This window comes from Balaenoptera ricei, chromosome 10 (genome assembly GCF_028023285.1).
Source record: "Balaenoptera ricei isolate mBalRic1 chromosome 10, mBalRic1.hap2, whole genome shotgun sequence".
Lineage (NCBI taxonomy): Eukaryota > Metazoa > Chordata > Mammalia > Artiodactyla > Balaenopteridae > Balaenoptera > Balaenoptera ricei.
In genome coordinates, this window is record NC_082648.1 from 46,033,941 (window position 1) to 46,089,358 (window position 55,418).

At 43.9% G+C, this 55,418-nt stretch overlaps 1 protein-coding gene across 1 annotated transcript; it reads left to right on the forward strand.

Moving 5' to 3' along the window:
• Positions 1-7,890: 7,890 nt before the first annotated feature.
• NCKAP1L (NCK associated protein 1 like) lies at positions 7,891-49,068 on the forward strand. The gene is made up of 31 exons (XM_059934635.1): positions 7,891-7,992; positions 9,070-9,180; positions 9,909-10,001; positions 14,676-14,732; positions 15,238-15,380; positions 16,211-16,301; positions 16,392-16,529; positions 17,342-17,390; positions 17,486-17,642; positions 21,208-21,264; positions 21,556-21,652; positions 22,071-22,180; positions 22,352-22,484; positions 22,884-22,965; positions 23,146-23,204; positions 23,421-23,566; positions 25,846-25,978; positions 26,267-26,386; positions 28,547-28,692; positions 29,001-29,132; positions 32,441-32,659; positions 34,180-34,310; positions 36,686-36,783; positions 36,916-37,009; positions 37,161-37,243; positions 37,539-37,619; positions 41,020-41,113; positions 42,023-42,139; positions 42,789-42,898; positions 44,773-44,862; positions 48,781-49,068. Exons 1-31 carry the CDS (start codon positions 7,891-7,893, stop codon positions 48,910-48,912), a joined length of 3,405 nt encoding a protein of 1,134 aa, XP_059790618.1. The 3' UTR covers positions 48,913-49,068.
• The last annotated feature ends 6,350 nt before the right edge of the window (positions 49,069-55,418 follow it).

The following is a 55,418-nucleotide window of genomic DNA, read 5'->3' on the forward strand; positions in this document are numbered from 1 at the left end:
CTCTTGAGTTGCTGTAGAAGATGACCAAAGGAGGAAAGTTAGCTGGAAATCAGAACTAGAGAATTAGTCTAGATAACCAGTTCTAGGAGATTAAAGTTACTTTAACAAAAATAGTTGATGCTACTACATGTCAGGGTAGGAATTACTGGTTTTGTGCTAGCTTCTGTTTTATATAGTTCCTTTGCACCTTCCCTCCCCACTGTGTATCCAGGGGGTAACTCCACTGAGGGCTCCTCTAGCTCTTGGCTGTGCCCTTCAAGTTTGTGTGGTTGGGGACCTTGCCTATGTATAGTATACTAGCTCTTTCCCCTTTGTAGCTTTAGGAATTGGGGGTTTTTTTCCTTGAAAATCTTACACAGAATTGAGAACCTTGTGTAATCAAGTCCTTGATGGATTAAAGTCCTAAGTGGAGCCTTAGGAAAGGAATGGAAATACTCAGAGCCCATGAATACAGCTCTTTTAAAATTTGTAATTGAAGCTTAGGCATCTGCCATGTCTATGATCTAGTGGCCATTCTCCTAAGGTATTAAAGGTATCCCGCTCTCTATTCCAATAACTTCTATAGGATGATTTATCTTACCTTTCACAAACCAGCATTTTTGGAGCAAATGTCTTAAGGACAAATGAAGGAGAATGATGTGTGTTATCTAGAAAGAAAGAAATCAGGATGAAGTAACACAAGTACTAAGCATTTTTACATTATTGCAGAGAAGGCTAGCTGGCAGGAGATTTGAGTCTCCCTTCCATAGCTGTTGCTGGGAAGTGACTGCTCTGCCTGGGCCTACATTCCTGCCTCCCTGACATAGGTATGGTCTTGTGACTAGTTTTTGCCAATGGGATGTGAGTAGAAATATTCTCTTCTGGGCTGAGGTGGTTAAGAGGTGCTGTACTTTCTCCATTCTCTTTTTGTGGCAGCTTGGGAAGCCAGGTGTGGGAGGTGACAGTCAAAAGTCGAAGAGCCTCTGTTCTTGAATCACCACTCCTACCGAATACTTGCACTGGATTGTATACAACGGAACTTCTGTTGTGTTAAATCATGACATTAACACAGTTTGGACTTTATCTGTTAAAGGGGCTTGCATTGCTCTAGCACATACATACATCTTTATTTAATATTAATCTACCTGATGACGTAGATATTATTCCTTTTATGGATGAAGAAGATGTGTTTGAGAAGTAACTTTCCTTAAGGCCAGAGCAGATAGTTGAACCTAGATCTGACTGAAAAGCTAGTGAATTCTCCAATATGACATGCTGCATCTTAGAGAAAGGATATCACTTGAGATAGGATAGATCCTAACCTTTCAGATTACAGGTAAAAAATTACTTCTATGGAAAGTGACTGGGTATTGGTAAGATAAGAACCTTTTAACTGTTATAAGTGAATTTAGATTTAATTAGACTCCTTTTTGCTGGGTTGCCTCTCCAGAGAGAGATGAAATTCTCAGATTTACTCTTTTGATTGCTTTGGTGAAGGATTTTGTGGGAGGAGTATTAAGACTAATTACTGCAGGGCTTCCATACTTATTAGCTATAGAGGACTTAGGGTCCAAGCCTTCACTTAGGACTGTGTTCACTGTCTCACCCTTGCTTACCTACATTCCAGACATCAGGGTCAGGAATCTGATTGGCGGCGTCAGAAAATTTTTCACTTGGTTCCAAACTTGGAGAAGTAACCTTTGGAAGATTAAATGGCTCTGAAATAAAGCAGACCAGAAGTTATAGAAGCAGAGTGGAAACTTCTTTTTGTTTTTCATTCCTCATTTGGCTAAGGTGTCCATAGCTATGAAATATGGAGGGTGAGGGGGGGGCAATAGAACTCAACTCCACTTATCTGTCCCCCAAATGAAAAACTTACCGTTATCTATAGCAGTTCTGTTGACACAGTTAGCCTCATGTTCTTTGAGCCTTTTGACTGGGACCACATGACAAGCATTATATTTGCAGTTAGCCATCTTTAAACTTTATTTGGATTTTTCTAAAAGGAAGAAGTTCTTGTTAAATGGCTATTAGGTTTTGCCTGTATTCTACCCTCCATTCCTTTCTGGAAATGCTAAAGACACACCATGTTCCAACATTAAGAACTTGCAGGTGCTATGTATACTCAGAAGTCGTTTTTTTTTTGTTTAATTTCTTTCTTTCTTTATTGATTTTTGGCTGCGTTGGGTCTTTGTTGCTGTGCCCGGACTTTCTCTAGTTGCGGTGAGCGGGGCTACTCTTCATTGTGGTGCACAGACTTCTCATTGCAGTGGCTTCTCTTGCTGCGGAGCATGGGCTCTAGGCATGCGGGCTTCAGTAGTTGTGACACGCAGGCTCAGTAGTTGTGGCTTGCGGGCTCTAGAGTTCAGGCTCAGTAGTTATAGCACACGGGCTTAGTTGCTCCGCGGCACGTGGGATCTTCCCGGACCAGGGCTCAAACCTGTGTCCCCTGCATTGGCAGGTGGATTCTTAACCACTGCGCCACCAGGGAAGTCCTGTTCTTTTTTTTTTTAAAGGTCTTTAACCTTTTATATTCTGAGCTTAGTTTTCTCCCTCCAGTGACTTAAGAGTTATCAGGAAAGCTTACCTTTCTACATGATGCCAGGTGGTACTGTAACCTGCTGGCTGACATCCTGTGTTCTGGGTCATAAGGACATATTTCCAAGACTTCTAGCTCCATGAGGCCTAAATAGCAGGAGCCATTGGTTGGCAAAGAAAATACTGACGTTTAGGATCAAGTAATCTTGACATAGGTCTACTTTTTGTTCTCAGAGAAAGAATAGTGTGAAAGATGTTGGTGTCTCAAGTTTTACCTATGAAAGTTTTGGATAACTAAACAATAGCCTAGCCAGTTAGATAATAGGATAATAGGACAAATTCACTGCTTATCTGCCTCGGAAGGCCAAAACTTAGTATTTGTACATATTATATATCTTGTTTTAGATAGTTTTTTTTGCCCTTCATTAGCATGTTAAATAAACAGGATTCCTTGGAAAACTCACAGTACTGGGGTAAGGTGAAGTTTAACACCATAAGCTTGAGTGCTGGAGAAAGCAAGGGCTGGGGCAGCCGGTTCTTTTACTGTTCAGCACTGCCCCCTTCCATCTCTCTGCCAAACCTGTCTAAATTAAGCTCTTTTCCAGAGAAGGATGCTACTTGTCAGATAGGTCAGCATAGACACTTTTGGGGAGAGGGATTTGGAAGAATGAACATTACCATATTCAAGTTCAGGCTACTTTATAATTATCTGAGAATGCCCATCTGAAATCTCTAAAGTTGTAGGTATTAACATATGAAGACTCCTAGAAGTGAACTAAGAATACACAGTCTCAAATCTGCCTCATTTTACTACCAATCGGAGGCCTACACTCCCTTATGGCTAGCTGTCTTTAGCATTGCAGACATTCACTTCAGGGACTCCCAAGTTTCCAGGCAACAGCTACAGTTGAGATTTCTGCAAAGCAGAGACAGCACAGTCTGATAAGGGGGAAAAAGATCAAGGCAGACTGCCATAAGCAGTAGGGATAGAAAAGTGCCTAGAATAGCCCATTTCAATTCTACTTTACATCATGCCTAGGGCATAGACAAAGGGCACAGAGCTAGACTGTTAAATGTCAGATTTTCCTGAGGGCATTTAGGTGATTAAGTCTAGGGATTTAAACTCAGGTACCTTTCAGGAACACAAGCCAAGGTGTTTTTTTTAAAGCTTACAATGCATATTAATGGTTATATTAGAGCCGTGAACACTTACTCTGAAGTGAATTGGCTCCCTGAATATAAAGGCGCAGTATAATCCAATACTGCATAGCTATCTTTAGATTCATCTTCTTTTTTTCTTTTTATTATTATTGGGGTATAGTTGTTTTACAATGAAGATTCTTAAAGATAATGGAAAAAGAGCTTTAATACCTAAATGTAGTCTTTTTTTTTTTTTTTTTTTTTTTTTTTTTTTTTTTTTTAAAGATTTATTTATTGATTGATTGATTACTATGTTGGGTCTTCGTTTCTGTGCTAGGGCTTCCTGTAGTTGTGGCAAGCGGGGGCTACTCTTCATCGCGGTGCGCGGGCCTCTCACTGTTGTGGCCTCTCTTGTTGCAGAGCACAGGCTCCAGACGCGCAGGCTCAGTAGTTGTGGCTCACGGGCCTAGTTGCTCCGTGGCATGTGGGATCTTCCCAGGCCAGGGCGCGAACCCGTGTCCCCTGCATTAGCAGGCAGACTCTCAACCACTGCGCCACCAAGGAAGCCCCCCTAAATGTAGTCTTTAGATAACCTCAAACCCTTATTTTTAGCCAGCAGCCTAGAAAAATTTGAAGTTTGATTGGACTGAAAGGCTGGTCTTAATAAACAAAGAGTGCTTCAGGAATAGGCCTCGAGAATTGGTGACCTGGGATCGTTCACCTAATTATTGATAGCTGAATATCCCATGTAGAGAGGCCAACACTATAATGGAGGCCGTTTGGTTTAATACTATTTGTTAGACTTGGCAAGAGTATTCCAACCTTGATGCTAGCTTGACACTTAAACCTAGTCTAATGGCTTTTTAGACCGAACTTATTCTTGAAGCAGTGACTCTCAAGAATCTGAAGGGCTGGGTCACTTGAACAGGAGAACAGTCCTTCTGTAAGGCAAAACAAGGCAAATAGCTGAAGTTTGACGGGAGGGAAAGCACAGTACCTTTCAGTCAAGTGATGTGAAGCAACTTTCTGTTCAAGTGGTGTGAAGCAACTTTCTACTCAATTCCTTTTCTCCTATCATATGTTCTTTGGTTTCTCAGAGGTTTGGAAGTTTTTGATGTCATAGTTAGGTCTTGAGAAGTGGTTCTCAAGCCTGATTATGCATGAGAATCACTGAGTAGTTTTAAAGTGACAGAGCCTTTGGCCCCACTCCAGAACTGTTGGATTAGAATCTTCACGAATGGGGTCTGGCTAACTGTGGCTTTAAAAGAGTTCCACAGGGTATTCTGATTTGTAGCCAGGGTTACTAGACCCTGCTCTGGGGTAATTAAACTCCTCTTAGAAGGGTTCCTCCAGTTTCCAGCAGGACCTGCCACATAATGTTTCCAGTGAAGTTTCTCTAGAGATTACCTGTTGGCATGATTAGTCTCATCTTTAAACCTGGCCTTTTTCTTTATGGGGTGCCAAATAGAATTCCACAGAAAGCAGCATAAGCTCACTACATGCTAAAAAAATCAAAAATTTATATTTGGCCTTCCTAATCCAGTGTACCAGGTCTTGAGCCAAATATTTACATACACCATGTCATATAATTACTTGCACAGTTGTATGAGGGATTACTGCCATTGTATAGATTAGGAAACCAACTCAGTGGTGGTAGATAGCTTCAAGTTACAAAGCTAGTAAGTGTTGATTTCATCAGGAACGTCTTTAAGTATTGGGAATCTGTCAGGCTCATAGTAGGGGATACAAGTTTTCCAAAATTGTCATTTCTGCTTGACAGTTTGTATTTTATCAGTGGCAGTAAATACTGTCAGTTGTTTTCTCTGAAAAAAAAAAAGCTAGCAAGTGTTTGAGTATCATTATTACTATTGTTTGATGTAATACATGTCAAGCACTTAAAGTACCTGGTACATAGTAAATAACCAGGTCATCACTTTACATGCAGTAACTTACTTAACACACACAGTACTCCCAAGAGATAGGAACTATTAATATCATCTCAATTTTACAGACAGGGACACTGGATCAAAGCTGCTAAGTGATAGAGTTCAGATGTGAACTCAAGCTATCTGGCTCTAGAACCTGGGATCCTAGCCTCTAAGTCATAAGGCTCAGTCCACTGTACTCAACTGTTGAACCCAGGATTCTGTCTGATTCCAAAATGTAGGCTTTTCCCATATGCCAAGTATAGGCAAATAAGTGTTTCTAGGCTCTAGCAATCTTACAGTTCAGCTGAGGTGGCAGTATAATATGAAATGGGCAATTAAAGGTGAAAACTAATTTAGGTGTAAAATATGTGCTATAGACCAAGTGCTGTAGGAGTTCAGCAAGGGCTAGACTTGGGATTGTTTGTGCTAGATCCAGAAGATTGACTGGGATTTGGGTCAGCAAGAGGGAAAGCATACATAAATGAGAAAGGCAGAAATGAAAAATGAACATAGGACACGGAGAACATGGTCCCCACTAAGCTGGTGAGTACATAATAGGGGACAGCAGAGCATAAGATTGGCTTGGCATGGAGTGTCTTTAACAAAATTTTTTGGATGAGGATAAGAAATGCAAATGAGAAAGATCCAATAGGAACTATACGAACCCATAAGGAGGCTGCTGCTATACTGCTGGTCAGCTCCGTAGATATTGGTGTCTTACTGCCTGCCCTTTATTCTCCTCCATCAAGGTGAAAGACCAATAGAAACCTCACAGATCTCTTTAGTAGAACCTGAGTTTCATTGGTAACAGCAGGTAATTCAAATATTTGGGGCCACTATCACCTTATGCTAGGCCCATAGCCTTCTAGGTACTCAATTGCAGTAAATAAGCTGGAAGGCAGATTCTGTTTTCCAAAAATGCAAAGTCTACCTTAGAGATATTTGAAATTTTATTCCATCTTCTTGTTTATTTGAAAAGGTATTGGAAAGGAGGTAGATATGAAGACAATTCTGTTTGATTTAGAATTTTCTGAGGACTTTCTGCTTTTTGCCTTGAATGAAACTTGAAAGGGAGCTGATTTTCTTGAGTTAGGGAGTTAAGGCCTAACTTGGAATGACAAAAATATTATAGTGCTAAAATTTATCTAGTCTTCTAAGATTTAAAGTCTGTCATTAATTTCCCCTTGTTAATCTCAGTTAATTTGGTTCTTCTTTATGGGGCCTATTTCCCAGTTTAGTCTTAATAATTCAACAAATAAATCAGCATATTTACAGAGTGGCTATTGTGTCTAAGAGGTGGTGTTCTAGATCATTGTTTCTCAATATGTGTCCAATGGAAAATTTGCACCAAAACCTCCCAGAGTACTTGTTAATGCAGACTTCTAGACCCCACTGCAGACCTGCCAATCCTGAATCTCAGGAGACAGGGATTGATCTCAGTTTCTTAAGCACCTTTAAGAATCATTCTACTTAAGTGGTTGTTCTCAAACCTGGGAGAGCATTGAATTTAACCTGGAGGGCTTGTTGAAACAGAGTGCTGGATACTACCCCAGAGTTTTGGATTCAGTAGGTTTGGGGTGGGACCTGAGAATTTGCATGTCTGATAAGTTTCCAGGTGATGCTAATGTGACCACACTTTGAGAATCATTGTGCTAGAGAGATATAAAGAAGTGTTAGATACAATTCCTGTCATTAAGGAGCTTATGATGTAGTTGGGGAGATAAGACATATACTTAAAAATATAACAAGGAATACAGTGTTATATAATGTTTGACATTGAATGGGGGTAGTTTGGAGGAGTTGGAATTTAATCTAGGCCCTAAAATGTGAATAGGCTTAAGGTTCAGGAGAGAATAACATAGGCATTCTTGATGGGGATATGAAAGAGGGAAAGTATAAAGGTGGATGGGCCTGGGGTGGTTGATACTTTTTGTCTGGTGTGGAGCTTTATATAGGGCACTAGTGGAAGGGTAAGGCCAGAAAGGTTGGTGGCAGACTGTGAAGAGCCTTGAAAGCCTGCCCCTCTCCCCCACTTCCACACATTTTACAGTCTTACCAAAAATGCTGCACAGCTAGAAAGAGGAAGTCTCCCCTGCTGAGTGTGCAAGAGGAAGCACAGAAGATGCGGAGGGCCTGTGAGGTGTAATGACTGCTTTCAGCCATGAGCCAATTGTAGAGGCAACAGGAAGACCAGCGCACCAACCAGGCTGGGTGCCTCCGCCCAGAGGGTGTCACCACCCCAGCTGAAAGTGTCTGGGGAGATCAGGCATTGCTGTGTGGATGCTCCTCTCTCTCCGTGGCCATCATGTCTTTGACTTCTGCCTACCAGCATAAATTAGCAGAGAAGCTCACTATCCTGAATGACCGAGGTCAGGGGGTTCTCATCCGAATGTATAACATCAAGAAGGTAAGCACAGGCAACTGGACTAGTACTAATTATTCCGGCAGTAGTAAGGCAGGGAACCCTGAGGCAGGTCCAGCCGTTAGGCTTGCTCCTCTTTCTCACTAGTTTAAGTGGCCTTCAGTCACTCGGATTATATAGGACAGCCAGTGCTGGGAGGCAGAAGCGGAGGCATTTTTTCAGGGCTTCCCCCTTTCTTGGTATGATTCTCACCCCAACGAGGGTGTTTGCTTCCTGCTGGGGTTAGAGGTGGGATGGGAAATAACTGTGTTCCGGGATAAAAGTCTGGGTCTAGAATTCTGGTCCCCCACACTCTGTTTAGTGCTGGTCCCCCACACTCTGAAGACAGCCAAAGTTGGGTCTCTGGCAAAAACTTTTTCGTACAAGTACTTTCCCTACAAGGAAAAAATAGATATGATATTTGGATTAAAAAAAGAGTAGGTACCTTCTGAGGGATTTAGACTCTGAGACAGTTCTTGCTGTGGTTATATATATGTGTGTTTAGGATAGGAACTGTGGAATTGGGAGAAGCTGGTGGCAAGAGGTGGGCTAGGGGCTGGGCCTAGTGAAGTTAAGAGATAAAGACGGGTGGGAGTGGGGAATTTCTGGAAGAGAAAATAGGGGACTTGGGGGAGGGGACTTTGGTGCATTTCGTAATAAAACAAATCACTGGGGACATAGTTTCTCTGTCTCCATGCCCCCTATAAATGCCCTTTGGGATAAGATGCTTATATAATGGACATAATTGTGACACTGATTCTCCCACAGAGTCTAACTCCTGAGCAGCTGCTTTTCTCACTCCTTCCGGCTTCAGCTGAGGGGTGAGGAGAGAGCTTCCTCTTTGTGCCGGGCGAGCAGATGTTAAGCTTTACCCAGCAAGACGAAATGCCGAGGTTACTTAGCTCTTCTGATAGTTGGCTTAGTGTCCTGGAACTTGTTCCTGACCTACTCTTATGCTTTTATAATTAATTCCCAGATTCCATTTCCCTAAGAGAGATTGTGTGAAAATGCATGATGCAGGAAGAGGTATGTTTCCAAGGAGCGGGAGAAAGGGTTGAAATATAGTGTTATTTATTTGTGCAGACTTGTTCAGACCCCAAATCCAAGCCCCCTTTCTTACTGGAAAAGTCCATGGAATCATCTCTCAAGTACATCAACAAGAAATTTCCCAACATAGATGTCCGAAACAGCACGGTGAGAATGCTGTTCCTCTTCTTTCCTTTCTCTGAAATAACTCTGTGCTTGGATGGTTCAAACTCTCTTTTGACTGCCTCTCTTTGAACTTGGCAGGGGATGGAGTAGCCTTCTTTCAGTTTTCCTAAGCTCAACCACAGGGCTTCAGGTTGTTGTAGTCTTAAGAATTCTGAGATAAGATGGGATTCTCCTAGGGTAAACTGGAGCAAAGCATTGCCCCTTTCTCCATTGTAAGATTCACAAGAACACTTTGTTCTTACCAAGAAACACAGCTCTATCGATGAAGAAGTTGCATATATTTTATTGTTGTTCCTATTTCCCCCTCAGTGTTTTCTCGGTTATTGTCTTAGAGTTATGCATCTAGTGTCATACCCCTTACTTCTCCCTTATTAAATGTTAGCCCTAGATTTCTTACCATCTTACCTATAGCATCTTCTCATTCAGCTTCTTTTGACTTTGATATGAATAATAAACCTCTTTAGCTGAAAGAGACCTTGAAATTTCCTCTCATTTCACATTCTATATCCAGTCAGGATTGCATGCAACCATCCTGCCTAGATAGAGAATATTCTCTGTTTAAAAACCTTCAGAGTTCGAAGACTTTCCAACTTCCTCTGTCAGTGTATTTTAACCCTCTTTAAGAATGTTTTAGGTACAACCCCTGTTCTTCTTGGGTTACTTTGATCAATTGTCTTCTTAATTTGTGTTTTTTATTTTGTTTCTCTCAGCAACATTTAGGACCAGTACATCGGGAAAAATCTGAGATAATTAGATTCCTCACCAACTACTACCAGTCATTTGTGGACGTTATGGAATTTCGGGTGAGCTCTCTCTAGCCCAGGTCCCCAGTGTTTGGATATTCTTTTATGTTCCTTATTCCTGTTTCTTGAAAAAATAAGATGTATTGGTACATGGAGGGATATCTAAGTTGTATTGTTAAATGAAAGTGAGTTGCAGAATAGTGTATGATACAATTTTATTTTTGTTTTAAAAGATACATAAACTTATATACACACATAGTGTTAGTATATATATATAGGAAAGGTTTGGAATATTTCACATTAAACTGTTAAAAATACCTGCCTTTGGGGGTGGGTTATTATGATTGGCTTTAATTTATTATACTATACATTTTTGTATTATTTGAGTTAAAATTTTAAGTATTCTTACCCAATAGTTTTTTACAAATCTACTGAAAAATTTCAAGAATGGTACAATGAATATTGTTCTACTCTCCCCCTGGATCTCCTGATTTTTAGTATTTTGCCATGTTTGCTTACCTTTTTTTTTTCTTGAACCATTTGAGTTAGTTGCAGGCATCGTGACATTTCCCTCCCTGAATACTTTAGCATACATCTGCTAAGAGCAATAATATTTTCTTACCTAACCTTAATACAATTATCGAACTCAGGAAATGTAAAATTGCTACAATGTTATAGTTAATATATAGCCATACTCATATTCCTCTAGTTGTCTCTAGGATCATACATTAAATTGATGTCATATCTCTTAGTTGTCATGTCTCTTTAGTCTTTAATCTAGAATAGTTCTCAGCCTTATTTTGTCTTTCATGACACTGACCTTTTTGAAGCATCCAGACTAGTTATTTTTCAGAATTTCTCTCAATTTGGATTTGTCTAATTGTTAACAGTGTTTGGTAGCATAATACATGGATGATAAATTGAGTTTTAAACAATGAACATGTACTATTTTTGTAAACATAAACTGAAAAATTATTTAGTACAGTGTTTTTGAAGGGCAGATCAATATGGTGTTTCAAAAGTCTTAAAAATATATACTTTTTTTTTTTTGGAGTTTATTTATTTATTTATTTATTTATTTTTGGCTGTGTTGGGTCTTCGTTTCTGTGCGAGGGCTTTCTCTAGTTGCGGCAAGCGGGGGCCACTCTTCATCGCGGTGCATGGGCCTCTCACTATCGCGGCCTCTCTTGTTGCGGAGCACAGGCTCCAGACGCGCAGGCTCAGTAGTTGTGGCTCACGGGCCTAGTTGCTCCGCGGCATGTGGGATCTTCCCAGACCAGGGCTCGAACCCGTGTCCCCTGCATCGGCAGGCGGATTCTCAACCGTTGCGCACCAGGGAAGCCCCCAAAATATATACTTTTAAATGTAACAATTCTATTCTAGAAATTTGTCTTAAGGAAACAATCAGAAGTGCAAAGGTATATGTACAAGAATGTACTCTGTTGCATTATTTATGATAGTGACAACTTGATAATTGATATATTCAAAAAAATAGAGGCTTAGTTAAAAGTTCAAAGTATATGTTCATAAATGAATATTATACAGCTGTTAAAGATAACACATATTTATATTAATCGGCATGGAAAAATGCTCTTCACATGTTCTTTAGTATAGAAGCAAATTACAATGTAGCTTACGACAGGAGATGTCCCTAAAATGTATATTTTACATAGATAAAAATGCATATAAATAAGGCTGGAACTTCTTTACATAGTGAGATTATGAGTGGCTTTAAAAATAAATTGAAATTATGTTTGTATTTTCTAATTTTTCTGCAATGAACACCTATTATTTATGTATTCAAGAAATAACACAAATTTTAGTCATCTGAGCCATTTAAGTTTGTGATGGTATTATAGTATTTCTTCAGATGGTACAAGAGTATGGGACCCTGCTTTGGATGTCCTGTGTTTTCTCTAGGGAGCTAATCCAGGCTGTTCATTAGATCATGCAATGAAGAGAGAAGTTGGGACATGGAAGACCGTAAGGTCTGAAGGAGGGTCAGGTCAGAGGTTAATTCATCTGGAATTGAAAGTAGTGATTAGGAAGAAGGTAGGCACTGGTGGAGGTAGTAGAAGAATGCTGGAAGCATATAAAAAGTCTATTACTAGAAAATTTGTCCAAAGGAGATTTTAGGATACCTCTGGTTGCTGCAGTGGTAAAGTTCTGAGCCCAAGGAATCTAGTATGCCTCATTCAGGGCAGGAAGGGAAATAGAGACATGGAGGTATTGTGCATTGTAAAGTAGGTAGGCTCTGAATCAGACAGACCTGGTTTTAAATCTCAGCTTCATCACTTACAAACTGTATGGCTTTAGACAAGAAACTCTTTGACTCCCAGTTTCTTTATCTATAAAAGGGGAAATGAGATTTACTACATGGGGTATTTGTGAGAATTAAATGAGATAACACATTGAAAACATCTAGTACAGTGTTTAGCATATAATAAAGTAATAGGCCAAACAGATGTTAAATCCATTTCCTTCTGATTCTGTCTTTACAGTATAGTGACACTGGTTGTATGAGAGGCTGAAAGCAAACTTCAGTTATATCCCTTGGGAATTGGGTTGCAGGAAGGAGTTGTAGACAGGCCTTCCCAGCAAAGGAGGCAGCATAGACCTAGACAGAGGTCTTGAGATCATGTAGTATAGACAGAAGATCATGGCCTCCGGGTTCTAATTCTGATACTTTACCTTACTAGTTTTGTGATCTTTGGGGAGTTTCTTAACTGCTCTTAGCCCCAGTTTCCCCATATGTTACTTTAGATACAGCCTTTTGGGGAAGGTAACTTGGAAACATTTTTCCCCATACATTTAATAAGTTTGCAAATGTATACACCTGTGTAACAACCACCACAAAGTACAGAAAATTTCCATCAATCCAAAGCTTCCCTGCACCTTTTTTTCCTCAGTCAATTCCTACTTCCCTGACTCCTGGCCCCAGGCAACCACTGGTCTGCTTTCCAGATTAGGTTTTTCTTTTTCAGGGGTTCATATATATAATTAGAATCTATATAGCATGTTTTCTTTTGTGTCTGGCTTCCTTCACTCAGCATGTTTTTAAGGTTTGTTTATGTTTCATGATTCATTTCCCATTTTTGCTGAGCACTATTTCATTGTATGGATACAATCTGTTTATCCATTTACCTGTTGATGGACTTTTGGGTTGTGTCCAGTTTTTGGCCATTATGCACAAGTTGCCATAAACATTTGAGTACAAATCATTTTTCATTTCACTTGGGTAAATAATCTAGAAGTTGAATTGCTAAATCATATGGTATGTATGTGTTTAATTTTATAAGAAACTGCCAAACATTTTTTCCAAAGTCATGGTTCCATTTTCCCTTTCCATCAGCAATATATTAGTGTTCCAGTTGCTCCACATTCTCATCAACACTTGCTTTTAGTCATTCTTTTTTTTTTTTGTTTTTTGGCCACGCCAAACAGTTTTTGGGATCTTAGTTCCCTGAACAGGGATTGAACCTGGGCCACAGAAGTGAAAGTGCCAAGTCCTAACCTCTGGACCACCAGGGAACTCCCGAATTTTAGTCATTCTGATGGGTGTGTAGTGATATCTTCTTGTGATTTTAATTTGCATTTCCCTGATGACTAATATTATTGGGCGTCTTTTCATGTGCTTATTCGTCATTTTTATATTTTTAATTGTAAAGAGCCTGTTCAAATCTTTTGGCAACGTATTTTAAAAATAAAAATATATATACCCTTTGATCTAGCGGTTCCACTTTTGTAGAAATGAAAATACCAATGTGCAGTGGATAGGGCCAGGAATTGGAACAAAGCAAACACTCATCAGTGGGAAAAAGGCTGAATGAATTGGCCATACCATGGGCTATTATGCAGCCATTAATAAGAAGTACATTAGTGCTCTACCAGATGACTTGAGGACTTTTAGCAGGTAAGGTTGAATAAGAAAAGTAAAATGATAAGAACAGTGTAATACTATCTCAAATTTTTAACACAAATGATTTTCAAAAAGACTCCTCTCTCTCTTTTTCTCCCTATCTGAATAGGATTATATAAATAGGATGAAAATTAAGAAAGGACACACCAGGTTGTTAAACTGGTTTACCTGAGGGTTGGGCAGGATGGCGGTGGGTGCTGATGTTGCGGGGAGGAAAGTGTCCACAGTAAAACTGCATATTTATTTAGGTAAAATTATGTATGAAAAGAAAAAGAATCCCTCTCACACTGAAATGAGGGTGAAATGAAGTATTTGCAACTTACCTAGTAAGTACTTAGTATATAGTAGGTGATCAGTAAACAGAAACATGTAGAAAGTTGGGTAGTTTTCCCATTTGTTAATGATTAACTTCTGAGAATAAGAGACAGAATCAAAAAACAGACTTTGGGATTTTGGGATTCATCAATAAAAATGGGTCTGATTTTTGGTATTTTAGAAACAGACTATCAGATGGTCTGCATCTTGTAACCTTTTTTTGTGGAGGAAGGGGGCACTGGGATGATAAGCTCAGGGAAAGTGTGCGTAATGTAGTAGTGACTTGTGCCTGTGGAGACATGGGCATCCAGTAGGGTAGCCTGATAGGGGCCCACGGACAGCTTATGGAGGAGGAACTCCCTCTACTCAGCAAGCCTCTCTTATGTTATTCAGTGACTCTCTAGGACCTCCAAGGGAGAGAACCTTCCCCTCAAATTCTGGTAGTACATGTCATCTTCTCTTTATTCTTTATTCATTCTCATCTCCGATTCTACCCCCAGGATCATGTATATGAACTTCTCAACACGATTGATGCCTGCCAGTGCCATTTTGATATCGTAAGATTCTTGGCAATTCTCTTCTATCCTAGAGCCATGGAAACTGTCTCTGTTGGGACAGTGTGGGGTGAGATGGGACTGGAGGAATGGCTATTCCCCCAGGATTATAATATAATATATATAATATAATATATACTGTATAATGAATGAATGGCTATTAATTCCAGGACTATAATTCTTTTGTAAAAATGTTGAAGTTAAAGTGTATTTACATGTTAAGCAGATCAGCAATGTGATTTATTTAATCCAGAATTCACACAAAAATCTTCTTATTCTACCTCCTCCAACCTCTAAATGCTACCTTATTTCCTGGCCTCCTTATATCTTGAGCTCACTTTTAGCCCCTGAATTTTGTTAAAATTTTCTCCTTCCGAATTTGCAGTCTTGTCAGTTTCTCCTTCTAAATAGATCTTTCCAGAGTCTGTTTAGCACTGTCTGGAATGGTTGGGGAAATAGTGGTTAATAGGCCTTGCTGTTCTTGGGTTCCTATGTATTTTCCTTGTAGAATCTCAACTTTGACTTCACTCGGAGTTACCTGGACTTGATAGTGACTTATACCTCAGTTATTTTACTTCTGTCACGGATTGAGGATCGACGGGTACTCATTGGCGTGTACAACTGTGCCCATGAAATGCTGCATGGACATAGGTGAGTTGAGTTGAGGTGACAAGATGAAGAATCTCATACATGGTGTTATGAGGTAAAGGTGGATACAAGAGAAATAGATGGCATGCTTTCTCATGTGAGAATCTATAATCTATATGATAACCCAGGCAAAATAAAACAATTGCACTGTCTCTAACGAGTTTTTAATCCTGGGCTGGCTGCCATTCTACTTTTGAGGTTATTGCAAAAGGCAAAGAAAATTCTTTTTAATATTGGTAGGAATAATATTAGTAAAGTTAAAGCCATTAGAGGTAAGTAATGTATGAAAATACATTTGGAGCCAAATATAAATGGATTTTGGATTATCTGCAATTCTTTGCCTTTCCATTAGTGCAAATAAAAGTATTTAAGGGCTGAAAAAAATAAAGAACAGAGTGATCAGAGTGTGCCGTGGAACATTGTTCTATGTATGATGTGTATTCCCTTGTGCCTACATGAATACCTAGGCACATGACTTACCATTCGCTTTGAATGTATATATATTCTTTTGGGTTGTATACAGATTTGGGTCCAGCCATATTACTTGATTTGTGACTAATCAATATGAATTTATAGAATACCTGTCATGTGTCCAACCTTATTTCAGGTGCTTATAAGGAAGAAACTTTCATGGACCAGCCCCAAATCATGTGATTCTATCTTAGTTATACCTGGGCCTGGAGTGGGTTATCTGTATATGTAATTCACAGTTTAGTATCTTTGGAGGTGGTGGAGAATACCAGACTACGTACACATCGTTATCCTATATGCAAACATGAGAGTTTACGTCATGTTTAAGGGAGGGCTGTAACTCCTTTTTCCTATGCTTCCAGTGACCCCAGTTTTGCCCGTCTGGGTCAGATGGTCTTGGAGTATGACCACCCTCTGAAGAAGCTGACAGAGGAGTTTGGGCCTCACACAAAGGCAAGTTTCTTGAGAGAGTGGAGAACTCCTCAGGCAGAAGGATGTTGTCCCCATCATTGACATTGAAGATTCATTTGTTTTCCTCCACAGGCTGTGAGTGGAGCCCTGCTTTCTTTGCACTTTCTGTTTGTCCGAAGGAACCAGGGGGCTGAGCAGTGGCGCAGTGCCCAGCTTCTAAGTCTCATCAGCACCCCTGCAGCCATGATTAACCCTGCTAATTCAGACACAGTGAGTTCCCTTTTCCTCTTGTCAGTGGAAGCATTCTCTTTCCAAGGCCATCTCTTTAGAGGGTGCTTCTTTTCAGGAAATATCAGCCTAAGAGTGCTTTAGCACTCTTCTAGGATATGCCTCTGAGTTGATCACCTCTTGTGGCTAAAAAAAATCATAGTTGGGTTGGACCTTTTCTTTGGACCAGGATTAGTGTGTGCCTGCCCACAGAAGGAATTTAATAAATGTTCATAGAATGAATGAATGGATGAAACTGAGTCATTAGGCACCTATTCAGCCCAGCAGGAACTTGAGCATAGATGTCAATTAATTAACAAATGTTTTTATTCAACCACTATCGGCCCAAGGTCCTTGCTTCAAAGAATTTATAATCTAGTAGGAAGAAACGCCATGTAGTCATAAAAATACAACTGACGGTACAAGTGTATGAGAAGCACCAAACGAGTGATGTATACTTTACATGGTAAAATAATCCAAGGGAGAGGGAAATCATGAGATTTTGAGTATTACTCTCTTGAATTGTTGAAGAGAAGTTATGTCAAACCATTTGTTTGTCCTCACTTCCAGTCCAAGTTCCTTTTTCTTTTCTCAACTATATTCCTTTTTCCTCACTCCACTTCTAGTGCCTCACCTCCATTATTGGCAGGTTTCCCAGATATTGGCTTATCAAAGTGCCCTTATCCAGTCTGGTAAAATAAAAGTTGGTTTTGATACTCAAATTCTAGCTTGACTGCCCTTGTCTTGACTGCCTTAGTCTTTAGCGTAGACCAGGTTAAATAACTGCTAGACCATCTCTGCCTCTCTTCTCATAGATGGCCTGTGAGTACCTGTCTGTGGAAGTGATGGAGCGCTGGATTGTCAGTAAGTTTTGTGGGATGAGGTGGGAACAGACATAGCATGCTATATGGAGATCAAATTCTAAAAGTCTTCCTCTGCACTGTTTTACCCACCCACAGTTGGGTTTCTTCTTTGTCACGGGTGCCTCAACTCCAATAGCCAGTGCCAGAAGCTGTGGAAGCTGTGTCTGCAGGGTTCCCTGTACATCACCCTCATACGGGAGGATGTGCTACAAGTGCACAAGGTCACCGAGGATCTGTTTAGCGGTTTCAAAGGGTGAGATATGAGATCCCAACTAATCTTCTTTAGGGATTTTTAGCCCCTCCTGACATCCTTTTCATTGCGGTGGCTTCTCTTGTTGCGGAGCATGGGCTCTAGGCGTGTGGGCTTCAGTTGTTGTGGCTTGCGGGCTCTAGAGCGCAGGCTCAGTAGTTGTGGCGCTTGGGCTTAGGTTCTCCGCGGCATGTGGGATCTTCCTGGACCAGGTCTCGAATCCGTGTCCCCTGCGTTGGCAAGCGGATTCTTAACCACTGTGCCACCAGGGAGGTCCCCATTGAGTGATTTTTAAACAGGGGAGTGACACAATCATATTTGCATTTTAGAAAAAGTCACTCTGGCTGCAGGGAAGAAAAGAAGTTAGGTGGAAAAAAACTAGAAGCAGGGGTTAATTAAGTAAATTAGGAGGAATTGAGGATCAAGTCAAGGTTTCTGGATTGGATACTTGGTATTCCTTAAGATAAAGAACATATGATAAAAGCTGGTTTGTGGGGGAAAGGTTGTGAATTCAGTTTTAAGCAGTTTGAATTTGAAGTATTTGTAGCACATTGAAGTTAGATGTAGACCTTTTACCTTGTGATTGTGGAACTTAGGAGCGAGATCTGGATTCAGATAAAGGTTGGCAAAATGGTAATCAAAGCCATGGGAGTAGGTGAGATTACTCACGGAGAATGTGTGGAGTGGGATGAGACTGGGATAGAACCTCTGAGAACGTTGAAATTTAAGGGCCAGCAGAGGCAGAGAAATCAGTGAGAGGTGCTGAGAAGAAGAATAACAGAGGCAAGGGAAGAAGACATGCTAAGAAGAAAGGACCAGTTATCTATAAATATGTTAGACGATGTTGAGAGGTCAGATAAAATGAGGACAGGAAAATGTTTGTTGAATTTGGCTGTAAAGATGGTCTTAGTCCCCTTCTTGTAGATAACTTCAGTTGAGTGCTGAGGTCAAAACCTGGATTGCAGTGGGTTTAGAACCAAATGGGAGATAAGGAATTTAGTAAGTAACTCTTTCATGAAGTTTGACCTTGAAGGGAAGAATAGAGACAGAGCTATAATGAGAAGGAGGTGTGGGATTAAGGAAGGGATCAAATACCTTTATTATCTTTGTAGTTGCAAAACTAACACCAGAAATGTGAAAAATACAAAGAGGAAGTTGACTACAGTCTCACTTCCCAGAATGGTTTGGTGCATGTCCTCCAGATGCTTGTGTATATATATGAACATGTAAACGTGTGCATATATTTTCAACCTTATATAAGCAATTGATAAAAAGCAATGGATCCACATTCTATATTATATTCTTTTTTTTTTTTTGGCTGCGTTGGGCCTTCGTTGCTGCGCGCGGGCTTTCTCTAGTTGCGGCAAGTGGGGGCTACTCCTTGTTGCGGTGCGCGTGCTTCTTATTGCGGTGGCTTCTCTTGTTGTAGAGCACGGGCTCTAGGCGCGGGCTCAGTAGTTGTGGCTCACAGGCTTAGTTGCTCCACGGCATGTGTGATCTTCCCGGACCAGGGCTCGAACCCGTGTCCCCTGTATTGGTAGGCGGATTCCTAACCACTGTGCTACCAGGGAAGCCCCTCTACATTATATTCTGAAGTTGTTTTTTTTTTTTTTACTTACTGTATTTTGGATATCTTTGCATATCAGTCTATAGAGACTTATTCTTTTTAACAGTCAAACAGTATTTCATTATGTGGTTGTAACATAATACATTTACCGAATCCACTATTGATGGACATTTGAAGTGTTCCCTCTCTCCCTCCTTTTTTTTTTTTAAAAAAAAAAACCTTTACAAACAATGTTGAAATGAACATCCTTAGACATATATCTTTGTGAACATTTCTATAGGGTAAATTCTTACAAGTGGAATTGCTGGGGTAAAGGATATGCATATTTCACATTTTAATAGCTCTTCCCAAATTGTCCTCCAAACAGATGTATTATCTACCATCTATGAGAATACTTATTCCTCATACTCTCAACAACTGAGTATTATTAAAAATTCATTGCCAGATTTAAGAGAGAGTAAATCTAAGATGAATAATTAGAAGTTACAAGAGGTAAATAGATACAGATATACAGAAAAACTTTCTAATGATTACCGCTTCTGGGGAATGGAAGGGATGTTTGAAGCGTGTGTTGTTCCCCATCACTAAGAACAACACTAACATGTAAGATTTATAGTTTAGGGAGTTCTTTGACATAAATGATCTAATTTGATCTTCATGTTACTTATACTCAGGTATATGTTTAATATATTCTTTTTTTTTTTTTTTTTGGCTGCACCACGCGGCATGCGGGATCTTAGTTCCCTGACCAGGGATCAAACCCGTGCCCCCCTGCAGTGGAAGTGCCAAGTCCTAACCACTGGACCGCCAGGGAAGTCCCAATATCTTCTTTGATAAATGAGAAAATAGAGGCTCAGTCTCAGTGTCACTCAGTAAGAGATGGAATTAGGAAATCATTCCAGATTTTTTGACTCTTAATCCTCTCACTTTCCATCGTACCATGTAGAGGATGAAATAATTACCCACTAGGAATGCTGTGGAGTAGAATCCTGATTTGATTAAGATACTTTCCAACTCTAAATTTCTTTGATTCTGTGCTAAGCTCAATAAGGGGTGGTTTGGAGAAGAGAAACGAAAGGTTATAAATTTGACTAATGTGGTGGCAACAGATGCAGGACAAGAGAAGACAGATATAAGGGACATAGAGAGCACAGAGCCTAAAGTAGTGTGGGTCTTTTGAGCATGGGTCACTAGTTGAAAAAAAGAAATATGGTCAGGAGAGTCAAATGTTACGGATAAACAAAGAACAATGAAAAGGCCATCTAACTTGGTGATTCAGAAGTTGACGGTGACCTTAGAGAGAGCAGTTTGTTTAGTGTCTAAGGTCATATGGGCTTCAAGGGTCAGTGAAAGGTGAGGTGAAAAAGAGTAAAGGTGTCTCTCTGGAGGAGTTTGGTGGTGTGGGAGAATGAGCAAAGTTCAGTAGCTTGTCAGGGTCAAGCGAGTCTCCTTTTAGAATAAGGAAGGCTTATTGGGAGAAGAGAATAAACCAGTGGAGAGAGAGATTGAAGTGACAAAAAGGTAACTGATAAGGTTAAATTCTAAGAGAAGATGGGTGGGAATGGGACCCAGGGGAGAGCTGGAGTAACTACTTTTACTTGAGAGCAGGGCCTGTGTCATATTTATGCACTGCTGCTTTGTATTTCCCTCAAACCTGGAAGAGTACTTCAGCATGAAGGTGTCAAGGCAGGAGCACAGGACAAGAAATCTAGTCCCAGCTTTGCCATTAAAACCCTATGTGACCTTGGGCAAGTCAGTTTTCTTCCGCAGGTATTATTTTCTTTATCTGCAAAATAATGATGAGAACTAGATAATCTCTAAGCTCTATGAGTCTCTTGTTAATAGGTCAGGGTAAAAAGTAAGGTTTGGAAAGATCCTGATGGTGAGGGCTGCCCATGCTCCCTGCAGGCTGTAGTTTGGAATCTCTGAGGACTGGGAAGGTGGGACGAGGCCTTTAGCTGGTGGTATGGTCAACCCTTCTGTGCGTATGTCAATCCTCAGGTATGGCAAGCGAGTGGCGGACGTAAAGGAAAGCAAGGAACATGCAATTGCAAACAGGTAAAGACGGGGAATGAGCTCTTCCAGAGGGGATGGAATAGGAATCTCTACTGAGATTGTTCTCTCCTCTCCTTGTTCTCACCCAAGTTTCTGTACAGCCTTATTGTCTCAACCCAAGAACTTGCTGCTGCCCCACAGATTCTTGTGTTTCCTTACCAGGTCTAACTGTGGCTTTGAACCTTCCTCCTAGCTAACACCCCTTCCTAAATGCAGCTGTCTTCTGCACTGCCTTTGGAAGATTTTTAAGGGTGGGAGAGGCAGTATTCTCTAGTTTCCACTTTCTTTCCTCAGTGGCCAGTTTCACTCTCAAAGGCGTCAGTTTCTGCGGATGGCTGTGAAGGAGCTGGAGACTGTGTTAACCGATGAACCAGGACTACTGGGTCCCAAGGCAAGAGAAAGAAACGTTGGGAGGGGGACGATGTTCAATGATAAAAGACTCCTATGTGGGGGATGACTTGGCATTCATGAGTTTTTGCATTTCTGAGTTTTTTGTTCTGTTTGTGTATGTATATGCTGATTCCCTTGAATCTTCTTAGAGTAACCTAAAACTTCTTGTATCTCTTTTTTGGGCACTATCATAGTATATCATATATTATAGCTATTTGTGTACTTGTCTTATCCTCTATTTGACTGTGAACTAATTGAAGACAGATAGTTTTTTGTGAGTCTCTGTGTTTAATATTGGATACCACTGTTGGTATGGTTACACAGTTGTATCCATATGCATATTTTCATGATAGTTTTCTCTGTGCTTTGAAATCCATTTTTAAAGTTGAAAATTCTCATAGTCCCTGCCCCCTCCTTAGGCCCTTTTTGCTTTCATGGCCCTGTCCTTCATTCGTGATGAGGTCACTTGGCTGGTTCGCCACGCAGAAAATGTCACCAAGACGAAGACCCCTGAGGACTACACTGACTCGTTAGTACTTGGCATGGTTAAGAATCTTGACCTTAGATGGACTGGGAAAAGGGATGGGGGGACATCAAATGACCTCAGGAGGTCTCAGTTTCTGCCCTGTTGTCGCTGTCTTTGTTTCGGGTCACGTTTTCAGTCTCATACAGCTCTCTGTTCTCATCCTCAACTTTGTAGGAGCATTGCAGAACTGCTTTTCTTGTTGGAGGAGATTAGGGCTCTGGTCCGAAGACACATCAAGGTGATAGAGCAATACCACCTTCAGTACCTGGCCAGATTTGATGCTCTTGTGCTCAGTGACATCATTCAAGTATGTTTAATTGATGATACTTTGGAAATTTTGGGGTGATCCCTGGTCATTTTCCCCTGGGGGCCACCCTGGCTGAATCTCATGCTCTGTAGATTGTGTGTCAAAAAGCCTGATTTTCCCCTCTACGTTTGTTAAAATTTAAAAAAGGACTAATAATCTTAGCAATTTTTTTCCCCAAGTGAGGCTGCATAGAAATAGGAGAGAAAAGTAAAGGGCAGTTGGGTGTTAGCATGGCAGGGAACTCAGGGAGTTTCCTCCATGTCTTGTTTGGCTCTTTCTCTTTGTCTGTGGCACTTGGCAGCTCTTTCTACCTTCATACACTGACTGAGCCTTGTGGTCCTTGTTTCTCTCCTGGTGGAACTTATACCTCCTTGACGGTAACTCCACCTTCTCTTTTAGAACCTGTCTGTGTGTCCTGAGGAGGAGTCCATCATAATGTCCTCATTCGTCAATACTCTCTCCTCTCTGAATCTCAAACAAGGTAACTGGAGGGAATTGGAAGAGGAAGAGTGAGGGCAAACATCTTTTTGTCTAGAAATATTGATCTCTTGAGCCAGGGAATAGCCAAGATGACTTTGAAGAGGACCTATTATACCATTCCATGCAGTTGGATAGAGGTGCTGTTTTATTATTTCCTTTTAAACTTCTATTTTTCTTGCAGTTGATAATGGAGAAAAATTTGAATTTTCTGGATTGAGGCTGGACTGGTTCCGTCTACAGGTAGGTCTGTTTCTGTTAATGGTCCCCCATTCTCAAGGTTTTTTCTCCCTCACAATCCCTTCTCTTTCTAACTCCTAAGCTCTGCTGTATGGAATGATTCAACACTGAAAACTGCTGATTGGACAGGACAAATACCAGCCAAACTGTAGTCCCAAGCCTGGGAGTCTTTTTCATTTATCTTGTTTTTCTCCACCCTTTTCCGAACTCCAACCATAGGCGTATACCAGTGTGGCTAAGGCTCCCCTGCACCTGCACGAGAACCCTGACTTAGCCAAGGTGATGAACCTCATTGTCTTTCACTCTCAAATGCTGGACTCAGTAGAGAATATGCTGGTGGAAACTTCTGATTTATCTACTTTCTGGTATGTCCTGACTCAGAGCTCTTTATCAATTGACCCGATCTCTTGCCTGGCCTCTGTGGAGGACTCTAATTCCCCCAGATACACGGGAAAGGCTTGTTTTCTTTGAGATCTCTTTAAAGGCGGATGCTCAAACTCCACAGCTTCTTCTTTCCAGCTTTTATCAAGTGGTAGGAATTTGAAGTTGATTCCCTTTTGTGTTGGCTTTCTTTAGGAAAGCCAGTTGGACTTTACACAGCCTTCTCTTCTCTGGGATAATTCATTGATTGTCTTTTCCTCATGGTTATATGTGGAACCTCCTTCTTCTTTTTATTCTTGGGACATTGTGATTTAAAAGAGACATGGAAAACTTGGAAGTTTAGTGGAGAGGACTGAAAATAATTGGGAGGGCTGGGGAACAGGGTCTTTAGAGAATGCAAATGAGTTTGTCTTCCTTGGGTATCATTCGGCCTTTACTAAGTGACCACTTGTTCATAACTCTACCCTTTGAGGGATCAAACACACAACACAATATGTTGGCTCTGCTCTCTGCTTTCAACATGAGTGGGGAGGTATAATACCCACATGTGAAAAGGACATCTACATAATAATGGCAAATGTGCATAATGTTGCAAGAATACAGGGTTGAGGAAAGAGCAGTCTCATGAAATTAATCAGAGAAAGTTTTCTGGAGCCTGAGTGTCAAATTTTGAGAGGGATGTGAATTAGTAATACTGAGGGACTTCTAAATCAGGGCCCAAATCATGCAGAGGTTCTGAGGGAGGAATAGAAAATTTTGTACAAGAAAAGGGAAGGAGGTATTATTGGGTTGGCCAAAAGGTTCCTTCGGTTTTTAATGTAAAAATGAAAGACACATTTTTCATTTTCACCAAGAACTTTATTGAACAACGTATTAACACTTTTGTTCCACTACCTTCTGCCATTCTTCAGGCAGCTTCATAATTCCATCTTCCCAAAACTTTTTATCTTTTTGAGCAAAGAACTGTTCTAGGTGCCTTTTACAGTCTTCCAGGGAATTGAAATTCTCTCCATGAAGAGAATTTTGTAAAGACCGAAATAAATGGAAATCTGAAGGTGCAATACGGCGGATGGATCAGAACTTCCCAGCCAAGCTGTAACAGTTTTTGCCTGGTCATCGAAGAAACATGTGGTCTTGCGTTATCCTGATGGAAGATTATGTGTTTTCTGTTGACTAATTCCGGACGCTTTTCGTTGAGTGCTGCTTTCAGTTGATCTAATTGGGAGCAGTACTTGTTGGAATTAATCATTTGGTTTTCCGGAAGGAGCTCATAATAGAGGACCCTCTTCCAGTCCCACCATATGCACAATATCACCTTCTTTCGATGAAGCCCGGCCTTTGTTGTGGTTGGTGGTGGTTCGTTTTGCTTGCCCCACGATCTCTTCCGTTCCACATTATTGTACAGTATCCACTTTTCATCGCTCTTCACAATTTGTTTTAAAAATGGAACTTTTTTTATGTTTAAGTAGAGAATCACATGTGGAAATATGGTCAAGGAGGTTTGTTTTTTGCTTAAGTTATGTGGAACCCAAACATCAAAGCGATTAATGTAACCAAGCTGGTGCAAATGATTTTCAGCACTTGATTTGGATATTTTGAGTATGTCAGCTACCTCCCGCGTGGTATAACATTGATTGTTCTCAATTAATGTCTCAATTTGATCGCTATCAACTTCAACTGGTCTACCTGACCATGGAGCATTGTCCAGCGAGAAATCTCAGGCACGAAACTTCGTAAATCACTTTTGACAACTTTGATCAGTCACAGCACCTTCTCAATACACTGCACAAATCTTTTTCTGTGTTTCAGTTGCGTTTTTACCTTTCTTGAAATAATAAAGCATAATATGCCAGAAATGTTGCTTTTTTTCTCTCATCTTCAATACTAAAATGGCTGCACAAAAATTCACCAATTTTGATAAGTTTTTTTTTAAAGGCATGCTGATAATGACAGCTGTCACAATACAATCTAACAAAAGTTGTTTCAAATGAAGTTAAAGACAACTAAGTGCTACTAGAGCCATCTTACAGAAAAAAACCAGACGAACTTTTTGGCCAACCCAATACTAACCTGTCCTGGGATCCAGTAAAAAAGTCTGAAAGGGTTGAGTTTCTTGGGTTCCCGTCTACCTTAAGGGTAGGGAAATTAAGGAGGGGGGGGGTGAATATCAATAAATATTTGTTGAAAGAATGAATATTCTCTCTATCTCAAAGGGACCAGCTCCTAAACCTTGGTTGTAAGTGTCCTTCCCCCTTTTCCTCAGCTTTCATCTTCGTACCTTTGAGAAGATGTTTGCTATGACCCTGGAGGAACCTGCCATGTTGCGTTATGCCATTGCTTTTCCCCTGATTTGTGCTCACTTTGTCCACTGCACTCATGAGATGTGCCCAGAGGAGGTGAGTACCCTGAACTCCAAACCCTGTCATCTCTTTAATCACATCTCATTCTTATTCCCCCAAAACGCAATTCCAAGGGTTGATTTTGGTCCCAGGAAGGGTACAAACATAGGTATCTGATGCAAGTCCCTAAATGTCTCAGCTTTATGTAGAATGTGTACTCTCTCTGGGTCTCATTTTCTTCTTCTGTAGGAGTGGGTGGCTCAGGCTGGGGTCAGAACAGTATTATGAGGAAGAAGTGGTTGTCCTGGTGATGATAGTTTCTTCCTTGGGTCCTCTTTCCCAAAGTACCCCCACCTGAAGAACCATGGTCTTCATCACTGCAACTCCTTCCTGGAAGAGTTGGCCAAGCAGACCAGCAACTGTGTCCTGGAGGTCTGTGCTGAACAGCGAAACCTGAGTGAGCAGGTAGGCTCAGCCCTCTCTCTGTTTCAGTCTGCCCTCTGCAGTCCCTTGGCGCCTTCCCCTCTATCTACCTTTATCTTCTTCTCAAGCACCAAGTTCTCTAACCCTTTCAGGTAGGGCTAGGGCTTTTGTGTACATGAGTTTATGGCAGGCTTCTTTTTTTAGTGTAGTCCCATCGTCAGTCTTAACTCCCTTGGGGCTCAATAGAGGTGTCTAAAAATACTCTAATTTGAACAGCTGCACTGCAACAAAATCTGTGCTTTCATTTGAAGTGTTCCAAGAGATGAGTTAACTTTCTAATTTACTTCCCCTCCTCTCTCTGCCCTGTGTACACATACTTAGAACAGTGGCCCCAGATCACCTGTCTTGTCTCACCTTTCTGTCCATCTGCACCCTAATCTGTAGCTATCTGAACATTTTCAGGCACCTCCTCTGTGTTTATCCTCAGGGCTGCTTTTGTGTCTTTTTTTTTTTTTTTTTTTTTGAGGAGTCAACCTTCCTGATTTTATTTTATTTTATTTTATTTTATTTATTTATTTTTTTTTCTTTCCTGATTTTATTAGTATTTTGAATTATGTTAATGGATTTTAATATTGAATCACTAATTCAACATACTGCACCATCATAGTGTTATTCTTCACTTTGCTTCTGGATTCTGTTTGCTGATTTTCAGCTGGAAATTTCTGCTTTACTTTTGTGTCTTTGTCTGTTGTTTTCCCCTCCCCTCCGTTGACTGACTCATAGCACCCGGTCATGATTAGCTCAACCTAAGTTTATAGGAAATTTGAAAATGAAGAACTTGTTCCGCTGTTGCCCTGGATTCTTTCAGGTTTCCTAGACTACCCACCCTTCCTGGGTTTGAGTCAGGCTTTGTAGCAACTTTGGTAGGAGGGGAGTCAGGTTGTGTGCATGTGCATGTGTACGTGTGTGTGTGTGTACATATGCACAGTTATATTATTACTTAACCTTCCCATTTTCTCATATGTAAAATGGGGATAAAAATAGTTTCTTTTTATTTTTTTAAATTTTTGGCTGTGTTGGGTCTTTGTTGCTGCGTGTGGGCTTTCTCTAGTTGTGGTGAGCGGGGGCTACTCTTCATTGTGGTTTGTGGGCTTCTCATTGTGGTGGCTTCTCTTGTTGCAGAGCACGGGCCCTAGAGTGCGCGGGCTTCAGTAGTTGTGGTGCACGGGCTCAGTAGTTGTGGCATGCAGGCTCAGTAGTTGTGGCGCACAGGTTTAGTTGCTTTGCGGCATGTGGGATCCTCCTGGACCAGGGATCGAACCCATGTCCTCTGCATTGTCAGGCGGATTCTTAACCACTGTGCCACCAGGGAAGTCCAAAAATAGTTTCTTAAAAGAAGTATCATAAAGGTGAAATGAAATAGCATATGTTAAATATTTGGTATGCAATTCTCAATAGATGTTAGCTGCTATATTATTTGGTATTTATTGGGCACTAAGCCCTGTGCTGGGTTTTTGGGATGGGGTCCCAGAAGGAAAGGTACACAATTCCTGCCCTTGGGGAACGTCCCAATTTAAGGGAGAAAAGTGTACAAATACATGTTTGAAAGAAATTTAATAATTAATGCAAGGAAGATATGTAAACAAGTACAATTATGGGTACATTCATTGCTCAACCTGAATACCTACTACATGCAAAGGACACGGTTAAAGATATTTACTCAGTGCTGTATCAGGGTTGACTAAAACATTATGTATTATTTTCACACACACCAAAACTTTTGCAAATGAGTATTGGCACCTCCAAAGTTATCATTTTGAATAAATAGTGATGTTGCCATTACTAATGGAGTTGCGTTTTTTGGAACTACTTTCAGAATCTACCACAGACAGCTTTGCATAGTTTCAAGGTTGACGCACCTTTGCCCATCAAGGTAGACTTGATTTTTTGGAAACAGTAGAAGCTTGGATTTTAAAAAAAACAAGTGTGACTATTAAGTAAGAAAACCAGTTTTCTCATGGATGCTATCGTGCTCTAAGAGTAATTCCAAATGAAGAGATGCATGGAAGGAAAGAGAGAGAAAGGCAGAACGAGAAAAGAACAGACAATAAGGGAGGGACCTATTTATAACTGTTAGATGGATTACTCGGCAGTTTTAGGAATGAATCTCATTTCTCCATTCACTTGTGTTTGTTTCTAAAGCTTCTACCTAAGCACTGTGCCACTACCATCAGCAAGGCCAAAAACAAGAAAACCATGAAGCAGAGGCAGACTCCGAGAAAAGGAGAGCCTGAGAGGGACAAACCAGGAGCTGAGAGTCACCGGAAGAACCGCAGCATTGTCACCAAGTGAGGACCTAGGCCTTAGGGGGCCAGCAGGGCACTACCTCAAAGAAGGGAGAACAGGAAAGAGGGAAGGTGATGCAGCAAAAGAGTGCGGAAGTGGTGGTGGGGAATGACAGATATGGAAAAGCGCTTAAATATGAATTTTCTACTTTGCCTTTGAAGTCACCATCAATGTGTACTCTTCTAGGCTGAGTTTTTCCAGAAGATGAAAGGGGTCTGAGGGTCATGGGCCTGACAGATCCTCCCCAGATACTAGCAGGCAGTGCCAGACCTGTAATGGAGGCTCATTTTACTCTCTCAATTTTACCCAGCATGGACAAGCTACACCTAAACTTGACAGAATTGGCACTGACAATGAATCATGTACACAGCTTCTGTGTATTTGAACACACCATCTTCCCTTCTGAGTATCTCAGCAGCCATCTGGAGGCCAGACTCAACAGGTATCACTCTTTTGTTGTCTTCTGTTTGCTTAGTATGGTAGTTCTCAAAGTTGGGTTCCATTAGATCCATCTTGGTGGTCATTCTGATGCAGTCAATCTGGCATAGGTCCCAAGCATCTCTATTAAAAATAAATAAATGAAAAGAACCCAGACTTCCCTGGTGGCTCAGTGGTTAAGAATCTGCCTGCCAATGCAGGGCACACGGGTTTGATCCCTGGTCTAGGAAGATCCCACATGCTGTGGAGCAAATAAGCCCGTGTGCCACAACTACTGAGCCTGTGCTCTAGAGCCTGTGAGCCACAACTACTGAGCCCGCGTGCACAACTACTGAAGCCCGTGCGCCTAGAGCCCGTGCTCCACAACAAGAGAAGCCACCACAATGAGAAACCCGTGCACTGCAACGAAGGGTAGCCCCTGCTCGCCGCAACTAGAGAAAGCCCGCGCGCAGTAACGAAGACCCAACGCAACCAAAAATAAATAAATAAATAAACAAACAAACAAACAAATAAATAAAAGAACCCCAAACCTCTATAGGTTTCTTTTTTTTTTTTAAGATTTATTTTATTATTTATTTATTTATTTAATTTATTTTTGGCTACGTTGGATCTTAGTTGCAGCATGCTGGATCTTCGCTGAGGCATGTGGGATCTTTTGTTGCAGCGCGTGAGCTTCTCTCTAGTTGTGGCGTGCAGGTTCTCTCTCTCTAGTTGTGGCGTGTGGGCTCCAGGGCACGTGGACTCTGTAGATGTGGCGTACGGGTTCCAGAGCGCGTAGGCTCTGTAGTTTGTGGCACACGGGCTCTCTAGTTGAGGCGCTCGAGCTCAGTAGTTGTGGTGCGTGGACTTAGTTGCCCCACGACATGTGGGATCTTAGTTCCCTGACCAGGGATCGAACCCATGTTCCCTGAATTGTAAGGCGGATTCCTTACCACTGGCCCACCAGGGAAGTCCCTCTATAGGTGGTTTTGATGAACAACCAGAACTGGTCATCACTGATTTAGTAGGGTGAGTGGGGCATTTGCAGTCAGCAGATCTGTGTTGATGCTGTTAGCTAAGACTTCAGAGCAGGTTATCTAACTTGTTTGAGCCTTAATTTCCTACCCTATAGAGTAAGGTTAATGATATTTACCTTATAATGAGAATTACCTGTAATTGAGAATTGGTAGAGAATTAAAGATAATAATGAGTGACATATATAGGCCTCAACAAAATAAATTCCCTTCCCTCCACTTTGCCTCTCATTCTGTTGCTCCCTGAAGCTGCAGGAACAGTCCTTATATTGAAATTGGGCACTATAGTAGGCAAATTAGGGGAGTGAGGGGAAAAATTTTTTATGAATAATCTCCTAGTCTTCTGTGTTTCATTTTGCAATACGTAGTATATTTATTCATTCACTTAACAAGTATTTATTGAACATCTATTGTGTGTCATCAGTGTTCTCGAAGCTGTTAATACAGCAGTATACAAAAGAAATAAAGATTCCTGGCCACATAAAGCTTACCTTCTAGCGGGAGAGACAAGCAAAATAAGAACGTAGGATATATAGTAGATTAGAAAATAAGTGCTAAGCAGAAAGTTAAAGCAGAAAAAAGAGATGGGAAGTGTGTAGCGGTGGTGGTGGTGAAATTATACATAGGGTGGCCAGGGAAGGCCTGCTTGAGAAAGTGACATTTGAGTGAACTCCTGAAGGAATTGAGGAAGCCAAGTGGGTGACTATCTGGGGAAAGGACATTCTGGGCGGAGGAAACAGCAAGTGTGAAGGCTCTGAGGTGGGAACATGCCTGGTATGTTCAGGGAACAAGGAGGAGACCAGTGTGAGCCCGGGGGAGACTGGTAGGACGTGAGGTCAGAGAGGCTGGAGGAGTGGCAGACTGACTGTTCAGGTGGCTCTATGCCATTGTAAGGATTTTGGCTTTGATTCTGAGTGAGACAGGGAACCTAGGCAGGGTTTGAGCAGAGCAGGAACATGATTTCACTCAACATTTCAGTAGGTTCACTCTGTCTGCACTAGGGGGGCCAAGGACAGGAGTAGGGAGAACAGTTAGGAGTCTGTGCCTTGACTGTCGGAGATGCAGGCTAATTTTTCAATTAGTTTTTTGCTTGGGTGACAGTAAAATTAGTTTGTTTTCATTCCGTACACTTTAGCTATATGGAAGGAAGTGTCTCAGGTGCATATAAAATGTCAAGAAGATGACAATTTGATAATCATCCATGCGTAAACCTTCAGAAGCTGGCAATGGTTTCTAGACCCTGGAGCAGCATGTCACTGGCATCATTATTCCTAAAGCCTGGAAGTTGGCCTAAAGGTTTGGCCTCAATGAAAACTCTAAAATAGATTAGGCTTGCCTCCCGTCTGTCCCTTCCGTAGTATTTTTCCTCAAGTGGTACCTCTTCTCTTTTCCTTTTCATCTGGGGAGTAGGCCCTCCTGTTCCCTTCCCCTCCCCTGCCATAAACAGTTTTCCAAAAACACAGAACAAACAAAATCTCCCAAACATCTATGGCTTTAGGGAGAACCTGATGGACTCTTTCATACTGATGTGCAGATGACTGACAAAAGTTGTGTTGGCAAAGTCTAATGTCCCTCTTTCCCCTACTGTTTACATTTTAACAAGGAAGAAAGCCTCAGGCAGAGGACTGACTCTAATTGTGAATTCTCAGGTTCCTGGGGAAGGTATTTTGGAAGGGGCTGGGAGTCCAGTGAGGAAGGGTGTTCCTGGTGTGCCCCTAAAATAATACAGTGTGGACAGTTATTCTGCCTTCTCTAAGGTTGGCTATAGATGTGTGCCAGCCAAGTGTACTCTCTCTCCACCTGGCATCCTGTGGCCACTTGGGATTGCACTGCACTTCTAAGGATTTCTGGGTGTGGTTTTCTATTTCTGACAGTGATTGGAACTAATTTTTTCCGAGGAGAAAAGACAAATGCTGGCCCTGAGAATGCAGGAGGTTGTAAGCAAGCATGTACAGTTAGATGGCATTTGGGAGCCCAGGTCTTTTACCACCTGATTTAATTTCTCCGTTGGAGGCAGAAGAGCATGGTGATTGAGAATCAAATGTTATTGGATTCAGGTCCCAGCTCTGCCACTTGCCAGCTGTGTGGTCTTCACAGATGGCAAGTGGCTTACTGTGTCTCAGTTTCTTCATCCGTAAAATGGGGATAATAATTGTACCTACCTTATTGGGTTGCCGTGAGATTTACATGAGATAATGCGTGTAGTTAAATCATAGTACAGCACCCAGAACACAGTATAAATGTGATAACTGTTACTATGTTTGTCATTATGATTGTGATTATGGTTTTTGTCACCTAGAGCCATTGTGTGGCTGGCTGGCTACAATGCCACAACCCAGGAGATCGCCAGGCCTTCTGAGCTCTTGGCAGGAGTCAAAGCGTACGTCGGTTTCATAAAGTCACTGGCCCAGTTTTTGGGTGCAGATGTGTCCAGAGTCATCCGCAACGCCCTCCTGCAGCAGACGCAACCACTGGACTCATGTGGGGAACAGACTATCACCACTCTCTACACAAATTGGTCAGTGTTGCTTATCCTCTCTCACTGCCTTACTTCTTTGTTAGCACTTTTTCCTTTATGCAGTAGGACCTCGGGACCAGGCATTTTAGCTCCTAGGGTCATAGACCCCCAAACAGAAGCTTGTTTCTGCCCAAGGACTGAAGCTGTAAGCTGGGGCAAACTCAGATCCCCTCTGTCCACCATGAGGTCTCTTTCTAAGCTTCCATGTAACATCCATTGATCTACTCTGTAGCAATTTGACCCTTTTCCTCTTAATCTGCTGTTCTTAACCTTCCTTTTCTGGATTCTTACTGTTTTCATTTCAAGTGATCTCTCTTCCTCTTTCTGAAGTTCTCTTATTTCTCTCTTTGTCCAGTTTCTCCCCCTGGAGACCATTCTGTCTCACACCATCTCTCCGGAGCACTGTCTCCTTACCTGCTCCTTACCTCCCGACATGACCGTGTCACGTCTAGTAGATTGTTCTTCATAGCGAAAGGGGCCTCCTCCCCCAGACTGGAGGAGACAGGGGTCAGCAGTATTTCCTTTGAGGGTTAAGGATGGAGAGGAGCTGGATTCCTACCTCCCTAAGCCACTGGGTGGCGTTCTTAATCCAGTATCAGCTCGGCAGGAGCCCGGCTGCAAAGAACCCCCTGAGGAGGGGGAAAGACTGAGACAAGGTTTACAATAAAATGCCAACAGGGGCCTGGCAGGTAAGGTAAATGGGTGTTGTGGGCTAGGTGGGGACTTTGAATAGCTGGAGAGGGCATGCCCCTCTAAAAGGCGGCAGCCGCCACTTAGCTCCATCTGATCGTTGCCCCACTAAATCCTTATTTTAATGTAAAATCTCTCAGTTTCCAAAATTTGACAACTAATTCAAATTAAAAGGAAAAACCCTCACGTTTGAGTGCTGGTTTTGACCTACCCCTGGTTAGCTTGTGACTTCTGTAAGACCTAGGCCCGGAGCTAGTGCCTGGGTAAGTGGCAGGCGTTGCCACGCCCTCTGCTGACACTGGCTGGAGGCCTTCTCAGCTTGCCCAGAGGTCAGGAGGGCATATTTGGAGACTGGATGACAAGTGTTCACAGGGCCTCTCTCTGTCCAGGAGGTTTGACTTGAGACCTGCTTCCAGGGTCCTAGGCCCTTAGTCCAACACTCTCGTTGGAGAGGTTGAGGCTAAGTATATTTCAGAGGAGCCCAATTAGTAGGAATTTTTTGTCTTGTCAGCTTAGGCTTGTCTCACCTGACAGAGGAAGGCCAAGGGTGAGGGGTGTGCAGTAGCTGGAAAAGGTGGTAGGGCGTGCACACCATTACGTCTGACAGCACAGCCAAATGCCCTGCAGATTAGAGGCAAAGCGGAACCACGCTACTGCCAGTTGTTTCTGAGCCAACAGCTTGGGGTGTTAATTAGAGTGTGGTACTGTCTTCTTTGAGTCTCTTCTCCCCACCCCAGCCTTGGGTGGAGTTTCTCTTCCTGAGCCCAGTGGTGGTGGTAGGGAGAAAGGATTGAACACTAATCTTCTGTGCTTTCTTGTGAACCTTGTAGGTACCTAGAAAGTCTGCTTAGACAGGCGAGCAGTGGGACCATTATCCTCTCACCAGCCATGCAGGCCTTCATCAGCCTCCCCAGAGAAGGGGAGCAGAACTTCAGCGCAGAGGAGTTCTCTGACATCTCTGGTGAGCCCAGAGCCTGGTCTCCTGTCAGGGAGCCGAACCTTTCCCCTCAATACAATATCTTAACCTATGGATCCCATCTAAATTCTCCTACCTTCCCAGAGGCTCATTCTGTACTCTCCTAGATCTCTGCTAGATTCTACCTTAGGGACAGTAAAAAGAGATTTCAAGTGAGACCCAGAATTGAGGAGTGGCTTGGGGGTTGAAGGTGGAGAGGGAGGATGAGGGGAGTTAGGAGCTAGGCAGGGGCACTCAAGTCACTGAAAGGATTTAGTCTTCGAAGGGTAGTAAATGGTTATTTTCCATTTCCACAAAGAGTAAAGAGTAGGACATATAATGAGGGGTAAAGGATAAATGTAAGGAGGACATTCTGATGTTTGGAATTACTAAACAGTGGTCTGACGTCATGGCATCTTCTCCCTGAGGGATAAGTTTTAGAGCCTTAGCTAGTGCTTGGATTGCTGATGTTTAATAATGATGATGAGATAATGGATGACATTTAGTGTGGGCTTGGTTCTAAATGTTCACATGTATTTAACTCCTTTACTCCTCACAGCAGCCTTGAGGTAGGTACTCTTATTACCCCCATTTTACAGATGAGGACACTGAGACACAGAGAGGTTAAGGAGCTTGATTAAGGTCATACATCATTCATAGATAGTAGAACTGGGATTTCAACTCAAGGCAGTCAAATTCCAGAACCTGGGTGCTTAGTCACTCTGTCACGCTGCTTCCCAGTGTATAGAAGTGCTTTTGTGTCTCAAGGCAGGCAGATGAGTGTGTCGTGAATGAGTTGGGAAGTTATCCTCTTTTTAAAGAGGGCTTGAAGCCATGCAGATCCTTTTTAATAGATTTGTTTTACTGACTGACTGATTCATGAACTATGCCACTGCTTCCTGCTTCCTCTCACCTCCGTATAAATCATGGACCCCGCGTGGTATCTGAGACAGGTAGGAGATGTTTCAATGACCCTGCCCTCCCCATTCTTCCCCTTCCTTGGGGGGTGTTATGAAAGTCAGAGTATACAGTTCTGTTTTCCAGCTCTGCCTTCTTCTTACCCTCATACTGACTCCATCAGTGAGCTGACCCTACCCTTTACCTGCTGGAGGCTTCAGATGTCCCCTTCTTATCAACTCCTCCCACAGACTGTAGGCAGCATCTAAAATCAGCTTTAGGTCTCGCTGACAACTGACGAGCAGCAGGAGGTAATGCTGATTCCCCCTTTTACCACCCCCACCCCAATTTCCCTGGGTTACCATGGTGATGGGGCAATGCTGCTGCAAAAATAGATAGATGGATAGAGAAGGATGCCCTAGGGTTATAGCCTAGAGAGGACTAGAGTAAGGAGAGTTGGCCGATCCAAATCAGTAGATCAGTGTGTCTTCTCTCCAGAGAAGGCAGTTCAGCCCCTCTGCCTCTCTGTCAGCCATTTTAGAATTATCTAAGTTGGCCAGTTAGGAAATCCTTTTCTAGTTCTCAGCTCAGTTGTTCCTATCGTAAATAGGTGACTCTAAAAATGTTTAGTATTTATTCCACATGAGGCTCTGTGTCAGCTGCTGTGACCAGTTCCACTTCCTTTGTCAATGGTAGAGGTGGAGATCAACTGGTCCTGCCTTTAAACACTTGAGTGTGGAGCCTTGATTTCCTTTTCCCTCTGAACTCTTGTTAACTATGTTAAGCTCACCTTTCCTCTACTGGTCTCTTGTTACTTCTGGTCTTTATGGTTTTCTCTGCTGGGACCGCCCATAGCCAAAGATCATAGCTGGAGCTCTTCCCTGTCTGAATTTGTCACTAGTGTTTCTAACGTGGGATTTCCTCAGCCAGGTTTTATTTAATTCACAAAGGGCCAGAAGCAGGCTGGGTAGGGAGGGATAAGGTAATGGGGCAGACTTGAGGGAAGAAGAATTTAGGGGAAAAGACAGCTGGGAGTCTGGGGATGTGTACTGATTATGCTATCATATCAACTCTGTGAGGTATTCAGAGTGGATATTAATTTCTTCATTTTACAGAGAAGTGAATTGAGGCTCAGAGAGGGGCTTAACATCTGATAAAGTTAGTGCAGCTAGTGCAGCAAGAGTAAAGCCCAGGTGCCATGTAAAGGGACTGGGAAAGTCTAGATTCTTATAGGAATGAAAAGTAAATAGTTATCATTTGTGGTACGTCATGGCATGAGTACCAGTGGGGAGAGGGTAAGTTGTCCCACAGGCAGGCCAGACCTGTCACCTGAATACAGGATTTCAGGCTACGTTTGCTCTCCAACTTCCCACTTCCTTTCCTTGCTGAAAAACACTTAAGGTGTTCACGTTACCCTATAGCTATTGTGCAAAAGCACCAGTGTCCTCTGAGTCCCACCTGGGACCTCTGTGACTCTATTCCAGAGTTGCGGGCTTTGGCTGAACTCCTGGGCCCCTATGGCATGAAGTTCCTGAGTGAAAACCTGATGTGGCATGTGACCTCTCAGATTGTGGAGCTGAAGGTACTGTGGAAGCAAGTCCCCGGGAAGAAGGTCCAGCCCCTGGGGGAAGAAGGGTAGGGGTAGGAGACCGGGGGGAAGATGTACCATGGGTCTCATCTTTTCGTGCTTAATGGCTCTGTGTCCTGGCTGCAGAAGCTGGTGGTGGAAAACATGGATGTACTTGTTCAGATCAGATCCAACTTTAGCAAGGCAGACTTGATGGCTTCTCTGCTTCCCCAGCTGATGGGTGAGCACGTCTCCTAAAGGGAGAAGGAACTGTGGGAAAAGCATTGTGGATGACGGGTTTTGGGGGCTCTGGGGCCTAGGCTGGGTCTGAAGAAGCAAAACCGTTGCCATTCTCCTAAGTTCTCTTCTTGAACGCTCTTCTTTCTCCTCAGGGGCTGATAATGTGCTGAAGCGTATGACCATCATTGGAGTTATCCTCAGTTTTAGGGCCATGGCCCAAGAGGGACTTCGGGAGGTGAGCTGGGGGAGAGGGGGCTGCCACAGGATAAAGCCTTGGGTAGGGCTTGTGTGAGAAGTTGTGGAAAGGGTTGGTGAGCATTGAGGAGAACGGAGCTTAATTCGGTAGAGGTCCTGGAAGTTCTTTGAGGCTAGATGAGCTGAAGAAACCTAGACGCATGAGGAGAGAAGTAGCATGGGAAGCTGGCTAAGTTCTTATCTAAGCTGAGGCCCTTTTTTTGTTTCTTTGTTTCCACCTGTTTGAAGGCACCGGCCACTGTCCCTTGGACTCATTTGTACTCTCTTTCCTCCAGGTTTTCTCCTTCCACTGCCCATTTCTTATGGGTCCCATTGAGTGCCTGAAGGAGTTTGTCACCCCAGACACAGATATCAAGGTATGGGAGAGTGCAAAGTGGAATCTAATTAGGAGATTTTTGTTGTTGAAAAAGGATGGAGCTAGGATCTTGTAAGGGAGAGAGGGCTCTGAAGAATACTGCAGGGAGAAGAGCCAGAATTTGAATAGAAACACGTTGGGGAAGATTTTGTGGAGGGAGGGGCGTGGGTCAGACGAGAGGGTGCACAGCTGGGGAGCCCAGGGGAGATCCTGCGGGGGCTAGGGAAACGTTACTGGAGGGAGAGGAGTAAGGTCTAGGATAGTTCGTACAGCTTTTCTCCTAAGATGTGCAAATTAGATACCCAACTATATGCAGACAAGTCCCCTCTTTAGTCAGGAGCCTGGGTACTTTTTGTAAAATTTGTTTCTTCCATTCCTACCCACCCTGCCTGCCCTCAGATTTTCCTTTCTTTTTCTGGCCTTTTCTTCCTCCTAGTTCTGAAACTTTCTGGTTCCTCTGTGCGTGTGTCACCTGCCTTGGGCCTCATTTCCTCTAGAGATGGGGAAAGGCGGAGGGGACTCTGTAAGCACCCTAGTTAAACATCCATTCCCCCTCCCCCACCTCACGTCAGCTTGCCTTTTGAATCACCTAGAACAAACAAGTATGTTTTGCAGGAAATACAGCTGAAGGCTGGGAACAAGGACCTTCAAATGCACAGGGCAGGGCACTTCTCTTATAATGGATTCCGTTAACGGAGGGAGGTCTGTGAGAAGAGGAAACTGGTTAACAGGAAGTAGTCAGAAAAAAAAAAGAAAACTTAGAAAAAAAAACTTCCTTTACCTTGAGGTCAAAAGAGTTGTGAACATTTCCCCTCTCTCTGCCTGAAATCAGATGATGAGGGTCAAGGGGTCACGGGCCCTGAGGGGGTGACGTTTCACTGGGCGGGCTGCTCCTTCAGGCCAGGTCTTTGGTGTCATGGTGAGCCTGGGGTTCGGGCAGCTGTTGGTGGCAGGGCTGAACGCTCTGGCCTGTCAGGAGTGTGTCTAGCTGGCATCTTCCAAGCAGCTCCGAGCTTTAGGCTCTGCCTGCCTGGGAGAATAAGCAGGTCGGGTGGCGCGGGCGATGGCCTGTCCGTCAGAGATTCTGTTACTGCCTCAGGGGGGTGAGAAGATTAGGAGAAGAGAACAGAAGCTCCTCCAATGATCACTTTCTTCCTCCAGAAGACCACAGGTCATGGACCAGGTCCTTGATCTCCTAAGTCATGGGTGCCACAAGCAGGGTTATTTAGTTAGTAGGGAATTTAAATAAAGGGCAGAGCAGGATGTGGCTGAGGTTAACTTCCTGTGTCCAGCACCACAGGCAGTGTGTTTATTGTTATGTCTGTGGGGTTCTTTGCATAAGATACTCTACTTAGTTATCTACTGTTGAAACAGTTATCCTTGTTCTCTCAGAACATTTTCAAGTCCTTTTTTTTTTTTTTTAACCTCAAAAGGGGTCTGAGTACTTTGTGGGTGGGTGGGTGGGTGTTTGGGGCTACATCTTGGGAACCTGATTCTAAGTACAGTGAGGGATTCAGGAATCAATCAATCAGTATTAACTGAATGCCTTCTATGTGCTTAGCATTGTGTTAAAACCTAGAGAGGATAAAAGAAATGCAGAGTTCCTGGCTTTGAGAGAAAGGAAGTAGAGCGAAAGGGATAATAGTTATTAGTCTCTTGGTGACTCTGTGAGTCACTAGGGTAGATGCTTTACACATGTGGTCTAATTTAATCTTCACAGCAACTCTGTGAGGTAGGTATCATTATCCCACTTTTACAGATGAGAAAATGGAGGCTCGAAGAAGTTAAGTAACTTTTAGCCAAGGTCACACATTTAATAAGTGGTGGTGCTAGGATTTGAACCCAGATCTTCTCACTCCAAAGGCTTTTTCTCCCCTCTCTATTCCATGAGGTTAAAAAAAAAAAATTGTAATCTATTTGATGAGATAAGCCATACGTCTCACCTCCAATCTGAAAAGAAAACTGATGATACCAAGTGCTGCGTGTGATCACTGCGAAGTAAGCGGTGCCAGGTTAAGGAGGGAGAGATGAGCTTGGGCTGAAGTCAACAGGGAGGGCTCCATAGAGAATATGGGATTTGAGTTAGGCCTCAAGTGTGGGTGTCACTTAGATATAAGTAGAGGAGAGGTAAATAGGAAAAACTCTAGACTTTTTTCCTTCCTATGCAGGGAAAAACCCAGTTCTTACCTGTGTGTTTCTCTCCTGCGAGTCTTCTTTCCTCTCACACAGAACACTTCACTTCTGACACTTCTGGTCACCAAATGTGTGGAGGTTTTTCCCCCACACCAGTTCTCTGTGACACCAGTTGGGTGTCCTGAAACTTAATTCTGACACTATCTACCTGGAGATAGTGTCAGATCACACAGGTTAAGGGTTCACTCCCACAAGTCTGCACCTACTCCCCGCTTCAGAAGCCAGTTGCAAACCTAAGTTGTCAGCTGTGCTTCTGACCAACCGGCTGTAGGTCGGAGGTTCCAATATCCCCCTCCTTATTTTCCATTAATTTGCTAGAGTGGCTTACAGAACTCAGGGAAACACATCTACCAGTTTATTAAAGGATGTGATAAAGGATATAAGATAAACAGCCAGATGGAGAGATACATGGGGCGAGGTCTGGGAGGATCCTGAGGGCAGGAGCGTCTGTCCCCGTGGAGTTGGGCTGCATCACCCTCCTGGTCCGTGGATGTGTTCTCAACCTGGAGGCTCTCTGAACCCCGTACTGTTGGGATTTTATGGAGGCTTCCTCGCGTAGGCATGATCAATTATTAACTCCATTTCCAGGCCCGCTCCCCTCTCTGGAGAAGTGGGGGTGTGGTGCGGCTGAAAATTCCCAGCTTCTAACCAAGGTTGGTCTTTCTGGTGACCAGCCGCCATCCAGGAGCTGTTCGGGAGCACACCCAGAGTTGCCGCATAAGAACAAAAAAATGCTCCTGGTGTTTTTATCACTTAGGAAATTATACGGGTTTTAGGAGCCCTGTGTCAGGAACCAGGGGCAGGGACCAATATATATATTTTCTATCATCTCTCAAGAAGAAAGGACACTCTAGAGGAGGGAAGCACATGAACCGAAGCATGCAAGTAAGAAAGTAAGTTGTAGCTTGGAGACAGTGAATAAATTACCCTGGCTGCATTGACTGTAGGAAGCATTTGAGGAAATAAGGTTGAAAAAATAAATTTGTACTGTGGAGAATCTGAATGCCAAGCTAAAGCACTGGATTTTTTTTTTTTTTTTTCCTCTTTCCTGTGTAGGTTAGGGAGATCTATGAAAGGAATACCTAGAAAAGATGATAGGACACCAAAAGTTTAAAATCTGTGATCCAGGAGTCTTGACTGCCTGTAGCTTCTGTCAAGCACTTCTCTCCAGGGGATACCCTCCAGAATGTTGTTTTCTTCTCTACCAGGTGACCCTGAGTGTCTTTGAGCTGGCATCTGCTGCAGGGGTGGGCTGTGACATTGACCCAGCTCTGGTGGCTGCCATTGCCAATCTGAAAACTGGTAAGATTGGGGAAAGGGGGCAACGGAGGGCTTGGGCCCTATTTTGGGGTGGAAAAATGTCAATCTCAAAGAAGCCTTTATTTGGGATTGTGAATTCAGAGGTTATAAAATTGGAGCTAAGGAAAGACTTAAAGCATAGTCTCTAATCCCCAGAAAATACTTCCACAGGCAATTTAGATTTCTAGTCAGATTCTAACCAGTTGATCTGTCAATCAGCTAAAAAGTATTAAGTGAGAGTCTGGTACTCAGCAGGTGCTCAAAGGAACTTACAATCTGGTTGGGGAAATAAGAGTCATGCAAATGAAACGATGAGCGAACAATACACAGTAGACGTGAATTCATACTAAGTTGTGTGGTATAGCATCCAAGTTCCCCAGAATGATCTTGTGCTCTCCCCTCCCCTAAAATCACCTTGACACCATGCGCTTCCTCCCCTGGACTCACACTTGTCTCTTATATTTCCATTACACATTTCCTCGGATTAGCACATTCTTACTTGTACACACTCAGAATAGGATGGAATCAGGGGGCTGGTAGTAAGCCCTTTTAAAATTGCCAGACTGGCTCTCCCTCTTCTCTCTCGGTTTTGGTGAGACTCTTTCCTCTCCTTCCTGCCTCTGTACCCCATCAGGCAGCTGACAGAGTGCCCTCAGACTGCGTGTCAGCAGAGCCCTTTGCCAAGAGCTGTGCTCAGTCACCAGGGGAGGCCTCCAGGGCTCAGGCCTCTCGCCATCAGTGGAGGCTAGTACTGTCCCCTGCAGCAGTCATGACTTGCCTATAGTGCTCTGCAAGTAATTTTCACAGATATTTTCTCATGTGATCCTCCTAGTAATTCTGCGAAGTAGGACCCCATGGAAGAAAACTCCTGTTTGCTGACCTTACTCTCTTTTCCTTTTTCCTTCTTTCCAGATACGTCATCCCCTGAGGAAGAATATAAGGTGGCCTGCCTGCTCTTGATCTTTCTTGCCGTTTCCCTCCCCCTCCTTGCCATGGACCCAGCTTCCTTCTATAGCATTGAGAAGGATGGTAAGTAAGGAGTAGGTTTGTTTGTTTGTTTGTTTTAAAATAAATTTATTTATTTATTTATGGCTGTGTTGGGTCTTCGTTTCTGTGCGAGGGCTTTCTCTTGTTGCGGCGAGCGGGGGCCACTCTTCATCGCGGTGCGCGGGCCTCTCACTGTCGCGGCCTCTCCCGTTGCGGAGCACAGGCTCCAGACGCGCAGGCTCAGTAGTTGTGGCTCACGGGCCCAGTTGCTCCACGGCATGTGGGATCTTCCCAGACCAGGGCTCGAACCCGTGTGCCCTGCATTGGCAGGCAGATTCTCAACCACTGCGCCACCAGGGAAGCCCAGGAGTAGGTTTGAGGGACCAGTGCAGTTTAGGTTAGTGTCCTGGGGTCGGGAGATGAGACGGAGACATTTATCTGGAAAACACAGACTTCTGACTCAGATGTAAAGTTCTGTTTCAAAAAGCACTCGAGAATGAACTATCCCTAAAATTCAATTCCAGTGAAATTACATAGGAATATCCTTCTCCTAATCCTCAAATGCCTTCCAGTCCTTTTGGTGTCAAATAGGGATGGCCCAGCCTGAAAAAACGAGAAGTTACCAGCTGGGGTCGCCTGGGGTGGCTCACTTTCCTTTCCTTTCTCTCCCTCTTTGTCAATAATAACCTAGGTTACAGCAACAATATTCACTGCTTGACCAAAGCCATCATCCAGGTGTCTGCTGCCCTCTTCACCCTCTACAACAAGAACATTGAAACTCACCTCAAGGAATTTCTGGTGGTGAGTGGATATACGTTATAAGGAATGGACGATTGCAAAGTCTGGTGGGAACTGGTTTGACTTAAATCCATAGACAGTTATTGTTGAGCAGGCCTTGGAGCCTAACCTCCCATCCTATTCATTAAGTAGTGAGAGGCCACTTTGTGAAAGGCAGGGGTTTCTTCTAGATTCTCTAACAGCTGGTATTTCAGCCTCTGCCCAAATACTTGGAAGGAGCATTGGACTAAGAGTTAGCAAACCTGAGTTCTAGTTTTGGATCTGCCACTAAGCAGTTGTGTGATCTCTGAAGACCCAAACTTTTGGGGCCTCAGTTTTCCCATTTATTAAATAGAAAGATTAAACTGAATCCATGATTCACTACCTTGGTGTGCATTACATTATCCTGAGGAATTTGTTAAAATACAGATTTCTGATCCTTACACCAGACCTACTGAATTAGAATATTCTAGGGTGAGTCCAGGCCTCTGTTTTTAACAAGGTCTCCAGGAGACCAGATGCACAGTGAAGTTGGAGAGACGCTGAGTTTTATAATCTATAAGGCCCTTTTCAACTCTAATACTGATAAAAAGTCAAGCTTTTTTCAAATTCTCAAACTTCATTGTAAGTCAGAATCACCTGGAGAATTTCTGATTCAGTAGATTAGAGGTGGGGCTGGAAAATTTGCATTTTCAACAAGTTCCCGGGTAATGTTGGTGCTGCCCATCCTGTGATCTTACTTTGAGAATCACTGGTCTAGATTTCTAGGGACTGGAACTTACAATCAAGCAGCTGATTTTACTATAGGTTATGTCCAATTTGTTTGAAAAAAATTGTTAAAATTTTTTTTAGCCAAAGTTTGACTCCCTGTAGCTATCATTATTGATCTAAGTTTTGCCTCTGGAAAATCACAGAATAAGTAATCTCTTTCCTTTGTTCAAAGAGGCCCCAGAGCTTCCCATTCTAAATACTCCATGGAGGAATCCCCTCCATACACTTCTGAAACATGGTCCAGTACCCACTGCCTGCTTGAGCATTCTCAGCAATAGGGAGCTTATTCTTTTGCAAAGCATGGTCCTGATTTAAAAACTAGGTCCTTATCTGTCTCCTTTTAGGAGGAAACAGTAGATCATATGCTCTAGGGAATCACACTCTTGACCTGAGAAGTACATGCCAGGGACTTGGAAGCTTAGTGAGAGGTTCTCTATTTAAACTGGGACAACAGGCACACAAATTGGGCTCTGAGCATCTTGGATAGAAAGAGGATTCATACCAGATCTCTAAGATGGAGTGAGAAGGGAATCACCCGACCCCCCCCGACTCCCCCCCTGCCACCCCTGCCGCCGCCACTTTTCCCCTTTTACCCTCTTTGTTTGCTAAATACAGGTAACCTGGGCCTGGGATGCAATTAGTGACATTTCTTTCTCCCTCTTTGATCTGTTGGGGGCCTGAAGGTGAATGAAGAGGACAGCCATTCGGGAGTTGACAGGAGGAGAATACCAAGAACACTGTGTCTGAATCAGAGGCCCAGCTCTGTCTCTGGTCGGGTGGGGAGTCCGCTGTAAACAGTCTGATGACAGTGGTGTCTGGAGGCCGCCTAGGAAAAGAGATTAATCTCCTGGCATACAGTATTACCTGCCTCTGCTGCAGGTTCTTTCTTCGCCCCTTGCAGCCTCTCCTCCAGCATCCCCAGCAACCTCCTGTTGTCTGCACTGGCTAGTTTAGAGGCAGTGTGCATCTCTGAAACCTGGGGGATTTGCTGCTTGCCCACCCTGAGCCTCCAGGAACATCCCAGCACTTCTTAACTCACCTCCTTGATCTCTTGTTGACTTCTGTAGTCTGAGGCTGTCCTACTCTGACCATAAAAATCTTCTTCCTTACAAATTCTTTCCTTACAGGTAGCTTCCGTCAGCCTCCTGCAGCTGGGCCAGGAGACTGACAAGCTTAAAACCAGAAATCGGGAATCCATTTCTCTGCTCATGCGCTTGGTATGTATCTGGTGTAAGTTGGTCTTAGAGGAAGGGCCAGAAGGAGGTTCCTCTTTAGGGTCCTTGGCTCCCAGCCATTGTTATCACCCAAAAGCATTAACTAAGAACTTAATTCTGCCTGAGGAGGTCTAGGCCTTACGTTCTGGCTAACATTCTAGACTTGTCCTGTAATCCCAAGGTAGTAGAGTCTTCGAGGACTTCTCTGCAGGACAGGGTCTTCCCAGCCCCTAGTTAACTGGGCCCCTTTCCCTGCAGTGTTCTTGAGTCTGACGTGGTGGGGCAACTGTGTCCCTCATCCATAACTATCTGTCCAGTACATGTTTGGTTTTACTTGACCACTTCCTACCGCTCTATTTCTTGTTCTTAAGAGTACCATGAAGAAGGTGCTGAGTAGCACACAGCTGAACTGGGGGAGGGGGATGGGGGCTCAGAGGAGGGATGGGATTTTAGCTGAAAAGCTGTAAGGCAGGGAGCCAGGTGGGCCATGAATCAGACAGCTCCTGCTGTCTCTTCTGTCTTCCCAAGCTGTGGCCTTTCCCCTACTTTGGCAGAAAGTTCTGGGAACTCTGACCCAATTAACTTTTAAAAAATCTTTTCCGCTTGACCCTGTTTCCCTCTTCAACATGCTTACTCTTTTGCTCTAAAGTTTGATTCCCTTGGTTAGTGCTGCACTTAGACGTGGACAGCAGGGGCTCCTGTCTGGGGCCCTGGGTTTAAGTGGCCCCCCTCTGGCCTACAGGGAGAGGACATGCCCACCTGGAGCCTGTGCCCCACCTTGAAGCCCCCACTAAAGATTTCTAGGGCCTCAGAATTCTCTGCTAAGCAGCTCCAGCCCACCTGTAGGGCTTGTGCTGAGCTTCTTCAAGTCCATCCTACTGAGGCAGACTGTGCTCTAGAGCCCACGGAATGTATGGCTGGAGTTTAGATGTGCAGACAGGAAGTTTATGTGTGTATACAGATCCCCCACACTGGGGCTGGGAGGACAAGGGGGCCAGGCTGGAGGCTGATTCCCTCTCTTCCCCCTATTCTGGTGCAGAACTCTGGGGGGTCTAAGAATTCTTAATTCAAACCTGTCTTCCATGAAACTGTAAAGGTACACTCAGCCCTCCATATCCACAGGTTCTCAGCCATGGATTCAACCAACCGTGGATTGAAAATATTTTAAAAAAAATTCCAGGAAGTTCCATAAAGCAAAACTTCAGTTTGCCCACACCAGCAACTATTTAAGCATTTACATTGTATTAGGTATTATAAGTAATCTAGAGATGATTTAAGTATATGGGAAGATATTGTAGGTTATATGCAAGTACTATGCCATTTTATATAAGTAACTTGCGCATCTACAGATTCTGGTATCTGAATCCCCTGAATTAGTTCCAGGGGTGGTCCTAGAACAAATCCCCTGCCAGTACCCCATGAATATTGAAAGACGACTACATATTGCAAAGGTCACAAGGAAGAATAGTTTGTCTGATTTATTTAGTCATATGGTATATGGGCTTCCATTTGTACTCTTGGCCAGGCCGACAAATATTAGGGGCAGGCAAGCCTGGAACTCCCCCTGGGTCTCCTTCTTTAAATACACAGGCATTGAGTGGTATCTGTGTCTCAGTTTCTCCAGCTTGAAAAAGGCCTAGGTTGGGCTGATTAAGGATTATGATGGAGAAGAGAAGAGAATGGACCTGAGGGTGGGGGTGGGATGAGGTGAGGGGTGAGAAGGCACAGGAGGCAAAGGAGGGCAGAGGGAAGGCAAGTGTAGTATGCTAGATAGAGCACAGTCTTCAGAGCAGTGGGACCTAGGGCAAGTTAAGTAACCTTTCCGAGACTGATTCCTCAGCCATGAAAGTGGGCAATTATCTTTATGATAGAGGGGCAAGGATTCATGAGACAGTATGTATAAAAGTGCCTAGTACATAAGAGAGGCTAAATAAATGTTAGTCCCCTCTCTCCGCTGCTTAGTTTAGTTTCTGGATGATTTAGGCACGCCTGTTCATTCCCTTGGGCAGGTTTCACCTCTGTGAGGCTGGAGGTGATGCTGTATTGCCGCTCAGTGCTGTCTCCTCCCTCTGCTTTGAGTCCCCCCTCCCCCCGCCCCAAAGTGTGGGAAGCTGTCTGCCCCTTATGGCATCACAGGCCTGCGGAGTGGCTGGAACAGAGCTAGGACCAGGCACTTTTTGTAGGAGGGAAGAGACAGAGGGCCTAGCTGCTGCAAAGCAATTTAAATGCTAATGGTTCCACAGAGAAATTGGAAGTGTCTGAAGGGAAGGAGCTGTATTCTGAGTTAAGAGGCTACTCAGGTAGCCCCAAATCCTGGGCAGGCACTTCTCTCCGTGGGGTCGTTCTGTCTTGGCTGTCAAGCCTGGACAGTGCCCACCCCCACTATTGTCAGATTGCTCCTGGCTTGGGTGTCACGGGGGAAGGAATGACTCTCTCATAGAATCATGGAATCCTAGATGTCAGAACCAGATCAGATGCTGGCAGTTAATCCAGTCCTCACAATTCATAGGTGAGAGGGAGGCAAAGATGACATCCAAGGTCTCCCCCAGAATATATGGGCAGATCTGGGACTAGAACCCATTTCTTGGCCTTCACTCTAGGGCTGTTTCCACTACCATGAATTTCCTCCAGTTAGGAGCCCTGTGATTTTCTGTGCTTAATAGAGCGGAGATTAGAAGTCTTGGGCAAGTGGATTCTTCTTGAAGCCACCACTCATTTCCCCGTACCCAAGGGTCATGTCCTGGAAAAGAGATCGTATCTCTCTCCTGGCTTAAGGTTTGAAAGTCTTGTGTGTAGCAAGAAATTCTTTCTGTCATCCAGCCCAAGATCAGAGCTACAGTTTTACGGGCAGATTTCCTTTCCTTCAGCCTGTGGTGTCTGCTCTTCTGAGGCTGTTGTGTGTATTGTGTGTGCATGGTTTGAGAACTGCAGTATCTTACAAATTTTAAAACTTGAAAGGGCTTCAAGGAGAGAGACATGTTAGAGTAGAGACGGTAGATTCTCTTCCCTGAGTGAATTTTCAGGACTTGAAACACCAGACATATTGGGAAGGCCCATCTGTGTGAACTGCCAGAGGATATGGGACACTTCTCTCCAGAGTGTGTTTTTAGTCCCACATCCTCTTGGGTGAGGAGAGTACCGAAGGAAAGACACCCTGTTCCTTCCTTAGGGAAGGGGGCCCTCTGGGTGAGGAGAGTACCGAAGGAAAGACACCCTGTTCCTTCCTTAGGGAAGAGGGTCCTCTGGCCCAACGCTAGGCTGTGCTGCTCTTCGCTACTATCCCCCTGCCCCGCTTCCCTCCGTCTTACCCAGGTATCTCCATCTATCATTCCGCTTGGCTCTGCGGGCTGCAGGGATTACCGCAGCACACAGGCTTCTAATTAAACTAATTAATCATGCCTGCTCCTTTATGCAGCATCCTTGCTGTTCCCCAAGCACTGCACTAAGGGAGGGAGGAGACTGAGGCCCAGCACAAGAGGACCCGTGTGGATTCCAGACCCCTCTTTCTTGGCCTGTAGTGGCAACTGTTTCTTTCTCTGCAGAGCTTTGTCGTTAGCTCTTTTATCCATCCTTACCTGCATCTGTGCTGCTCACCCACGTATTTTAGCATCCAGAATGGGAGAGAATGGGAGCTTTTCCGTTGCTAGAGAAGTGATTCTTTCCTGCTTTCTGCTTCTGAGCTCTTTATATAACCCTGAGGAGGGGCACAGAGGCCATTATAATGGAGCTGAAGAGGCCACATTGCTTTCCTAGAGTGGAATGAAGTGTGGGAGGAACGGGGGGGAGAGTGCCTTGGGAACCCCATTCACTTGTAACTCTAAGCACCCCAGAGGGCCCAGGGAACTGAATGAAGAGGAACAGGGTGTCACTGAGGTATGCCCTACCTGGGGTCCTCATCTGTCTTGGCCCTTTCTCTTCCAGGTGGTGGAGGAATCCTCCTTCCTGACCCTGGACATGCTGGAGTCCTGTTTCCCATATGTCCTGCTTCGAAATGCCTATCGGGAGGTATCCCGGGCCTTCCACCTGAACCGAGTGTCGGCCAGTACCCACTGAAGGGCCCCTTGGACATACCTCAGCCCATGCTGCACTGGAAACTGTGGCTATTTTCTCAAAGGGTGGGAATGGGGTGGGGTCACTAGAGAGAGGATCAGCCAGAGTTGGTGAAGAGGAATATGGGGGAACAGCCCAGGGCTGAGATATCATAGAGAAGTGGGGCCCACTGGGGTGGGGAGTGGAGGATTTTTTAATGGAAAAAAGTTAGGGGATTGGGGCCACGGGTATGAATTTTTACAATGAAAAAATCTTGACACACAAGTATGTTTTCTGTCTTCTGGGGACTAGAGCTTGAGCTCTGACTGGCATGGGTCTCTTCGACCTTCATCACTATTATAGGATAAGCTGGCAGGCAGAGATGATCAATCATCATATTAAACCATAATGAGCCTATAATCCTCCCACTGGAGCTGCTTCTGTCTCCTGCACATTCATTAGGATGATTATCTCCTCTCTTCCTTTTCTAAATGTGTTCAGCAAGCGTTCGGCCTGCCCCTACTGCAAAGTAGTAGGAAAGGAACCCCTTTTTCCCTTGTGGGAGCTCTTGTAGGAGCCGTGAGTCTCTTGCTCTGCTTCCAGCTCTGCAGCCTGCAGGGGCAATGAGGAGGTGCTCTTGAGAGATTTTCACTGCCCCAAACCCCCCTCACCTGCCCTACCACACCTTGTAGGTAACCAGTTAAGTCCTCTCATCTGTTTAACTTTAACCCCTCCTGTTTTTCCTTGACATCGCCACAACCCAGAGCAGAGGGTCAGTCTAGATTAATTGTAGGTCACAGGACAACTAATTGGACCAGTGTCATGTGAGTTTCTGTCACGTAGCATTTGGGGGTATTCTCCCCCCTGTTTGGAGGGACTAACTTAACCCAAATCCCCTTGTCATCCTGGGTACAGCTGTTGCTCCAGGCAGGGATTTCTCTTCTAGATCTTAAATTTCATAGACCTCATTAGGTTACAGGGCCCTGAGAGTAGGTATACTTGAGGGAGTACAAGCTGTTTCAGCTTAGCCCTTTTCTGCACTAATTAGAATTTAAGTGTCACAAAGCCCAGGGCATTCAAGATAGCACTAAACTAGGTTTGGTTAACTCCGTGGCAGGAAACAGTGGCCCCCATCCAGCACTTCTGTGCACCCAGTGCCAGGGAGGACTGGAGCAACAGATCATATATGTCACAAGTCTAGAGTGGTTGGAATGGGCAAATATAATTAACTAATTGATTAATTAGGGTCATGTCTATACTTCCATGATAAAAGGGAAGCGATTTTTGGTTTTCAGGAAATCCATGGGAGTTCATTAAAGCTATTTGTTAGCTATTTTTAGATATTTGTGTGTTTGATCTTTATTTCTCAAGACCCAGGCTTAGTCAATACTCATTAAACTTGGCAGCCATAATCAATACACAGGTTTTTCTTAGCAACAGTTGTCTACTCTTTAGGATAGAAACATCAGAGGGTCCTGCTTCGTGCGTCAGCGAATTGTCCTTCTGTGCTATGGAAAGGACATTATGTTCTAAGGAGTGATTCGGGGTCAGGCCTACTGAGACTGACGGCAAAGTCGATGAGGAAGAGAAAGCTCAGAAATATCTGAGCAACTACCCTTTCCCTCTTATATCTCTGCTGGGATCTTCTCGTTGAGGAGCTGGGAGATCCTTTTTCCATATACATGTGGAATCGCTAAGAGGAGCCTCTCAGAGGACAGCAAGACAAGTTGCTGCAGGGGAATAGAGGGTAGACATAATAACTTTTTTTTAATTAAAATATTTATTGAGATAGTTAATCCACATGCACTTGTAAGAAATAATACAGAGTGATCCTATGTACCTTTACCAGTTTTCCTCAAAGGTAACATCTTGCAAAACTATACTATGCCATCATAACCAGGATTTTTTTTTCATGTTTACATCTTTTTTTTAATCACAAGTTGCCAACAGCACTTTATCAATCCCAATACTCGTTTCATTGTGTGTATTTAGCTCTGTACAGCTTTATCACATGTAGGTTCACGCATCCGCCACCATGGTCAAGACACAGGACAGTTTTATCACTGCAAGAACCCCCTCAGGGACTTCGCTTGTGGCCCAGTGGTTAAGAATCTGCCCTCCAATGCAGGGGACGCGGGTTCGATCCTTGGTCGGGGAACTAAGATCCCACATGCCACGGGGCAACTAAGCCCATGCACTCTAGAGCCCGCACACCACAACTAGAGAGCCTGTGTGCCACAACTACTGAGCCCCACGTGCCAAGGCAAGAGAGAAGCCCACACACCGCAAAGAAGAGCCCACATGCCACATCTAAGACCCGATGCAACCAAATAAATAAATAAATAAATATTAAAAAAAGGAACCCCTCATATTGTTCTTTTATGTCCCTCCTGCAACCCCCTTCCCCTTCCCTAACCCCTGGCAACACAAATCTGTCCTCCTTTTCTAAAGGAGAACAGCAAGACAAGTTGCTGCAGGGGAATAGAGGGTAGACATAATATCTGTAATAATGACATAATATCTTTTTATAAACATATAATCACACACGCACACTTCTCTACCACATAAAAATTTTCAAAGTGCTCTCACATCCTTAAGACAATTCTGCAAGGTAGCCAGGGAAGGCTTCCCTATTTCAGGCCAGTAAGCAGATTCAGAGATGTTAAATGACTTAATGAAGGTCACATGTTTAGCAGTACATCTGGAACTGGGACCCAAATATGACATTCAGTCCTAGACCTTTTCTACCTGCCCCGACTGCCTCTTCATCTGGGAAGACTTAGTTGTTAGAATCCAGAGACCTTAGGATGAGCAAAAACAGGAGAAGGTGAGGAGATATGGCCTTTACCACCTGAAACAAAAGGTGACTGTCTAGAGGTGGAGGACAGATGAGGTAACAGGACCCATAGGCATTTTAGGCAGTTTACTTCCTTGGCCAGGAGGGTCTCTGACCTCTTACAGTCTGGGATGCAATCAACGATGAACTGCTTTCTGCTCTCAGATCCCCAGCTCGCTTTATGTAGGCCTAAAAGGAACTGCAGAATGAATTATCAAGGAGAAATTCTGACCCCGATTGTTTTGTCTCACAGGCAGAGAGTAGGTTCTAGCCTCAGCATTTTCATCAGTGCAGTGTTTTCATTAAAATCTCCATTAACTTGTTTGCGGCAATGAGATAGAATTATCCCTCCCACCAGACCTGGGGCGAGATGCTTGCAGAGGAGCTTCCGTTCCTTTGGGCAGTAAAAACAGTGCTTCCCCCACTACGCTGTTCAGTCCAGTGGGTGGGTGAGGGCAGCCTTCATGTGCAGGGGTTGCCGGGGCCTGGCCGAGGGGATCTCACCCTTTGGCACTTTGCCTGGGAGGAAAAGAACAAATGTGATTTGCGCACGGGGACCCAGAAGGGAAGGAGGTCCCCGCTAGGGACAAGACTTCCCTCACCTTAGATCCTCTTGCCTAGATCAGTTCTCCTCCAACAAAGTTTGACTTTGAGAAGAAGCTGGCATCTGGGTGAAATGCACTCACGCGGTTGGGGGACGAGTGTTCTTCCAGTCTTCCACCCCACAGGGCCTCCTGCTCCTCCTAAGTACCTGTCATCAAAGGAGATGAGGATGAATCCCCCCTCAGCCCCCACACCTCGATGAGTTGTCAAGTGCTCTCCCTCCCACCTAACTAGGAAGCAGAAGCAGCAGGCCAGGGTGCAGGTTGAGGAAGTCAGAAGTTAACTTGAGCTGAGTTTGCAGCTCTGGAGAGATTGAGGAGCAGGCTTTTCTCTTGTCACTTTGGAGGGAGAGGATTGTGAGGCTGCCCCTTTAAATAGCATTCCTGTAGGAGGCAGATCACATCCAGCCGTCACCGCCACCCGCTGCCAAAGCATCGTTGTTTTTTTTTTTTTTTTTGGTCTCTATCAAACTCAAAGCTTGTCGGCTGGGGTTAGGGGAGTGAGGAGGCAGGGTCTCTGGGGCAGAGGCAGTTTGGAAGCTGAAAAAGAGAGGGATGAGGTTGGGCAGAAGGAGCCTGGGAAAGCTGGGGGTGGAGGACAAGGGGAAAAGACAGGGAGAGAAGAACGGTGGTGGTCTTTTGAGCCTATGAATGCAGCGGACATACCCTGTTCTTACCTCTCTAGAGGTAGGGTAAGGCAGAAATGGGATTGGATTGAAACAAGAGGGATGAGGTTGAGGTTAAATGCCAGAGCCGGGGATAAAGAAAGAGAAAGAGAGCCACAGAACAGAAAAGCACTAGAAACAGTTTAGGAGACTTGGCCCTGGCTTTGTCACTGACTCTGTGGGACCACATACTTTTTCCGGGCTTAGTTTCTCATTTGTTAAATGGATGGGATGAGACTAGATGGACTCTGAAGTATCTTTCATGAATAATTTGTGTGTGTGTGTGTGTGTGTGTGTGTGTGTGTGTGTGTGTGAGTGAATTTTCCTTTTCTTAAACTGGGTTAGGACCTGGGGGCCTGAGAGGGCAGGGATGGGATATGCCACTGTGTTGACAAGAAACGTTGAGAGATCCCGCGGGAAGTACATCTCCTGCCTCTTTCCCACCTCTTCTACTTGAAATACCTGACTAATTTGGGGAGCTCCTTAGCTCTAATCCTACTTTCCTAATTAGAGCTCTTTAGCTGTAATCTTATTTTGCAGTTCTTTTAATACTTTTTTTTTTTTTAAGAAATTCACGTTCTTTTATTTATTTATTTATTTATTTATGACTGTGTTGAGTCTTCGTTTCTGTGCGAGGGCTTTCTCTAGTTGCGGCAAGTGGGGACCACTCTTCATCGCGGTGCGCGGGCCTCTCACCATCGCGGCCTCTCTTGTTGCGGAGCACAGGCTCCAGACGCGCAGGCTCAGTAATTGTGGCTCACGGTTCCAGTTGCTCCGTGGCATGTGGGATCTTCCCAGACCAGGGCTCGAACCCGTGTCCCCTGCATAGGCAGGCAGATTCTCAACCACTGCGCCACCAGGGAAGCCCTGCGGTTCTTTTGAATTATAGTTTCCAGGACTTCCCTGGTGGCGCAGTGGTTAAGAATCTGCCTGCCAATGCAAGGGACATGGGTTCGAGCCCTGGTCCGGGAAGATCCCACATGCCGCGGAGCAACTAAGCCCGTGCGCCACAACTACTGAGCCTGTGCTCTAGAGCCCGTGAGCCACAACTACTGAAGCCTGCACGCCTAGAGCCCATGCTCCGCAACAAGAGAAGCCACCTCAATGAGAAGCCAGCGCAACGCAACAAAGAGTAGCCCCCGCTTGCCACAACTAGAGAAAGCCGCGCGCAGCAACAAAGACCCCTAATGCAGCCAAAAAAAAAGAAAAAAAAAAAGAATTATGGTTTCCAGCCCATTCTTTTTCAGTTGATAAGGAAGGTGATTGCTCTCAAGTTTTGAGAGCTGGATTGTGTAGGAGTCAGATCTCAGAGGCATCTATGTCTTGGCTGGGACAGTTCCACTGGCCAGGAGGGGAAACGGTGTGTGCTGAAGTTAGACGGCCAGAGAGGCTGAAGTCTCAGTATTCTTTCTGCTTTTTTCTGCATCTCTGACTTTGCTCTCTCCTTCTGCCTCTGTATTTCCTGGGAGCTGGTTCTGCTGATACTTCTCTGTCCTGTCAGGTCTGAAGGCCTGACCTAACCTAATTGCCTAGAAGGCAATCATTTTATGTTGGAACTCTTCACGCTGCCACTTCTGTTCTTTTCTCCTCCATTGCTTGGGAAGAGGGGAGCTTCCACCCGATATTTAGAATGGAGTACATATCTTTTCCTTATCACCCCTCCTTCCAACCTCCAGAGTTCTTGAAATTAGACTCACATTCTGGGATCATGGATTCGTTAGTGAATACATCTCCACTTTCTGTTTATATAGGATTTTCCCCGATGCCAAAGTAGGTGGTCATTAAGGAGGAGAAGTTTAAGGAAACCTAAGGTGGTTCCTGCCAGAGTTCCAGGTAGGACTCAATTTGATGGAAGAGGCTTTGCCCTGTTACAAGTCTTGAGTTCAAATTCCAGATCATACATTCTACAGATGCTTTAAGCAGCTAAACTGTTTTGTGTTGGGCCCTTAGCCATTAGATTTCTTTCACAGAAGACAGAATAAGAGGAAATAAACTGGAAAGCTACAGCAGGGGTTCAGATGAGATAGGAATGATTTCCTGGCTCTTATGGAGTTATCTATAGCCAAATGAAGATGGGGTGCGGCCTGCTCTTGTGATTTCTCTCTGGAAAGCTTTAAGCTTAGGAGAAACTCCCACCCGCCAGGTGGGTAGTGAGAGGCACCAGGGGGAAGGCCACATGATGGGTGCGTGTCAGGAAGACCGCGCTGAGGGAACGGGGGCAGAGGAGTGGGCTACCGTGGCCACTCAGAGCAGACGCTGGACTTCTCGCTTCAAAGGCAGGACCACACATGCCAGGGTCTGGTCTGGGGCTGGGTGCTGGTGGTGGGTGGCCTCACTCAGCGAGTGCACAGGACCCCAGGCAGAGAGCTGTGGACTCGTCCCCGACCCCTCCTTCACGCCTGGGACGCACCGGCGGCTCTGAAACGG

Bases quoted from the DNA above. Each gene is read 5' to 3' on its own strand.
- NCKAP1L (XM_059934635.1), top strand. From the start codon at position 7,891: ATGTCTTTGACTTCTGCCTACCAGCATAAATTAGCAGAGAAGCTCACT. The intron at 17,391-17,485 runs GTAAGTTTTGTG...ACCCACCCACAG, and splicing joins GATGGAGCGCTGGATTGTCA to TTGGGTTTCTTCTTTGTCAC. The intron at 37,244-37,538 runs GTGAGCTGGGGG...TCTTTCCTCCAG, and splicing joins CCCAAGAGGGACTTCGGGAG to GTTTTCTCCTTCCACTGCCC.